The sequence below is a fragment of the Lactuca serriola genome, chromosome 1 (assembly GCF_051521515.1).
Source record: "Lactuca serriola cultivar US96UC23 chromosome 1, Lser_US96UC23_V15, whole genome shotgun sequence".
In the NCBI taxonomy this organism is placed as follows: domain Eukaryota; kingdom Viridiplantae; phylum Streptophyta; class Magnoliopsida; order Asterales; family Asteraceae; genus Lactuca; species Lactuca serriola.
Genome location: NC_136408.1, coordinates 76095954 through 76168042, shown reverse-complemented (window position 1 = coordinate 76168042; position 72089 = coordinate 76095954). Strand labels below are relative to the sequence as shown.

Below are 72089 nucleotides of genomic sequence, written 5' to 3'. Positions count from 1 at the left end.
AACAGGAGTATCTGAATGTTTACTGTTCAGAACATCTCCCATAAAAGTCAGGTTTTGTAACTCCTTCAAGGGACTAACTATTGGTTTTGGAAACTCACTTCCGAGACTAGGAGCTTTGGACCAAGGATGATGAAAGTTATGTGTCGTCCTTTGATTTGCTTCGAGCAAGTCAATAGAATTATGCAAAGCACCAATTTTGGCATTAAGACGTTTGTTATCTGAAATCAAGCATTTCTTTCTAAATAAGTGATTTCACATTTGTCTTTAAGAATGATACATTCATCTTGTGACATTACAAGCTCTCGCTCTAAAGACTCTATTTTTAATTTCTTATCCTCGAAACGTAACCTAAGACGACTCAATTCACAGTCCTTTTTCTCACTGGCTACTATGGCCGACTCATAGGCTTTAAAGATGATGTTCATATCTGTTTGGATCTGGGTCAGATAAGATTCACAAAGAGTCATATCAAAATTATTATCAGTAATCATAGATGTTGCCTGTTGAACGATGCTTCAACCTGGAGGATTGTTGGTGACCATGTAGCAGTAGTTTGCTTCAGCAATATTTTCTTCATCTTCATCTTCTGACCCTGAAGACCAATAGCCTTCATCACACTCAATGGTTTGTCTCGCCATCAAACACATGTTTCTTCCAGTAATCATATCATCATCATCTCCGGATGACCAATATCCTTCCATGTCTCTAGACACAGTTGTGATAAATGCCTTATCACTTTTAGCCAATTCTTTTGCTTTTTGGGCATAGTAAGCAAAATCCTTGATTTTTGTTTTTTGCGGAATATCAGCTAGAAAATCTTTTGCAAAATGATTTGCATGTCAACAATTATGACACACAATTTTGGATTTGTCTGTTTTCAAAACCTGCTGAGGTTCCGGAGTGGAATTAGGTTTAGAGATGTTTGGTTTGTAGGCTGGTGGGCTTTCATAAGTGGTTTGTTGTTACGGAGCAGAGTATGCTTGAGGATTGTCTTGATATGGAGCATGAAAGCGATTGTGATAAGGTTTCTGAGAGGGATTAAATGGATGTTTGTATTTCATGGAGAATAGTGTGAACTCATGTTGAAAAGGTAGTTCGGAGTCCATGGCTTCGGAATCGATAGCACCGTCAATAGAATAGATTTGAGTGGATAGAATAGGTAAGGAAGGTTGAACAGGTGGAATAAAAGGTTTAAGAGGGTCTGAGATAGATGGGTTAGGAATAGATGGTTCAACAGAACTGACAAGAGCAAGGGGACCTATGGAGAGTTCTCTTAATGTCTGAGCAACGTTCGATTCATGACCTTGCAGTTCATCAAATAGTTGATAAAGCTTCAACTTCTTTAGAGATCCATTACTTTGAAGATAGGACTTCACGTTTCCCCATCCTTTACCAAGGCTATTTATGAACTTGAGATTGTACTCCAAAGGAGTTCGGACAATCCAATGAGCAGTCATATTGTTGACTACAATTCGGTATCGGTTGGAGGCTGAGGCAACTGATTCACCAGGAGTTGTTGTAAAGGTGTCAAACTCGTTTACAACAGATGTCAGAAGCTTGTCTTTCATATTTTTAGAACCTTCGATCAAGTCTTGAAGATTGTCCCAAATCTCTTTGGCAGACTTACACAGCTTGATGTGTTCAAAGAGAGATGGTGGAACACCAAACACCATTTCAGAAAATGCCACTTGATCAGCATGTAGCTTCTCAATATCCTCAGCAGTAAGAGGAGTTGGGCGTTGTTCATCTTGAACTATAAGTTGACCAGTAACATCTCTAACTGTTGTTCTAACCGGAACATGACCTTCTTTGACAGATATCCAGATAGCTTCACCTTTCTCTTTAGACAGTAAAAATCTTTCCATTATGACTTTCCAATGATCATATTCTTCAACAACTAGCAGTGGGGCACGAACAGGGCAACCCACACTATTTGCTATTTACATTGAATACATTTGTTGAGGATTAGAAGCAGCCATTGAAGTTAAGATATCGTTAAGAAAAAGTGGTATATAGAAGAATGTTTATCCTGAATATAGAAATGGTTGAAATACCAAGGTAATTTCAAACCAAATATAATATGATCTTATGAATTCAAAGGACAACCACTCAAGCTCTGATACCAATTGTGAGAACAAAGACAATCTGACGCGCAGAGACAAAATTTGAAAACTCAAACCTTGATTTAATACTTAAGATCAATGTCTTCTTACTAAGGAATGTTTCAGTCAAGACTGGAAAAACAAGTCAAGTCTGAGTTAATGCAATCAACAAAGTATTCAAGATATTAACGAAGAGTGAAGATAATGATCAAGGAAAAGACAAATAAATGAAGAAAAAGAAGAATATTTGAGAGACTAAGTGAAGTATATTGGAATATTGCTAGATATGTTTGAATGATCCGTCGTTGATTTAACATTGAAAGCTCCTATAAATAGGAGAACAAGATACATAGTACTAACTGATTACATACATAGGACTGGATAAAAAGAGTTACATCTGAAACTTTGAATATCCGTGTTTGACAAAAGAGACTAAGTCCTATGACAAGTTAAATCAAGCTAAAAGACAAATACAATAAATGCACATGGACAAAACACTGATTCATACAAGTTAACATTGTAACATCCCGAAATTCAGGTAAAGCAATTTAACCCTTCTCATTTCTCAAGTTGTCAAGTTAAGTCCTTTTAGTATGTGTTAGGCTTGTGAGTATGTTGGGCGTACTGAGGAGTACGTTGCGCGTACTCGCGCACTTATTTTGGATGCGGACTCGCCTGGGTACGCTGGGCGTACCCAGGTTACGTTGGGCGTAATGTGTCCAGATGTAAACCCTAATTTGGGGCTTGAGCACTATAAAAGGAATTCTATGGCTGCAACCTTAGCCTCCATTCCAGAGAGCAAAACCCTATTAGAGAGAGACCCTTCGTTTTTAGCAAGTGTGTTGGTGTTCTAAGCTTCTAGTGTCATTTCAAGGTGGTGGAAGGAAAGAAAAGGTCATTTTGGAGGCTAGAAGCTTGTGGGAAAGAGTAGATATGAGCTTTTCAGATGTTGGAGGTTCTTCTTGAGGTAAAAAGCTCAAACCTTGCCTTGTTATTAGAGTTATGTGCTTCTTGGACCAATTTCTAGGGTTTTTGGTCCCAAGATGGAGACTTTATGAGCAAATGGTCTCCATAGTCCTAGATCTATCATATTTCTGGTCTATAGGTGTTGTATGTTCATAAAAATGCAAACTTGGACATAAAGATGGAGCCATGCATGAGATCTAGACCTTTGGAGGGAAAAGGAAAGAGGAGTGAGGGTGTAGGGACCTTTACAACCATGCAAAGGCTTAAAGGTTCCGACTTTATTGATTAAGAGGTTGTAAGAAAGTCAGATTTGGAAGTTGAAGGAGTGTCTTAATCATTTAAGACCAAAATCTAAGAAATGGCTAAACTAGGACTTACGCTGGGCGTAACTCCCAGTACGCGCAGCGTAAGGGGTAGAAGCCTCGATTGTGGTTCGCTAGCATACGCCCCGCGTACAGAGAGGGTACGCGCCGCGTATTGCCTTCTGTTGACTTTCGTTGACTTTTAGGGTTTTGGTCAACCCTTGGACTTTTGGTTCAGGGAGGGGTAAAATGGTCTTTTACCCTTTTGTGGAAGTTATAGAGTGGATTTGATCTAGCCTTGAGAGCCATTATTTATTTGTGAGTATTGTTATGTGTTTAGGCAAGGGCTAGACCAGTGTGACTGAGTACGAGGCTATTCGAGATACTGAGGTGAGTCTTCTTACTATACTGTACCTGGAAAGGTACTTATCTACGACCGAAAGGTCATATATGCTATGAGATGTATGTGTTACATGTTATGCGATATGTATGTGCTATGTATGTTATGTATGGGATGGAACGGAAGGTCAAGATGATATGGACCGGAAGGTCAAGAGGGTACGGACCGAAAGGTCGATAAGGGTAGAACCGGAAGGTCTACCGGAGTTCGGGATGGAAGTCCCCTGAGACACTTGGATCGGAAGATCCCATAGAGTTATGGCCTGGAAAGGCGTATATGTGGTATTTTGGGGAACTCACTAAGCATTTATGCTTAAAGTGTTGTGTGATGTGTTTCAGGTACTAGTGACGACCGCGGGAAGGCGCCGGCATGATCAGTACACACACGAGGAGTTTTACATGTTATGATCTTGGGATGTAATGTTAAGGGTTTTTATGTGACATAATGATACTTTTATAACTATCATGAATGAAATTATGTTTTTAAAATGTGAAAAATTGTTTCGAAATTTATGTCATTACAAGTTGGTATCAGAGCGTTGGATTGAGGGATTCGGGTGCATCTCTGGATGAATCTGAAGTTAAACTGAAGATTTGAGAAAGTTTCATAAAATAAACAATTTTTCTAAAAGAGTAAAAGGTTTTGAGGAAGACAGAATGGAGCAATGTGTGTACGATCAGCCAGCACCCGAACGATGATTTCCCAAAATACCCTTACACTATGTGTTATGAGATATGTTATGATATGATATGCATGCTAGAGTTGGTTAGGTATTCATATTAGGACTAGAGTGGCCTGATTTTGTGATGCCTTAGCCTAGGAAGGATTTTGCTGCTCTGTGATGCTTGAAGAGCGAGTAGGTAGCAGTGAGGGGCTGATAAGAGGTCTACCGAACGGTAGCCTATGCCAGTGAGATATAGAGTACTTATGATCTGGGATCCAAGGAGGAGAACTTAGGGTGAATACTGATGCGGTGTAGATGGTAGTATAAGGGCCCGTACTACCGAAGACACCAGAGCAATGCGCACTCTAAGTAAGAATCCTTTGGGTACTAAGGAACAAGTAGGGTCGAGTTATCGAGTGCGAGCATGCTCGAGCGAGTCTCTGATATTATTATGTTATATTTCAGAGACATCATGGTTGGGACACGCCACAAACCTGAGCCGGGCGGTGTGAGTGATGAGGAGCTTCGTCAGACGATCCACAATGAGGTGGCGGTGGCGATTAGGGCCGAGATTCCGGAGATGTTTGGGTCTATCAAGACCACACTGATTGAGACTTTCAATGAGCGGTACGCCGCGGTGACTGAGGCTGCTACTGTTGTAGCTACCGCAGTTGTGGCTGCTGCCAGGCCTCAGGGAGGTGACTCTTTGTTGTTTCGGGAGTTCAACAACACGAAGCCACCCAAGTTTGATGGGACGCAGGATCCGATCGCTGCGATGAGATGGATTGCTGATATTGAGGGATGCTTCTATACATGTTCATCTCCGGAGCATCTGAGGGTTCGGTTCGCGTTGAACCAGCTTCGATTGGGAGCGAAGGACTGGTGGAAGTTCGTGACAGCAAGCTTTAAAGTTGCAGAGATTTCAGAGGTGACCTGGGAGAGGTTCACCACCATGTTCAGAGATGAGTATGTTCCCCCAGTGGAGAGGGAACGGTTGGTTCAGGGGTTCTTGACCCTCAAGCAAGGTACTGATTTGGTCAATGTGATTACCAGGAAGTTTCATGAGAGGGCGATGTTCTTCCCTGAGCAGGCACGTATGAGCCGGTATTTAGGTGTTCTGAGGAGAGACATTCGGGAGTTCGTGTCGAACTCGACGTACCGAACATTTGCTGAGCTCCAGGCAAATGCTCGGAAGAGGGAGATTGAGTTGGAGATTCAAGCCAGGGAGGAGGCCGAGTCTCAGAGGATGGATCGGCGGTCAGCTTAGTTTTAGTCGGCAGCCAAGCGGACCAAGTCCGCTGATTCGAGGACTGGGGGCCAGAAGGACCGCACTTGTGGGAAGTGCGGCAAGGGACATGAGGGGATCTGTCGATCGGGTGCTTGCTACAAATGTGGCAAGGAGGGGCATATCGCCAAGGATTGCCCCAAGGGATTTATGATTTGCTTTCATTGCATTCAAACTGGCCATCGGAAGGCTGAGTGTACGCAGTTGCATCAGGGGTCAGCACAGGGATCTAAGCCTTCTGCTAGGGTTACCGAGATTTGGCCAGTGAAGGCCGAGGCACCGAAGGCTCGTGGGAGAGCTTTCCAGTTGACAGCGGAGGAGGTCCGAGCAGCGCCCGATGTTGTGGCTGGTATGTATTCTTTATTTATTTTTGTTGAGTTGAGATATTGTGCTTATAAGATGATACGTGTAGGTACTTTTCTTGTGAATTTTGTACCTGCTTGGGTGTTATTTGACTCGGGTGTGAGTCGGTCATTTGTTTCCTTAGCATTTAGTCAGCACATTAGTATCCAACGAGAGGCGTTGAGTCGACCTCTGCGAGTTTCTATAGCTGACGAGCGAGCGGTGTATGCTACGGATGTGATTCGAGGATGTATACTTGAGATCTTCGGTGTGGAGTTCTCGGTGTGGAGTTCCCGATAGATCTGGTCCCGATTGCGATGGGGGACGTATGTGTTATAGTGGGCATGGATTGGTTGAGACGATTTGGAGCTGTTATAGACTGCAAGAGTCAGTTGGTGACGATATGAGACCCTAGTGGGGGAGTACTTACGGTCTACGGCGAGGGTACCCAATATGGGTCAGCGTTTCGTTCGGTTGCCAGGGCGTGACAGAGTTTGCACCAGGGCTGTAGTGGGTTCGTAGCCTATGTGATGGACACGCGAGTGGCCGCTGGGAGGCCACGTTGGATTGATGAGGTTCCAATAGTGTGCGAGTTCCCGGATGTTTTTCCCGAGGAATGGTTGGGTGTGCCTCCCGAGAGGCAAGTGGAGTTCCGTATCGATTTGGTTCCGGGAGCAGCGCCTATCGCCAAGGCGCCTTATCGCCTTGTGCCGCCAGAGATGTAGGAGTTATCCTCGCAGCCTCAGGAGCTTCTAGGGAAGGGGTTTATTCGACCGAGTAGCTCGCTTTGGGGAGCGCCGATCCTTTTTGTCAAGAAAAAGGATGGTTCACACCGGATGTACATTGATTACCAGGAGTTGAACAAGTTGACGGTCAAGAACCGTTATCCGTTACCGAGAATCGATGATCTGTTCGATTAATTGCAGGGGGCGTCTTGGATCTCCAAGATAGATTTGAGGTCAGGTTATCATAAGATGAGGGTTCGGGATGAATATATCCAGAAGACGGCGTTTAGAACTTGTTATGGGCATTACGAGTTCGTGGTAATGCCTTTTGGGCTCACCAATGCACCAGCAGCATTCATGGATCTCATGAAAAGGGTGTGCAGGATGATGCTGGATCGGTCGGTGATCGTGTTCATTGATGATATTTTGGTGTATTCGAGATCTAGAGAACAATATGAGGAGCATTTGAGGGAGATCCTTGGAGTTCTGAGATCGGAGAGACTTTATGCGAAATTCTCCAAGTGTGAGTTCTGGTTACGAGAGGTCTAGTTCTTGGGGCGTCTCGTCAGCCAGAATGGGATTTTGGTCGATCCGGCCAAGATTGAGGCGGTCATGAGGTGGGAGGTGCCAAGATCGCCCACCGAGATCAAGAGCTTTCTAGGATTGGCCGGATATTATCGGAGATTTATCAGGGATTTCTCCAAGATCGTCGTGCCACTCACCAGGTTGACCCGGAAGGGTGTTGCTTTTTCATGGTGTCCGGAGCAGCAGACCTCATTTGAGACTCTTCGCCAGAGATTGTGCGAAGCCCCGGTGCTAGCCTTCCCGGAAGGGATGGAGGATTTTCTGGTGTATTGTGACACATCGATATTGGGGTTGGGTGCAATACTTATGCAGAGGAGGCATGTGATAGTGTATGCGTCGAGGCAGCTGAAGCCTCATGAGACGAGGTATCCTACCCACGATTTGGAGTTGGGGGCTGTGGTGTTCGCCCTCAACATCTGGCGTCACTATTTGTATAGGGTTCGGTGTACCATCTACACGGACCACAAGAGTTTGAAGTATTTGATGGATCAGCCTAATCTAAATATGCACCAGAGGAGGTGGCTGGATGTGGTAAAGGATTATGATTATGAGATCCTATACCACCCGGGTAAGGCTAATGTGGTAGCTGATTCCCTGAGTCGTAGGGCGGAGAGCGCCCCGATTCGTGATATTTGTATGTGGTTGATAGTGATGACTCCAGTGTTGGACACCATTCGGGAGGCCCATGCGGAGGCTGTGTGACTGGAGAACCACAAGAGGGAATGGGTGATTGGGCAGGTGTCGGAGTTCGTTACCGATGATCGCAGGCTGATGAGCCTTCAGGGTCGGATTTGGGTTTCGTATGCAGGCGGAGCGCGCACCATTTTTATGGAGGAGGCACATAGATCGAGATTTACTATCTATCCCGGGGCCACTAAGATGTATTTGGATTTGAAAAAGGAGTATTGGTGGCCATATATGAAGAGGGATGTAGCATGGATTGTTGAGAGGTGTTTAACCTGTCGCAGGGTTAAAGCCGAGCACCAGCGACCGCATGGCATGTTGCAGCCACCGGAGGTTCCCCAATGGAAGTGGGAACATATTTATATGGATTTCATCACCAAGTTGCCGAGAACTGCGAGGGGTGTCGACACAATTTGGCTGATCGTCGACCGGCTGACGAAGAGCGCTCACTTTCTTGCTATCAGTGAGAGCTTTTCTGCTGAGAGGCTAGCAGAGTTGTATGTGAGAGAGGTGGTATTGCGGCATGGGGTGCCGATCTCTATTGTATCGGATCGGGATGTACGTTTTACTTCCAGGTTCTGGAAGAAGTTCCACGAGGAGTTGGGCACGAGGCTGCATTTCAGTACCGCTTACCAACCACAGACGGACGGACAGAGTGAGCGGACGATTCAGATGCTCGAAGACATGCTTTGGGCATGTGTGTTGGACTTCGGAGGGAGTTGGGACACGTATCTGCCTTTGGCTGAGTTTTCCTAAACAACAACCACCATTCGAGCATTGGTATGCCTCCCTTTGAGTTGTTGTATGGGAAGAGGTGTCGGACTCCCATTTGTTAGGGAGAGGTAGGGCATAGAGTAATGGGAAGTACTGAGATAGTGCTTCAGACGACAAACAACAGAGCAGATACAGCAGGTTAGACAGAGATTGCTGACGGCCCAGAGTCGTCAAAAGAGTTACGCAGATAGGCGTCGATCAGAGCTCGAGTTTCAGGCTGGGGATTTTGTTCTTCTGAAAGTATTCCCTTGGAAAGGAGTGATTCGTTTTAGGAAGAGGGGCAAGTTGGGGCCCCGGTATATTGGGCCATTTAGAGTGATCACGAGGGTGGGCAGGGTAGCATATCATTTGGAGCTACCTGCGGATTTGAGCCAGATTCATGATACCTTCTACGTGTCTCAGTTGAGGAAATGTATAGCCAATGAGTCAGCAGTGGTACCGTTGGAGGATATCTAGGTGGACACAAGTCTGAATTATATTGAGAGGCTGATTGCAATCTTGGATCGGAAGATCAAGGCTCTGAGGAACAAGGAAGTGCCCCTAGTTCAGGTCCAGTGGCAACATTAGAAGGGGTCCGAGCTGACTTGGGAGTCGGAGTCGGAGATGCGGGAGCAGCATCCAGAGTTATTTTCGGGGGCGAAGTCTGGTTCGAGTGGGGGAGAATTGTAACATCCCGAAATTCAGGTAAGTCTGGTTCTAGTGGGGGAGAATTGTAACATCCCGAAATTCAGGTAAATCATTTTAACCCTTCTCCTTTCCCAAGTTGTCAAGTTAAGTACTTTTAGTATGTGTTAGGCTTGTGAGTACGTTGGGCGTACTAAGGAGTACGCTGCGCGTACTCGCGCGCTTATTTTGAACGCGGACTCACCTGGGTACGCTGGGCGTACCCAGGTTACACCGGGCGTAATGTGTCCAGATGTAAACCCTAATTTGGGGCTTGAGCACTATAAAAGGAATGCTATGGCTGCAACCTTAGCCTCCATTCCAAAGAGAAAAACCCTATTAGAGAGAGTCCCTTCGTTTTTAGCAAGTGTGTTGGTGTTCTAAGCTTCTAGTGTCATTTCAAGGTGGTAGAAGGAAAGAAGAGGTTATTTTGGAGGCTAGAAGCTTGTGGGAAAGAGTAGATATGAGCTTTTCAGAGGTTGGAGGTTCTTCATGAGGTAAAAAGCTCGAACCTTGCCTTGTTATTTGATTTATGTGCTTCTTGGACCAATTTCTAGGGTTTTTGGTCCCAAGATGGAGACTATATGAGCAAATGGTCTCCATTGGCCTAGATCTATCATATTTCTGGTCTATAGGTGTTGTATGTTCATAAAAATGCAAACTTGGACATAAAGATGGAGCCATGCATGAGATTTAGACCTTTGGAGGGAAAAGGAAAGAGGTTTGAGGGTGTAGGGACCTTTACAGCCATGCAAAGCCTTAAACGTTCTGACTTTATGGATTAAGAGGTTGTAAGAGAGTCAGATCTGGAAGTTGAAAGAGTGTCTTAATCGTTTAAGACCAAAATCTAAGAAATGGTTGAACTGGGACTTACGATGGGGGTAACTCCCAGTATGCACAGCGTAAGGGCTTGAAGCCCGGATTGTGGTTCGCTGGCGTACGCCCCGCGTACTGCCTTCAGTTGACTTTCGTTGACTTTTAGGGTTTTGGTCAACGATTGGACTTTTGGGTCAGGGAGGGGTAAAATTGTATTTTTACCCTTCCGTGGAAGTTATAGAGTGGATTTGATCTAGCCTTGAGAGCCATTATTTATTTATGAGTATTGTTATGTGTTTAGGCGAGGGCTAGACCAGTGTGACCGAATACGAGGCTATCCGAGATACCGAGGTGAGTCTTCTCACTATACTGTACCTGGAAGGGTACCTATGTGCGACCGGAAGGTCTTGTATGCTATGAGATGTATGTGTTACATGTTATGCGATATGTGTGTGTTATGTATGTTATGTATGGTATGGACCGGAAGGTCAAGATGATATGGACCGGAAGGTCAAGAGGGTACGGACCGGAAGGTCGATACGGGTAGGACTGCAAGGTCTACCGGAGTTCGGGACGGAAGTCCCCTGAGACACTCGGATCGGAAGATCCCATAGAGTTATGGCCTGGAAAGGCGTATGTGTGGTATGTGGTATTTTGGGGAAGTCACTAAGCATTTATGCTTAAAGTGTTGTGTGATGTGTTTCAGGTACTAGTGACGATCGCGGGAAGACGCCGACATGATCAGTACACACACGAGGAGTTTTACATGTTATGATCTTGGGATGTGATGTTAAGGGTTGTTATGTGACACAATGATACTTTTATAGCTATCATGAATGAAATTTTGTTTTTAAAATGTGAAAAAAGATTTCAAAATTTATGTCGTTACAAACATTCCGGACATAACATCCATTATGGAATGCCTTCATATGGTTCGGAACATAAACATCAATCTTCTCTTCCGGATATCTTCACTTTCGGAGCAAGGTTTCAAGTATGGACACCAACTTATTCATTTTGGAACTCTGACTGACTTCGGATCATCATAGGTGATTGAAATTGCTAGAGGTTCACTTTCAGGTTCCAACAAGATCCAAGCTCATAAGAGTGTCTTAATCCATTAAGTTGAAAACTTTATGTTCTTGCATGCCTTAATGGGACTCAAACCATGAATTAAGCCTTTTATCTCTCTTAAAATTTCACCAACTCATGCATGGTTGAATCGTAGCCTTCAAGTGTAACGCCCTGTCCCGAATCGATTCTCATTTCGGTGTGGGTGACGTAATTTAGATGATCCCGATGTTCGATTTGTGTTTTGGAGCCAAGGCGTATTTTGGTAAATTTTCAGCTCGGGCTTTTATGGAATTGGATTTTTTTGGGAAATCTTAAGGCGTGTATGATTTGATAAAGTTGTAGAGCTTCTTGTTACTTTTCCATGAATATATAAAGATCGTCACAATCGGTTTTATAATGAAGAAGTTATGGCCTTCGGAGTATTTTAGGGTTTAAGGGTAACCCTAGTACGCGGGGCGTACATAGGGAGTATGTGGGGCGTACTAATGCTAATTGAAGTACACGGTGCGTACATTGGTGTACGTTTAGCATACCAAGAGGGAATATTCACGAGGTCAAGGCCTCGTACGCTGGGCGTACGAGGAGTACGATGGGCGTACGAGGAGTGAAGGAAACCCTATTCTAAGTGTGTTGTACCCTATTTAAGGACCTTAAGTCTTTAGGACTAGCCTCTTTATCAGCCCCCAAACCTCCTAAAACCCTAAATCGACCTTTAAGCCTTCTTTGTGGTGTTTTGAGCTCTTAAGAAGATTGTGGTGTCATTTTTTCCCATTATGAAGGAAGTGAAGAAGTTTGTATGTGCTTTGCTTAGTGAGGAGCCTTTAGATCCATAATCATCACCCTTTTTGCAAGACTTTGGAGCTCGGGGATTTGTCGGACCAACAGCCAGGAAGTTATCAGTGTGATTCAGCAGTGCGAGGCGAGTCTTCTTCCGATGCTCATGAGTGGAAGGCACAAATTCCAACTCACTAAATTATATATGTAGGATGTTAGTTGTCTTTGTGACTCTTACATGTTTGAATGAGCCAGTGTGGTATAATAGTTGGATATGTGGTGACCAACTAGGTCTAGCTATTATTATTATTATGTTATGTTATTTATATGTGAATTAGATTGTTGATAGTCTCCAACGTTGCTGATAGCCCACCGGGCATGCTATTAGCCCATTAGGACTGCTGGTAGTCCCTAGGGTTGCTGATAACCCATAGTTGTTTATTTGTGTTGTGTTGTGTGTGGTATTTTGGGGATCTCACTAAGCTTTATGTTTACGGTTTTCAGTTTATGTTTCAGGTACTTCTGTTTTTAGAGGGAAGAGCTCGGGACGATTGTAGAGCATACACCACCTCGATCCTTATTTTCTCAACCTACTCTGATATGATGTGATGATTGACGCATTCATTTTATTTGGATTCTTACGATGATGTTTCTAGAATAATGGTTTTATTAATTTAAAAATGAAAATTTTGGGTCTTATTTTTGGGATGTTACAAGTTTGTGTCAGAGCCTTGGTTTGAGGGATTCGGGAACACTCTCGAGTGTGACTGAACTCAAACTGAGGAGTTGGTGATTTTTCTTAAAAAGAAATTGGGTTTTTAAAGACTTTTGTAAAAGGAAGGAAATTACCAAAAAGGATTTTTGTAAAGATAAAGGGGGTGTGATGCATGCAATCAGCCAAGCTCAAGTAAGTTTACCCAAAATACCCATACATGTTATCTGATCTGATTTGATCTGTAAATCTATGAAGCGCATGCCAGTTAGGGCTAAGGATCTGCTCAGTTTTTGCATGATAGAATGCTAGGAGATATGCCTTTGTATGCCTATTGTATGAGCTGGTAGACTTGCATGCTAGTGCTGATTAGTAAGTGATAGATTAGCTTGATATGTGATGCCTTGTAGCCTTGGGAGCATTGGATGCTATGCTGAAATGGGAATAGTTATTGGTACCAGTAATTGCTAAGTGTATACTTAAAAAAAATTTACACGGTTAGGATCTTATAACCCTAGAATAATTGATTTGGCCTTATTTCCTATTCCTCGTTTGGTTGTGGTCCTAGGGTAGAGTCTTTTATTTAACACTCTAGTTGATCCTGTTCTGTGTATAATTTGCATGCATAAGGTAACCGACAGTGAGGGTGGAAGTTCCTAGCATGAGTTGTGGTGGGTGAGTTTGAATGTTCTTTGATCATTTAATGGATTGGAGTGCTACTGCTCGAATGCTGCTTGGTTTGTGCTTTGTAGGACTCTTAAGTGATGTGAGTTAGCTGTTAAGCGAACATGTTAAGTCACATGTAATAAAGATTGAATAATCATATAGTGATGGATTTGACCCTATTACGCAGCTCTCGGTTGAGTCTAACCATTGTGGGGATGAGTCTCTTACACTAAGGATTATCTGAGCTTTGTTGCATGTGATGGTGTTCACAAAGTAGCTAACTGAAATTATGACGAGTTCTTCAGCAGCTGATGGCAAGGTGAGGTTGGGAACCTAGGAAAGCCTAGGGAATGCTTCAGTGAGTTTTGTTACGCTAGTTAGAGAGTGTTGGGAGTATGGATCTGAGAAGGTGAATTAGAGGATTTGGGATGATTCTTGAGGAAAGTATGGATATGTGAGGAAGGTAGTATTCGGCTCGTACTACTGAAAGCACATGATCCATACTCGAATCAGCGAGAGTCTTGGAGAATCTCAGAAGCTTGGGGGATGAGGATTATTGGGCATGTTCTGATCTTTTGCTTGCTATTTTCTAGTATGGCGTTTAGCGCTCAGGAAGGGGTTCAGGGTCTGTTTCCGGCTCAGGTGCAGCTACTGAGCTGAATGATGAGCGTATGCGAGAGTTCATATCGTCATAGATTACCCACGGTATTCTATAATGGACTCTTGTGATATTTGTTTCAGTCAGGGAAAGGATTTTGGAGCTATTGGATGGTCATCTCAGGGCCTTTTGGGTCGAGATTGTATCAAGACTGTTAGGGGCTCATCTAGACCCCAAAGCTTGTGGATCCCTAGAATCCTTCAGGAAGGAGGATCCCATTGTTAGCTCTCATCATTTGGGATTGGATCCGGCTTATGCACCATATTTTTAGTAGGTTCGATTCCATGATTGGATTGCCATAGAGGTTTCGCTAGCCTTACGCGAGGAGTTGCCCAACATCTTTGGGTGTGTCGCTGATAGGTTGGTTGCCAGATTCGAGGGTCAGAACTTGGATGTTCAGGCGGTTGATGGGATGGTCAGAGTAACCCAAGAGCAGGTGATTGATTCGGATAGGCAGCTGGGGAAGAGGAGGTGGACTCATAGCCCAACTCGATGATCGGAGCAGTTGGACGTTGCCATGGCTAGGGTTAGAGACTCGAGAGGTCATGGTGGTTGCATGAAGGATAAAGGGGCACATGAGGATGTGCACGGTAGATCTAAGTACGGTAGGTACAGACGGAAGGGCCACTTCTGCCATGAATGTGCACTGGAAGTAGAATTGTGCCATCGTTGCCATCAGTCGGGTCATATCAGGGAGAATTGCCCCACTTAATGGTTGGGGCAGTTCAGGTTCCATCGCAGGTACTTCGGCAGGAAGAGGGGTCAGAGTTTCTTCAAACAATATTGCGGATATGTTATCTTTTGCTTTCTTCTGGGTTATCATCGGAATTTATATTGCCTTGGAATTCTGTTTTGGTTTGGGTAAGCGTTATCTATGGTACGGTTCGCTGCTATTGTTTGGGTTATATCATCAAGGATTGTTATATGCTACTCTACATGTCATGGATCACTAGTGGGTCACATCTTGCTGAGAGGGTTTCAGTGTGTTCAATTGTTGTTCCGAGTCTTTTTCGGGATCAATTCACGGTTATTGATTGATGGTTCTATGATTGGATTACCTGGATAGTTCTCCAATGAAGTCATATTTTAGTCGTGTTAGCAAGTGTTCTAGTATAATCGACAGTTTTCCATGGAAGAACCTTTAGGATTCAATCACTATACTTGCTAGGGAAGGAGTGGTAGCAAGAAGATGGTGGTGATAGTTGCATGAGTCGTTTGGTTAATTGGATGTGTCAGGGAAATTTTATATTCGCATGGGATGTAGATGGTTAGAATCCAGTGATTCTTTGAGGATGGAAGTTAGGGTGAAAATTCGCCAATTCAGAGCAAGGGTTATGGTTTTTAGTCTCCTGCATAAGAACTTAAGGGTATGAGGTGGTATCATGGGACTCGTTCAGGGTTATCAGGATGTTGGGATCTCGAGGAGTATCTATTTGAATATGAGGAGTTGAGCAATCATCGGGTTGACTAGTAGTGGAATGCTAGTATTCGTAAACGCCGATTATGGTAGGTTTGTGTAAATTAAGATAGATCGGTTGGGAACCCATCAAGTCTTATGGGTTAGGAGAGCTTCAACGAGTCTAAGTGGGAGATTATCAATCATATATTTTCAGGTGTTGGTTCAGGTGCGAAACTAGGGTAAGTTTTGCATCCCAGCCCGAAGGAGAGACGATCCTAGTGGCCGTCGGGATGGAAGTTGTGTTAGTTGGGAGTTCAGGAAGCTCCCAACAGCTGGTCCGCGCCTTCTGTATAGCCAACTTGAGGATGGATCCAGGTTGAGGATTGTGTTAGAGTTTTGTTGCATGTTCTTGTATGATGAAGACTTTGGAGTTCGAAGCATGACCCGAACTCCTAATTGGAATTTTGTTGGATGCGGGTTGACTCGGTATATTGGGGTTAAGGTGATTCGAATGTGGTAAGGCTAAGGTTGGTTAGTAGTGTTGCAAAGCTACGAGAGTAACATAGCATTCATCAGTTCGAGGTAACATGCCGTTGAGGTGGTCATGAGCGTATAGGGGGGGGGTCAGTTCCTGCCTTGGGCATGATGGACATGATTGTCTAGGGGCATTCTCTATTTTAGGATGAGGATATTTGGGGTCCGAGGTGGAGTCGGGCCTGTCTACCTCTTGATGGGTGGGGCCCGTGGGCAAGGCCCGTGTGTATATGGCAATGCAAGTGGGACCTGATAAAGACCGGGTCAAGGTTTGGATCTTAGTTGCAGGATGGTGTGTGGTCAGTGAGTGGCACAAAGGGATGCCTAGGCTATCATATCCTTGTCTTTTGGACTCTTAGGCACCTAGTAGCTAGACCAGGTGCAAGATCGGTAGTCTCAAGGATGGCTTGGGAACCTTTATATGCCAGTTAGTGATGGGTTGCCGTGAATCAGGAGGTTCCATGTGAAATGCAAGTGTAGATCCTTGTATCTCAGGTTATGAATTAGGTACCGAGTTGGTTCTTGGTAGGAACTCGTGTTAGGGATCACAGGTGTTTATGTGCAAGCTCTTTATTTCAGGGGATGGGAAATTAAGGAATATGTATGCCAAGGTTATCAGTTGAAGGGTGCATCGTTAAAGGATGGATTTAGATTTGATGGGAGATCAGCCTCTTGTGACTTTGATTTGGATTGGTACTTTTGTGTGGGGAATCAGGCAAGTATGGAGTTTCAGAATTTTCATAGCATCAGATACATCATATAATCATCACAACAATATGTTAATATTGTTCTTCACTTGTTCCTTCTTTAATAATTACTCATCACTAAATCATCTTTGAAATTATTCACCATTTTCATCACTACATATTGATCTTCATTATTATGTGTTTCTGTATTCACCACTAACCACTACTAGAAAAACAACCTTTTATGACGCTCATTGCGCGTCGTAAAAGGCTCAGACGACGCGCCAATGCACGTCAAGGAAGGCCATGTCATAAAGAGAGACGACGCGCATTTACGACGCTCATTGACGACGTGCAATTACGACACGCGTTTACGACACGCAATGCGTGTCAGGGAAGGCCCTGTCATAAAGAGAGACGACGCTCATTTACGACGCGCAATTACAACACGCGTTTACGACACGCAACGCGTATCAAGGAAGGTTTTATCATAAAGGAAGACGACATGCATTCGCGTGTCATAACCTTATGACGCACGTGTTAATGACACGCAATGCGTATCAAGAAAGCCCCTATCAAGAAAGGCCCTATCATAAATGAAGATGACACACATTTTTGCGTATCATAATTTTAAATGTTTAAAAAAAATATTATTCATAGATTTACTTATTTTCAAATTAAATTTGTATTTAATGTTTCATAATAGAAAATAAAATATCATATACAAAAAATAGAATCCATTGCATTCATTGCAAGAATTTAATGTCATACAAATAATCGTTCCATGGAAAGATAAAATAAATCAATAGAAGTTGTAACAAAAATTTACAAACAAATTAGATACAAAAAATACAATCCATTGCCCCGTTGCTTATTCAAGATCAACATGCAAGTAGCTAACTAATATGTACAAATTCACCCTTGTTTCTTATCATTTTCTTAAATACTTTACAAACATAATTCATCCATAGTACCTGAACTATAGTTGCAGCCTTGTTTCTTCTTCTTCTAAACTCATCTCTTGCAACCATTGCTCTAAGCCTAGTCTGAATAGATACAGCAACTCCTAGTCTGAATAGATACAACAGCTCTTTGTAACAAATATTTCAAGAAGAATATGACTAACCAGATATATAAACATGTATGTATAATTAATAAAACACAATTAAATGATGAAGATATAAGATTTTGTTATTCAAGATGATGCACTTAGATATTATTATAGAGATATAAAGATTCATTGTGTACCCGAGTAAGCTCACCGTCTTTTCTAGTTTACTGATCAAGGAAAGTAAAACAAAAAATACTAGAATGCATAGATAACAAAAGGCAACTTTTGTAATTACCTGTTGGTCAAATATTTCAGCTCTGGCAAGTCAACAAGTAGCAGGTGTGCATCTGAGGATAATGAAAATCATCATGAGAAATGGCAAACATGACAACAATAAAGGATGGTGATATATAAAGCCCAACTCCAAAGAAGAAACATAAATCTAATATTAATATCAAAAGGTATCAAACTCTAACATTAGGTTGTTGTGTTGGGGTGGTGTATGCCACTTGACCACCTTGAGGGAGATTATAGAAAGAGCCCGACATATCTCGACCGGGTCCGGGTCCCGCTATCCATACACCCGGACCTTCACTCTACAATCAAAACAAAACATACAATTTTTACACCAACTTTTAAAAAAAAAAATAGAAAATGTGCATAATAGTTGATACTAACCTGCTGGCCAGTGGTGTAAACATTAGTTTCCTTAAACTGGGAATGGGAGTGGGACCCACCAAGGTCTTCATTAGAGGTGGAATTAGCAGCAGCCGAAGTAGAGTTATAACCAACAGGGGCTGCTGAAGCACATGGTCCATAGCTTCCCCCCGACCTGTGGTTTCAATTAATTAATAAATAGAGACATATATATGGTTAAATTTGTTGGCATTTAAGAAACAAACCTCTTGAGAAGAGTGAGAAGGTTGTTGAGCATTTCCATTGTACTTTGTGGTTGAGTGGAAAGGTGACATGCGTCCATCACTCTCATGATAAAAGTGAGCATAATAGCTTGCTGGATCAAACGGTTGCTGAACCTGTAAGTAATTTTCTAAAATACATCTTTTTTTAATTAATTAATGGATTATAAAGAAATAAATAAAAAAAAGGGTGGTAGGGTCTTACTATAAAGCTTGGGACATGAGAAGCATCACGTGCCTGAGACTCGGTGTTTTCAAAAGATGTAACTTGGCTTCCAATCATTGGTGTCATGAACCCAAAACTGAAGTTTGGATTTGGTGATGTATGAACAACTGGGTATTGATGACTTGGAGTATGGAGTGAAGAAGAAGAAGAAGAAGAAGAAGAAGAAGAAGAAGAAGAAGAAGAAGAAGTCTCTTACTTCGGCTCTCTGTACTCGGGTCCCGCATTCGATGACATGTCACCTTCCGTTGGTAAATTCTCGGGTACATTAGATGAAGATGTAGTAGGGCGTTCAAGATGATCCTCCTCTCCATCAACATTTTCATTTCTGAACCAATAAAGTACATACATTTATCAGAAAATGTTGTCTACTCCAATATGAAATACAACCTAAGTAACAACCTAAGTAACATAAACCATTTGAGTTTGAGGAGGTTTTATTAAAACCAAAAGTGGCATCAAAACTCCCAAAACAGAAGCCGAGTTTTTCGGCTTCAGGAACATGAAGGTGATTTGGGATAATGACATGTTTATCATCTGAAATGTGGGACTCCTTCAGCTTCTTCTCAAGTTCATCCTCCTTTGAATCAAGATTAGTGGAGGATGCAGAAGAAACTGTTGTTGGAGTATGAGCTTCAACTGGAACCACAGCCACAGGCACCTTAATTGACCTTTGACTTTGAGCAATTGTTTTCAGTTTCCATTCAATGCTAGGACCAACTGTAGGAAATCACAAACAAGTTTATCATTAAGTTCTACTTTTTCACTTCTAATAAAAGCATTCAGTTAAAAGTTAAGGTATCAGTGTCTTGATACCTTTTTGAAGTCCAATTGCTTGTTGAATCCTATTATTATAATTTGATGAAGGCCTGGAAATGGAAAAGGAGACATGAGAAGATGATCCTGGTCGTGAAGAAGACACTGAAACTACATTCTTCCCCACTCCCTGAAGCTCACAGGGTCCCACCTTCCCTTGATCAGAACCAGCTGTCGGGTTTAACCATTCATAAATACAATTAATTTACATCAAATACAAAATAATTTCAAATACAAAACAAGATGATAACAAAATGGTGATCAAATAAATTTAAAAAAAAATGTTCTCACAAGAAGTCGATTTGAGACACCAAAGCCACCACTTTCATAAATACAATTAATTTACATCAAAAGGTTCTCATTCCAACATCATTCTAATCAGCTCTGATCACTTTGGAGACACCAAAGCCACCACTTTCATCAGAAGATGGAGGAGGCAACTCAAATGTAGATGTCAACTCAGATGATGCTGGAAGGGTAGTTTGGGAACTATTCCCAGCTATAAATCCAGCTCCAACATCATCAGATAAACCAACAACACCTATTTCCATCTGTGCTTTGCTAGGGATGCTGTTGATTGCTCCAGGATGCAACTCTAGTATACCTTCAACAAAAACAAAATTTTAAGGATAAATGATAATGAAAGTGATTTTGAAAAAAAAAAAGATTACCAACAGTTCCAACAGTGTCTATGGATCCAGATTCAAGAACATGTTTTTCCATAGCTAGTGCCAGCTCAGCAATAGCCAAACCTGCATCATTTCTATTCCAAAATTTTATATACGACTCAAATATGTTATACAAAAAAGATAATAATAATAAACAAAAGTTATAAAGAATTGTTTATTTTATTACCTTTGTGGCATTAAAGCAGCTCGAGCATGGCCTCCATTTCCTCCAAAATCAACTTTAATGCTTGCAATAGCAGCAATAGCATGGCCTCCATTTCATCTAATCACCAAACACCTTTAAAGTGTTGATTTTGGTTTTGTACTTTTGTTTAAAAAGTGTTGTGAGATTGTTGACCACTTTTAAAGTTTTTTTTTTTTAATTGACTATTTTACTCTCACGCTACTTTCATTGTTATGATATAAATAGCATGCTACTTTCATTTCTAAAACAAAAATAACAAGCTTCTTTTGTTGTTATATTAAAGAACCAGGAATCTTAAAATTAAAAAAAGTTCCAAATACCAATTTCAAGCATTCGAGTTGGTGGTCATAAATAGCGATTTGGCTTTCATGTACAACAAGGAGATGGCGTTGATCATTATGGAATTGAACTTTGGTTTCTCCAACAAGTGAGGATGGATGGCCAGGTGGCGACTGTATGTTTCTTGATTTCCTCTTCTCCCATCCATTAATATTCCAGATACATAGCTACAATCCACTCAAAACATTAAAAAAAAAAATAACAAATAAATTAATCCATTATTATTTTAGACTGCAACATTCAAAAAAAAGGGTAAAATAAGAAAATTTTGATATGGGAAGGGAAAAATAGGAAATTGTACTTTTTCCATGAGATTGAGGGCGTTAGGATTGCGGGGAGGCCAATAGATCTCTTCCACTTCATCAACTACTGGTTTTAAGATGTCCATGAGAACATCAGGAGCTGACTCTATTTTTTTCCTACAAGAAGAAGAAAACTGCTATATGTGTAAAAAATGTAGCAAGAAAGATAAAATAAAAATAACATTATTATAATTAACGATAACTAGAAAAATGTTTAAAGAAAGTATACATTGGTTTTGTGTACAACACGATCAACTATGCTCATGACAGATGAATCCAGTTCTTCATAATCTTTCTGAAAATAAAAATATTTTTACATTAATAGGCAAAAAACAAAAGGGGTGTTTCAAAATTTCAATTTTAAAATGTTTACTTTTATCATCTTCTGATTTGCAGGTGTCTGTTCTAGCTGCAAGCCGTATATAAAAACCTTCATTGAAAGCAAGAATATTTTCTACAAGCTTTTGCAGCTTTTTTTTAGGAAAATAAATAAGTAAGAATGTTTAGAATTGATAGGAAATAGTTAGTGTGTAGAAAAGGGTAGATATATATATATATATATATATATATATATATATATATATATATATATATATATATATATATATATATATATACACTTCTTGATATGTTGCATCTTTTAACATGTCTATAAGTCTATCAACTCCCACTGTCTTTTTAAAAGCTTCCTCGGTATCTTGATTGACTGCAAATACCAAATTTCTCCTGTTTATTATATCAATAATAAGTGATTTAAGAATAAACAGATCCAAATCAATGAAAAGAATAGCATTGTTACGATTCAAACTTCAATTATGGGGAGTGGGTGTTCATTTTGCCCACAAAAGAAACAATATTTGTTCATCTACAGTTCTACAGACATCATTAATCCAATATTAAATAACCATATGTTTCTCAAAGTGTTTGTTATGATAAGATCATAAGCAGAATAGCTATAGGGAAAATTCTAGTCGTGCAAGATTACCATAATTACTCTAAATCCTTTCATTGACATGTTAATATTGATTTTATTCATGTATGATGATGTCTAAAGTATATCATGGAATTGATAAATCATCTTATCTGTCTAGAGAAATGCAGAAACATATGAACACCTAATCAAATACAATTTTTGAATGCAGATATCATATAACTTAACAACGTAATTACACAACCATGGTGGCAGAATATAGAAACCCTAAAAATAAGGAAAAAGCGAAAATCTCAAATGAATCAAAATTACCTTCGGTTGGTTTCCGTTAGGCTGGTTTTATGAAATGTGTTAATGTTCCTAGTTCGAATATGCCATCTTCTATGATACAGAAACCATAACATATTGCTTACATATTGTCGTGATTGAAACATCACCAGCAAGAATCTTTGACACCTCGGTCTTCTCACCATTTGTATTTGTTTGTTGTTCATCTGAAATGCTAATAACAGGCTTAACAACTTTTCCTTGAAACTTGATTCTTCTGGTTGCTTTTAGATGAATCAGACTTAGCGAATCAAATGTATACGAGGAAACCAAGTTGAAAAATTCAAAGCCCCTCATATGTAAATCCAACTCCACTCCTTCAATAATTACAACAAGCATGGCATCAAACTCTCTTACATTTTGCCAGTTTTAGTGAGGGTAAGAGGAGAGGTCGTCATTCAACAGATGGAGAAGAAGAGAACAATCTTCGTACCTGATTTAGGGAATAAAAGAATCTTTAGAGATTGAATGTAAGAGAAAGAAATCTAGGGCACATGCATGAAGAAGAAGAGAACAATCTTCGAGCCTGATGCCTCCTCTGCTTTTGTTTTCCGCATCTTGATGTTTCCGATCGTACCTTGAACCTTTGACTTTTGATCCCAAATATGACTTGCAACCTTCATTTTTTGATCTTCAACCTCTAATTCGAGTCATATAGTTTCGAATCTCAGAAAATTGACCTTGCTACCTCCTATTTCTGATGAAAGAGGAGTCTCAAATCTGAGAGAAAAATGAGGAGTCGCCAGCTCAAAATGGATTAGAGGTGAAGTGGGGGGGGTCTATACTGATTTTGATTAAGAGTGTAAAAACTTTTGGAACTGAGGATTAGGTTTTTGGTGGAGGTGATGGATCGGGGAATTGAGGAAGTTGCGGATGAAGACGAATGCCCTAGGGCTTTCTCTTGCTAATGAAGAGGCGGGGGGGGGGGGGGGGGGTGTTTAATTTTTGCGATTGAACAAGCGGGGGCTAGTTTTTTATGATTTCATTTTCCCCCTGAAAACACGTGTTTCATTAAAAAAAAATATAAAGCGACACACTCACATGACGCTCATTTTATGCTAGGCGCCCTCCGTATTTCTTTTTTTATTTATTTTTTGACACTAATTTTAGGGCACGCACAAATGCGTGTCCAAAATCTTTTAAATTTTAGGAGAGATGACATTATTTTTACTTCACACAGTTTTGCGTATCGTAAATCCGTGCGTGACATAAATTGCGTGTCATTAAAGGCTTGTTTTCTAGTAGTGAACCCAAAAGGAAAAAAAATACCCCATTCACTACTAATGTAACCAACTCGACCCAATGCACTAAGTGAGGCCCACTCTTACTCGTAACATTGCCCCCGATGTGTTGTGTTCGTTACTCTGGCGTTGCATGTACAAGTACATGCGTTATCGTTTGAGATTGGTCTTTTTTGTTATCATTCCGACCTTAGATACTTCCTAATCAAACATGATTTTGATGATGGCTCCACCACATAGCCAACATCACTCTAGTCCTCCATCACAAGGACCATGTACTAAATATTTGCCTAGAAAAACCACTCAACTTTAGTGTTGACTTAAGCTCTTATCCTAAAGGTACTTTTTCAACTTATTAGGCCATCTACAATCTGGATATGATACATAACTAAATCTAGGTTTCTACCCTTCCTCCTCTAAGTATGTTTCCCTATTTACACATTACTATATCATCATGCATTACCCATCATCATATTGTCAAGGCATATTATATCACTAGCATGCATTGCCCTAACATCATAGACTATAAAAATTCTAGAAAATCATAGCATGCATACATCACAACACACAATCAACACATATCCCTCTTTCTAGCATGAACCTAATCACACAGTTCACACCTAATCATCATAACAAGAGTCTAAAAAGCAATACATACTATACTATTACTCGACAAAAAGAGAATGGAATTTCCAGCACATAAAGCATACACACTTAGTGCACATACTTCCTATAATATCCTAGGTTCGATTCATATATTCTAGGTTATGAAATTTCTCCAACAAGGTACTAAGCATAAGATGACTCACCCTAACACGAACAGATGCCTCGGTTCGCTTCAAGTATTTAAACCATTTGAAGTTGTCAAGAAAGCCCTTAAAACACATAATAACAACCAATTATCAAGTGAATACTAATTACACAACCTTGACTACAACTCATACTACGTTGTTAAGTTTTAGGATTTTTCTAGCCCAATCCCTATTAAGTGTTATGAGCATAAACCAGAATCCACAACTTCAAATTAGCTGATATCAGAGTTTCTGGAAACTAGACTCAATTTCCCACAACTTTTTCTTGTGATAATTTTGACTAATTTAGACCAGAATGGCCTCTACAACCCTTGCAAGACAGGTCAATGAATATGTTCAGATTTCTAATTTGTTGACAAACATCACTATAACCTCCTAAATTGTGCATGAAGTCAACAACAACAACAACCATTTATAAGGAATCGATACAAAAAGAGAGGTTTAAAGATATATTACTAACCTCTAGAAATCTTAAGGAATTATAAGAGAGATTCGATGAGAAGAACCATACGCCAATTCCACCATGTATGCTTCAAGAATACACTTCTTCACATGAATCAACTTCAAACCACAAAGGAAGAAACCATATCACAAACACTCTCTAACTTGAGTTGTTGGCTACAAATAAGGTTACGAACCCTCTTTAAATAGTCCATAATGTTCATATTTGGCCCTCAAAGTATCACAAGATGACTCCTTTAACCATATACGTGATCAAGAATCATTTTATTACACTTTGGCACACATAAGTTAGCTTAATAATAAACTTAACAGAATACTATTCTCGTTAATAGTACATAAATTTGGGTCGTTACATTAGTCTTATTTACCAACTAAACTCTAGATTTAAGTTTTAAGCCGTTTAACAAAACATATTCACATGCATATGTTTTGAACAACACTCGGTTCAAATTCAGCCACGGGTTTTGGTGACGGATTTTATTTCCATCGCTAACCCGTCACATCCGGTTGCTTATTTTTAAATTCAAATATATGTCAATGATAGTTTGAATTTCAATGGACGGATTCCACCTTGTCGCTAAATTATCATTGTTCGGATAATGAGGCATCGAGAATGACTTAAAGTTTTTTGGTTCATGTATACGGGACAAAAGAAACAACGCGTATATAATATAAATAATCAAATTCAAATATACACGGTAGACTCCTAAGCCGAGACCACATTAACCGCAATCGGACTCTTAACCCTATAAATGTTATTCATCCATGTCAACGATCCAAACTCAAAGCTACCATTGCTGCTCTTATAAGTTCCAAAATCAATCCTGTAAGTCATCTTCTCCCCCGACTTCCCAAACCTCATAACATTAGGGTAAACCGAAGCTTTTACTCCTGTGATTTCTAGTTTCGAATAAAAAACTGCCGGGCCTTCACCAATGTAAGTAACTGTCCTGTACACCGACAAATTTCCAGTCAAATTAGCAACACCAATCGACGGATAGTTGAAGTTGTAGGAAGCTGTGGGAGGATTCTTGCAGTAAACCGGTGTTGTGGTCAAGTTCTTGAGTTGTGAGACAGTTGCACCGCTGCTGCAAAGTAGGTTGATGAGATCATTGGTGTCAAAATCGTAAATAAGTCCAGGGTTGACCGCTGCAACCGGATTTATGTGTCCTGATCCGTAATCAAAAGGTGTTGCATAAGTTGAATCGTCGTTTTTTATGAGGTTTCGGGTATTATCGGTTGTAACAGCTGTAAGAAAAGTGAGAATGATACGATAAGCAAGATGATTTTCTTGTAACAAAATGAATTAGAAACACAAGTGTGCATCACATAGGATGACCCTTAAATAGGTGGTCATAGTGCATTATCTTTTGGGACATAAACTTTGGTCCTTCTTCAAAAACCATCTCATGGATCACAAGAGAATTTTGTACTTAACGCAAGTCATTCTTGTTACATTTATAAGTTAAAAACATAATATATAATATTATATATAGTTTAGTGATGGCTTCTATTCTGTTAAGTGCATTAAGTCAAAGGAATCAAACACTAAGCAAAGGGTTGACCTGTGGTCATTATCGCAGATTTTATCATGGCAGGAGTCCAGTTTGGATGAACTGATTTTAACAATGCTGCGACTCCAGCAACATGTGGACATGACATAGATGTGCCAGAGATTATGTTATAGTTAAGGTTGTTGCCAGCAGTGTCTTCCGTCGCTAAAGGTGACCATGCAGCCAAAATGTTCACTCCTGGTGCAGTGATATCCGGCTGCATTCAGTAGTTGCAACCATCATGCATTAGCATCGATATTCATTTGAAAAAAAAAAAAAAAAAAAAAAAAAAAAAAAAAAAAAAAATCTAATACAATGGTAAAAATACAAACTTTAATGATGTCAGGAGTTATTATATTCGGCCCCTTGGAGGAAAAAATCGCCATGACTGGTGCTGGTTTAATCCCGACATGTGTTACTGTTTGGTAGATTCTAGCAGTCGAGTTCCTTGGATCATGATGAAACGTTAACTGTTAGATCATAGTAATTGTGATCTTATATATAGAGAACACATGATTATAGACTTACTTGAAGGTGTTCATGTACGATTGAAGCTCTTGAGCTTCTTCTTGACCAATTAAAACGCTTCGAATTGCAGGTTGAAAGAGAACGTATTTCGCTAGAGGATCAACTAGGATCATCCCCGCACCTCCGCCTTCTTTTATTGCAATCGCTTTCTCTTTTCTATCCTCGGTCAACCTCTCAAGCTTACACACCACAATCTTCCCCTTTATCAAGTTTGAATCCAAGGTGTTTTTCTTGCAAAAGCTAGATAATATATAGGAGTTGAGTTAGCAACTAATTGTTTTGTTGCGATAAATTAATAATGCATCGCTAATGTTTTAATTTTATTGTGGTTATAAGTTCTTTAGAATACCTTGCATTTCTTGATGGGATACCGGAAGTTGCAGCAACACCTCCAGATATAAGACTATATTGTTTCCCTAGATCAGGTGTGGTGTTTACACCGAAGCCCTTCAACTGTTTCATATTTCCAAGTAGCACGTATGACGGAAATTCGCGATCAATCGTGCTAGCACCGACAGTAAGGATCCAGGGGGCCACATTGGCCGCCGTGTTTGGCAAAAAACTGTTCCCAGCAGACGCACATACGACAATTCCTTTCTCAAAAGCATGAAATGATCCAATCGAAATCACATCCTCAAAGTAAACAGGTTGAGGTGGAATTGGACCAAGAGACATAGAAATAACATCAACACCATCATGAATCGCATCATCGAGTGCTGCAAGAAGGTCGGCATCTTCACAGTCGTTGAACCAACAAGCTTTGTAGATGGAAAGTCTAGCACTTGGTACACCTCCGGTGGCTATACCGGATGCTAACCCATGTAAACTCACGTTGGAGACCTTTGATCCGGCAATGGTAGAGGATGTGTGGGTCCCATGGCCATCAGTATCTCGTGCTGATCGAAAGAAAGTTCGGTTGAGGTTATCTAGAGGTCCGTTTATTGCTTCAAATCCTTTCGAGTAGTATCTAGCTCCTATAATCTTTCTGCAAAGAGTTTGCAAAGTGGGGACTATTGTGACGAAACATTTTTTAATGGATGTTCGAAATTTGACATTTGAAAATATTCCTTTTTCAATTACAAGGTTATTGCAAATGATATAAGACAATGACCTTTAGTGACTCATAGAGAACAATTAGTGACAAACATGACTATTTTTTGCAACGCTTACCTGTTGCAGTTGGATTGTGTGAAATTCTGTCCAGGAACACATTCTCCCTTGAATTTTATTGGCACAGGCCCCAGTCCATAGTCATCGAAGCTTTGAGATTCCGGCCAAAAGCCTTATAAATTGAGTATTGTTTTTATTAGAAATGAACTTAATTTATGTGGTCATTATAGTTTTTTAATTAATAACTACGTACCAGTATCAATGACACCAACAATTACATCTGACTTTATATCCATAGGAAGCTTGTTATATTGTGGAATAGAATCTACTCCTAGAAATCTCCATGACTTAGTCGTATGCAGTTGATTCATTCTGCTCTCGAAGACTGAAATAACAGCTTCGTTTTCTGTGATACAAATGGAATTGTACACTGTTTAGAATACTTTTAAAAATACAAAAGATAAACAGTTAGAGATACTCTAGTTTCTTTAGACATAGTCTTTTTCTAATTTCCGAGATCTATTACGACTTTAATGTATACAAATAATTTATCCAACGCCAGAAATTTTTATTCAGTTGGTATATAAATGAGGAAACCTGAAAGTCTTGTTGCTTGATCGGATGTAAGCATGGCGGAAAAACCTCTGAAGCTTTTAGTATAATGATGGATTGCTGCTTCTTTTGCTCCATTATAACTGAAAAAGAATAGCTTTGTCACAAAAACCATGTTTTTGTCTTATGGATCCTCATCCGATATCCATGGGATAAATGCTCCAATAATAAAATAAACGAATGTATATGTGCTTGCCTTTCAAGAACCAACGTGAGCATTTCATGGTTAGCTGAGATGACAGACTGTGAGCTCGGGTGTGAGTGTTGTCCCATGTAGACTATGTAATGCTATTGATCCAGAAATACATTTGTTAACCACAAGACAAATTTTTTGTGAGAGATTATTGCTAAAAAAAAGGTTTATTTTGTTAAAGAAACTGTAATTCTCTTGCAAGTATGAAACTGTAATGTCCCTTCGTAACGTAACACCGTAGAATAAATATTTCAAGAGAGAACATGTTACCTTTCTATCATCGGCTCCATGGCCTAATGCAAGTGTAACTAGTAAAAGTAGACCCAAAAGTCTTGCTGCTTTCATATTTACCGAGGACTACCCTTGGCAACTTAGCAAGCTTAGCATTTTGCAAGTGAAATTGTACACTTTTTATAGGTGAAGTCATTCGGAATGTAATAGCAATTAATATAAAGTTGTAATTAATTAATTAATTGATTTGATGTAATTTGATGAAATGATCAGTCGAAAGAAAGCATCAACGGGTCGGCTGGTTTGCATTGCCGGCTTTTGTTTTTGCTCTAAGCAAATGGCATATTATGATTTAATTAAAGAAATAATTGGATTATTGAAAATATGATTAAAAAAAGGTTAATAAGACTAAATCATAAATGGTCCCTTTGTTTGCTAATCGGAAAAGTCGAGTCCAAGTTTTTTTTTTCTTGCATCTGTATTCCTTAATGTGATTTTTTCTTGTAAAAGTGGTCTATTAAACTGACAACATCTAAGGGCGTTCGTTAACCCTCAAGACATGGCCTACACGTAAGGGCATTATCGTCCAATATCTTGTACCTCTGCTACATCCTTGTATTGCCACCATGATACAATTATACTTTATTATATCAAATCACATCCATGTGTTAGTTACATCTTTAAACTTTCAACAAAAGGAAAATGAGTTATAAACCCAACGAAGTTTTCAAACCGTTCAAAAAACATTGATTATGTTTTGTTTGTTTAAGAAAACCCAACGAACTTAACATTTTGTCTAGAAAAGCCCAACTAACTTACACTTCTCATTTAGGGTCAACCAAATAATGAAAGTCAACGAATGAAATGGCTTATGACGTGTAATTAAATATCGAAAAATGACTTGTAAGACCAACAAATTTTCAAAACCGTTCAAAAACCCCCAATCATGTTTTGTTTTCTGAAAAAAAAAAAAAAAAAAAAAAAAAAAAAAAAAAAAAAAAAAACCAACGAACTTACGTTTTTGTTCAATTCTCATTAGAGACAACCAAATTCATTAGGTATACAACTAGTTGGCAAATGGCATGGCATTATATTTCATGACATGGAATAAACAGATTAGAATTGCCTTTTATATATCAATTTAGGGCTTGGAGAAGAGAAAAACGAACGACATCTGTGTTCGATCTCTTGTAATAGCTACTTCTTCTTCCTCCTCTCAATCGTTGATGTCTAACTCAAGATCTACAAAGAAGATATTCGATGATGCAAACTCTTGTGGATGTAGACGCCCTTCATGGATTTGGACATCTAGAATGGAGGATCATCCAGAGAAAATGTTTAGGGTTTGTTCGAACAGATGGGTAAGTGTAACTAAAAGCTTTATCATGTCCATTTTAATAAGTTTTTGTTTTTGAAAGAAAACCAAACAAATAGATAGAACATAAACATGATAAAGCTTTCAATTAAAGTTACCAATATGTTAGAACAAGCCCTAAACTTTTTTCTTTGGATGATCCTTGATTCTAGATGTCCAAATCCAAGAAGGGCGTCCACATCCATAAGGGTTTTCATCATCAAATATCTTCTTTGTAGATCTTGAGTTGGGCATCAACGATTGAGAGAAAGAATAAGAAGTAGCTATTACAAGAGATCGAACACAGATGTCATTCGTTTTTCTCTTCTCCAAGCCTTAAATCAATATATAAGGGGCAATTCTAATCTGTTTATTCCATGTCATTAAATATAATGTCATGTCATTAGCCAACTAGTTGTATACCTAATGAATCTGGTTGCCTCTAATGAGAATTAAACAAAAGCGTAAGTTCATGGGTTTTTTTTTTCAACAAACAAAATGTGATTAGGGTTTTTTGAACGGTTTTGAAACTTTGTTAGTCTTACAAACCATTTTTCGATATTTAATTACATGTCATAAGCCATGTCATGCGTTGACTTTTATTAGCTGGTTGACCCTAAATGAGAAGTGAACGAAAGTGTAAGTTAACTGGGCTTTTTTAGACAAAATGTTAAGTTCGTTGTGTTTTCTTGAACAAACAAAACTTGATTGGTTTTTTTGAACGGTTTGGAAACTTTGTTGGGCTTATAAGTCATTTTCCCTTCAAGAAACCCATTTCATATTTTTCATCTTCTTCATCGATCTTTTTCACCTTATTAAGCTTCCCACGACTGTCCATTTCTTCTGTCCTTATTTTCTCAACTTTTCACACATATTTGCACCTAACTACGACATAGTGTGGACCATTCAACGACGAAGTTCACATTCAACCCTAAATCGCCACTGGTCACGAATCGCGGGGCAGCCCGACTCGACTCGTCGATTCCCCTTATGGACTCGGCGAGTTTCTTCCATGGCAACACTCAAACGACCTTCTGAGGTCAGATCTGCTTCTCTAACCTCTAGATCTGACTTCCCTATGCCCAATAATCATGTAAAGGTCAAATCTTGACACTCATACAATGCACACAAGGCTTCTTTTGGTGAAATAGCTTCTAAAATGGCAACCTAGGTTCATATCTCCAATGAAACAACATAAAGCAGAATGGTTAGGACTCTCTAGACCTCTTAAGGTCCAGATCTAAGACCTATTCCACCTTGGGACCTCATAAGCTTCGAATCCAAGCTAAAGAAGGAATAAGAAAACCCTAGATTCAAGAAAACCACCAAATACACGAGAATGAGTATAGATTCATACCTCCTACAGCAGTCCCATGCGAAGAGATGATAGATCCACTGCCCCCATCTCGTTCCTTGCTTGAGTCATGCTCTTTTCCTTCCACAAAACCCATAAATTACTTGATTTCATCATAAGAACTCTCCCAAGGCTCCAATGGCAATTTAGGGTTTCTCACAGGAGATATGAGGCGCATCCAAGGTCATAAGTTCCTTTAAATAGGCTCCAACCCCGGAACTTATGGTTTTCTCTGCCCAGCACCTACCCGGCGAGTCCATACTTAGACTCGTCGAGTCCTTTCATTAAATGCCCGCAATCAACTCGACGTGACTCGGCGAGTCAGACTCTCGACTCGTCGAGTCCCTCCTAAATCCTCAAAATTGAAACACAAACTAACATACTCGAAATCCCGGATGTTACAATTCTCCCCCACTTAATTTGATTTCGCCCTCGAAATCGCTCCTCCAACCACATAGAAAGAAACCAAACATATGAAAATCACCCCAGAAATAATCTCACACCAAAATGACGTCTTCCTCTATGGATACCTGGACCCGACCAGGAACTCCTAAATTCAGAATAAACCAGCCCCTCTGCCGTTAAGATATCCCTCCTGACTTTCCAACTATAAACCCAACAATCGACACCGATCACCCATCCCATACATACCAAACAATCTCAAATATACTTCTATAGTCGAAAGGGGCACATTACACCAAAGAATCGTCTCCTGCACTGAAATCGAACCCCACCGGTTCAAAGAAATTTCAACACTCCGCCTTCAGATATAAGAAATAATCATGCTCACACAAAATGTCCTATGACATCCATAATCATAAACCCCCAACTTACTCTCAATGACCCCTTCTCCACCTTGGGTATTAGGTCAACTCTCAACCAACCATTAACTTCCAAAGGTTACTCATAACATGCTCCCAGTGTCTCGCTGACTTCCTTCTCGCGTCAACTATCTCGGCCCAGTGACACACAAGTCACAAGTTCTCTTTACCCCAAATGAATACCATACTCCCATCGAAAATCACCTCACCCTCGACCTTAGCCGAATTAATACTCATTTGTCTCATTCACCTACTCGTATTTCCCGTACTAACGAACCGACCCCACCAGGTCTAAGATATCAGGTGACAACAATACCCCTCAACCAATAATCTATCTCAGAATCCAAAATCTCCTCTTGCCTACCCAACGCACTACCAAAGCCAAGCTCAAACTCGAGAGTTTGGTCCGACCCAAAGTTGGAACCACTTGTCCCAATGAAACAATCATCTCAAGACTCAACCTGCAATCCACACTAATAGCACTTTTCCAATGCCCTCCTGTTGCAACAACCACCACTCAAGTCAGAATACAACGATTCCCAACAAATATGGGGACCCCAGTCTCTTCCCTGGTTCGAGCGTCAGGCACCCCAAAACTCAACTATTAGGGCTACTCTAGCCCAAAACTCTTTGGCGTCATGCTCAGATCAAAGAGTACTTCTTCATAACCACCTTTCACTGACTAGAGAGTACTACGGCTTCCCGTAGCATCACAACAACCTCCCTTTGACTAGTGAGTATTACGGCTTCCCTTAGCATCACAACGACCTCTTACTAGTGAGTACTACCGCTCCCCGTAGCATCACAACAACCTCTGACTAGTGAGTACTACGGCTTCCCGTAGCATCATAATAACCTCTGACTAGTGAGTACTACGGCTTCTCGTAGCATCACAACAACCTCTGACTAGTGAGTACTACGGCTCCCCGTAGCATCACAACAACCTCTGACTAGTGAGTACTATGGCTTCCCGTAGCATCACAACAACCTCTGACTAGTGAGTACTACGGCTTCCCGTAGCATCACAACAACCTCTGACTAGTGAGTACTACGGCTTCCCATAGCATCACAACAACCTCTGACTTATCTCCACCATCTCATTCTCACGTTACCGCCACCCTGCGTCCACTAGCACATGCTCCATGGACTAACATAGATGGGTGCCCACACTTATCCAAATTACACATCATTATTCCTGACAACAACCGCCATCGCCAAGACACCTCTCCCCGCTGCAATTATCATTCTTAAACAATTCCACATGATGCCAATACCCAAGGGCTCCTACTGGTACCGTAGATACTCAATACGCCACTTGCAGTCTCAACCCAAGACTCAACATTAATTCGAACTTCAGGCCATCATACTCAGATACCTCGGCAATGACCACAGAACCTCACGACATACTGCCTCAACCCCTGATCTCCTTCTTTCAGCATCATACATAGATACACTCACCTATTGTTGGATTAGTGTCTAAGTCCATAACTATTTTGGTATGTACTTGACCCGATTATGAGCATGGTCCTTTTGGGTTGCCTTCACCATAGCAATATGTAGGATGAATTAAGGAGAGAAAGGTTTAAATATGATTTATTAATATGTTATGAGAATAATATATTAAAAGAGAAATCATATTGTTTAATTAATATTAGTCAAGAATTAATTAAGAATTAATTTTTGTGGCTAAAAGAGATTAATTAAATTTATGGGACTGAAGTTGTAATTATAAGATAATTATAATTGGGCTATGGATCACCTTATAATAGATAGGTTGGATGAATTCTATGGGAAGCCCATTAGAAATCGTCCAAGGGATATGTTAAAGGAGTCCATGGGCTGCTTAGGGCTTAAGCAGTCAGATTAGGGTTTCCTAGTTGAAAACCCTAATAGCCTACATGTATATAAAGGGCCCCTATGCCCCAAAAACGTGGACAACTGATCCTCTAGGGTTTCTAGTCATTTTGGGCAGCCTCCTTTCTTCTCCTCTTCATCCAAGTTGCATATGGTGTTTGTGACTCCATTAGAGGTGCAGCACTTGAGGCACTAAGCTTTCCAAGGCCAATCAAAGCAAGGAATTGATTGTTATTGCAATATAACAATCAAAGGTAATTCTCTAAACCCTAATTCAGTTTATTAAATGTTAGATCTAGGGTTTATATCCTTGGATTCAAAGCATGTACAATAGAGTAACCTAGATCCAAGCATTAGGGTTTGTATGAGCACATAGGATTGTTTCTTATGCCTAAAACCCATCTGTGGTATCAGAGCCTTGATTGATTTCAGTTGTATGTGATGCTTTACTGTTTTGTTTGCTAAAAATCGATTTTTTGGCCTCTGCCCAACTCAACTCGGCAAGTCAGTATCCGGAGTCGGCGAGTTCAGAGGTGACTCGGCGAGTTCGAGCGTCAGACAGAGGGTATTTCGGGATTTAACTGCTGTTTTGACTTGGATTTAATGCCTAATTCGGTTTTTGAAGTTAAAATTTGATTTTTATCTTAAATTAGTGATTATCCTTGCCAAAACAATAGATAATTTCAAATCTTTTAAATATTGGTTGTTTATATGATAAATATGGATTATTTCAAATTATTTGGTAATTATCTAGTGACTAAAATAAGATTAGGTCAAATATAGATAATGACTAAATTAATTGTTTAACTTATATTATCTGTTATTTGATCCTTTGTGATGTGAAAAAGTTTCAATTGCACCCTTTAGGTTTTATAGTTTAAATTTGAACTTAAGAGTTTTGTTTATGAAATTTAAATAAGTTAAACCCTAATGTTTTGAAATGTTTAAAAACTTGCCCTCAAGTTTTGGAATTTAAAAGTTGATTAAAAGTTTAATTTTGAAATGTTAAATTCTAAAACTCTAATAATTTGAAAAAGTTCAAATCACACACCTATGGTTTTATTAATTAATTAAAGTGTATAATTAAAAGTGATTTAATAAATCCATAAGGTTTTGGTTTAAATTTAACTAAATTAAAAGTATAATTTACTAAGTTAAACCACCTAGTATTTTAAAAGTGTAAAATACACCCTATACTATATATAACATTAAAAGTCTAATATTATATATGTATGAGTAAGCAGTCGATCTTACCGTTAGTAGGCCTCATTCACGAAGCTGGTCTATAAGGGGTGTTTAAGGAAACTGCCTATAAAATGGCGATTGAATGGGTATCCACTTTTACCCACCGCACTCTTGACTAGTGGAGGGTCGTTAGCCGAACGGGTAGGATAGGACAGAAACCTTCCATTATAAGTATAATGAAGTACAAAGTAACTAAATGCTTTTTCAAATTCCCAAATCATAGTTAATTTAGGAAAAATGTGAAATTGTATGCTAATCCATAGAATTACACTTCGTACCCTTGTCAAACGTTAGTGGAGCGTGTGTGGTTAACCGGCACACTAATTTAGGGATGACATTGGTAGCGAAGGGTGACTCGATGTTTGTCATAGATCAATGGAGCGTGTGTGGCTAACCGGCACATTGATTAGGTGATAGTAGCATTTGGTGCACCACGTGATTCGTATGGTTATTCACACCTTATTTGTGATCCTCGGCATCCCGGTCACAAATAGAAGGGCATAATCGAGATTAAACATGCCATTGAAAAGTTCAATGAATCTCAAAAGATCTAGGAGTTTCAATTCATTTAAAACTTAAACTTCCTTTTCGTTTTTCATGGTGGAAATTGGTAAATCGTCATTTACCTACCTTCAAATATTCTGCAACTAGATTACGACATCCCTCTTCTAGGTTGTAGAATATTGTGTTGGATCCTAGCCTTAATAACTCATTTGGGTGTTTTATTAAGGACTCGATCAAATTAACTTGAACTTTCTCCCGTTTTGTAGATGTCTAGTTCTGACAATCATGGTCTTCCCAAATCCCATGGAACAAGTTTTCCAAATGAAGATGACGTTCCGAGATACGATCAAGGAAATGAGAGTCATGCTTCACTTCCTCCACCTCCTCTAATTGTTCTCCCTAACCCACAAGTTCAAAGGCTTGAAAAGTTCAAGCTCACTCAAGCCCTTTTGGCAAGTAAACACGAAGATGGGAAACCTGTGTGTGCACATGTCTTAGAGATGAAGTCACACATTGATAGGTTAAACATGTTGGGTGTCGAGATTTCAAGTGAGTTGGCTGTTGACTGGGTTCTTCAGTCACTTCCTAAATCATATAATGAGTTCGTAAGAGAGTACTATATGATGGACCACGACGTGACCCTTATTGATCTCACCTATTTGCTTATAGCTGCTGAATCAGCAATGATTTGACATGCTAATCAAGCAAATTTGTCTGGTGAATCAAACTCCCAAACTTCAATGGACACTGGCAACATTGGAAGTCCAGAAAGAGAAAAGTATGTGGTTATGCCAAAGAAGTCCATTTGTTTTTATTGCCAAGAGAAGGGGCATTGGAAACGAAGCTGCCTTATTTACCTGAGAGATCTAAGAGATGGGAGAGTCAAGACGTATGGCTCTACTTCAGGTAAAATCCATTATCTAAATCTTTTAAGTTCTTATTCTAGATTCTTAATACATGATGTGATAAGATTACATTTTGATGTTTTGTAGGATCGAAGAAAAGAGAGGAAGCTTAAGGGAAGAAGTGAGCTGAATCTAATCGTGAAGAAATGGATTTCGATCGCATTACTTGAAGATTGGATTCTTGAGCTACTACTTGGAGTTAGAATAGATTGTTAAGAAATATGTAATAACATAGTTTTTCAATTGAATTGCATTGTGAGGACAAATTTTTTCCGCAATAAAATGAATTTTGATTTTATCTTATTTATTTATCCTTGCAATGGCATGTATGAAAAATTGATGTTTGAATGTTTCTATTATTAGCAATAATGGATTTGATTCTTAATTATGTTATTTGTGGAATGTCAAAAGTTTACCAAATAGGGAGAGTTTCTTTTCGCCCAAAGTTTTAATTGGACATAAACTTGGAATCATACAATGTGTATTGTATGATGAATGAAAAATTTTCACATTTGGGAAACTTAGACTAATTCTTTGACAAAGTGTCGATTGAAGGACTAGGAGATCAAGTACACTAGGTCGTACGTTGATCAAGTCTACCACAAGAGTGACAAAGATATTCGTCATGATTTACTAAAGTTTAGTAAATATGGTTATACTTATAAGATTTAGTATAATTCTGAGTTAACTGAAAGAGTTTCAATCAATAGCAGAACGAATAAGAAAAATCAAGAAGGCAGAAAGATAAAAGTTTCTCCATTCTAAGAAGAAGGGAGAGTTCCTTTTATTGTGTTTTATGATGAAGTCTAAATGATTAAGAACCATATATCAATTGATCCTCTAAGTGAGTCTTAGTGCATTTTTATGTCTAAGAAGAGGAATCGAGAATTGTAGAAATGGTTAAATCAAAGAGTCAATCATACTTCGTTCCAATATCAAGTCTTAGAGTAATACTCCAAGATTGTGACATTGAGTGAAAAGTATTAAGTAGGTTTATAACACTCATCAAATGTGGAATTTGGAAAAAATTTCTCATTCTTGCACATTTGAAATTGGTAAGTTGTGCTGTCTTGGATAAGACAAAGACCAACTAGGACCAATTATGTGAAATGTTTTGTCTTGATAAGAACTACACTAACTCTTGAATATTTGCTTTGTCAAGAAATGTTGCTTGACAAGAGAATCTTATATTTCAAGGAGTCAGTGGGAGTCTTAATGGTCTTGAAAGGTTTCAAGAACAAATCAAGAATAAATCTTATCGATCATCACTAGCACACGACTTGAGGTTTACAACCTATCGTGTTGACATTATTTTGTTTCTGTGCCATTCCAGTTGAGTTAATTGTGTATGTGAGTTCTCATTTGAATGCATGCTAGCGCCTTATTCGATGGAAAGTACATTGATATGTAAGGACAAGTTACTAAACTACTTGGAAGACATGGTGGGCACTCGTGTTACCATAAGGCAAGAAATCAAGATTAAGAAAGTTCAGTCCATATGAGTTTGGATTTGTCGCAAACCTTGGTTTTAGCAAATTCACATGGATAGGAACTCATACACCATAAAATCTAAGTGTCATAAGATTCCCTCCTTCATGAAAATGACTGTGAGGAAATGCTTTCACTAAGAGAGATCTTAATAAGATAGCAATTGTGAAAATTGTATTTTCAAATTCGATTATGGTTACGGCATCCCTTTCCATAGTTCGAATTGTGAGATTTGGCAATTAGTTTGAACATTTGGAACTTAGTAACATAAGTTCTAAATTGTTTAAGCACACATATGAGCTATCTAAGGCAAAAGTGTATAAGTTTAAGAAGCTTAGATAAAGGCTTATCGAAGCATCTGGTATTAGAAATATGAATTTCAGAAATTCAATAGGCATTGTTTTCTGGAAGTTCATTTGTTTTCTAAATACATGTTAAAGCTAGTGGGGGCATAAGTGTTATGCTTATACGATAATCATGATAGTGGGAGCATAAATGTTATGCTTGTATGATTATTATGGCGGGTATTGCAAGTTAGCAATAGTAATTATAGAAAAACAAAGATTCGATTTGCAAAGTTGCAAGGGTTGAAAAGTTGTTTTGCTATAATTAAGGGAGAGAATATTATACTTCGTTTCAAAATCTAAAGCATAGATTGAGAAATTTTAATAAATTTAGTCAAAGGACACATAGTGTGTTCTCAAATTTCGATTATGATTACGGCATCCCTCTTCATAGTTCGAATTGTGAGAACGTGACACATAAAATATTATGACAGAAGATTGATAAAGTATCATAACTTTATGTAAGACATTATGCATTGTGTCTCATACGCTTCAGGTATAGGATCGATTGCAAATGCTATAATATTTGACCATTCTAAAATTTTCCAAATGTCTAGCGCATTAAGAGGGAAAAAGGACTAGAATCGGTTTTGACTGAAATAATTAAACAACTATCAAAGGATGATCAAAAGTTCGCTGAGGATTGGTCGCTTATGAGTAGTTGGAAGTATGGTATTGGATGGACCATATTAACATTATTATGAATAGATAAGATTCTATTAAAAATGAGTTGTCATATGGAAAATGTGGAAATGTTTCCATATTGGGAGTTGGATATTGAGAATCTATGTCTAGATTAGAAACTTTTATGCAAGAAGGATGTTCAAAGGAATGTATTTTGAATGTGAGACTTCACGTCTATAGAATTGTCTTGTAACAATTTACGATAGAGTACTTTGTAATTTCATTGGCCAAGTCTTGGTGACTTTTGTGCTATGATTTTGCAAAAGGATCGTTGCATAAAAAGTTAGAATCTAGCATATTCTAGTAGTGGCAAGAACGTTGTGTTCTTACACTAACAATTAGGATTACGGAATTGTGAAATGAGCATCATTGGAAAAGTTTTCAGTTGATCTATTTCACAAAACATGGACCATAGGAAACAAGGTGTGCATGCTTAGAGCATGGGACAATTGTTGTTGTAATTCAAGTAATGAGCTAATTATCCGAAACATTAAATGATAAATAATGAGTAATCAATATGGTGGATAAATAAAAGTGTTTTATTTACTCTCACAAGTTTGGGGTCATATAGGATTAAGTATTATTGTTATGTTTCAGTTTGCATGTTTTGACTTCCAGAATAACTAGGTTATTCAAACATCCACAGTCGGTCATACGTTGGAAGTAAGTATGAAGGAAGACTGTCATGAAGAGTCTGTAGATTGTCTGAAAGGTTTAGACATAGCACAAGTTTGCTGCAGAGTTCATGAATGCTTTGATAAGATTAGAGTATTGGATTAAACCCACGCTCACGTGAATCACTTCATGGATTATATCGTGAGTGATTGTGAGTCGATAATATTGTATATTCTTGAAACCGAGACGTGTGAGTTGTTATTTGTTGGTCGGTTGCGCATTGATAATAAGTAAACGCATCAGTAACTTGGTGTTATAAAACTTATTGTTGTGTGTGATTCGATCAGTGAATGCAAACGAGCATTTGAGTCAAAGTTTATCCATTCCTTTTACCCAAAGTGGGATAAAAGCGATATATATGGGCCTCTTGATGATTTAGTGATGACACCTAAGTGCTTGGCCAAGCCGGGACTAAGTTGATGTGTTCAATTGTAGTTTGTTGTCAGTCGTCATAAATCAGAATTCAGGAAACAGTATAGAGAGAATGATTAAAATTAATGCCTTGTGTCTATACGATATCCTGAGAATGGAGGAATATATGATCCCTTATCTAAAGGACACGTGTATCTGATAAGATCAGAGTTGACAGCGGCTTTTGAAAGCTACGATTGCTGATCAGGTTCTGAAGTCATACGGAAAATAGTTATTAGACTTATCCAAGTGGGAGACTGTTGGATTAGTGTCTAAGTCCATAACTATTTTGGTATGTACTTGACCCGATTATGAGCATGGTCCTTTTGGGTTGCCTTCACCATAGCAATATGTAGGATGAATTAAGGAGAGAAAGGTTTAAATATGATTTATTAATATATTATGAGAATAGTATATTAAAAGAGAAATCATATTGTTTAATTAATATTAGTCAAGAATTAATTAAGAATTAATTAAGAATTAATTTTTGTGGCTAAAAGAGATTAATTAAATTTACGGGACTGAAGTTGTAATTATAAGATAATTATAATTGGGCTATGGATCACCTAATAATATATAGGTTGGACGAATTCTATGGGAAGCCCATTAGAAATCGTCCAAGGGATATGTTAAAGGAGTCCATGGGCTGCTTAGGGCTTAAGCAGTCAGATTAGGGTTTCCTAGTTGAAAACCCTAATAGCCTACATGTATATAAAGGGCCCCTATGCCCCAAAAACGTGGACAACTGATCCTCTAGGGTTTCTAGTCGTTTTGGGCAGCCTCCTTTCTTCTCCTCTTCATCCAAGTTGCATATGGTGTTTGTGACTCCAATCAAAGCAAGGAATTGATTGTTATTGCAATATAACAATCAAAGGTAATTCTCTAAACCCTAATTCAGTTTATTAAATGTTAGATCTAGGGTTTATAGCCTTGGATTCAAAGCATGTATAATAGAGAAACCTAGATCCAAGCATTAGGGTTTGTATGAGCACATAGGATTGTTTCTTATCCTAAAACCCATCACCCATTTCCTTAGAATCTCACAACAAATCTTCATTCCACAACACGCCACTACAGAGTATCCCAACTCTCAATTGAAACATGAAGGAATCGTCAGTGACTCAGAACATATTGGCGACAATCTGAAACTTCCTTCTATATTGCTCAAAACTCATGCAATAATACTCATAACGACCTTGAAGTTGTTGCTTAATCAATTCTTGCTCTTTCCGAACCGTACACCCATACAATGAACCAGAGTTCTCTCCGTTGCCAGACTAATCTTACGAGCCAACCATCTCGAGTTCATTATAATCATTTCGAAGAATTCCTAACCACCTCGAGGTCTCTGACTAACGGCTACTTGCCGTGGGGACACTCATCCGTTCACAAACATGCACTACATGCATTATTTCGATCTACGTCTCGCCTCGACCACCAATACCCATGATCTTATGAACCTGCACAGCAGATCTCTATATCTAGTTCTCTAACCGCTTTTGAACAAATCTCAGATCTCCTCAATAAAGTACCCGGTTCTCCCCCACTTAGGGTTCGAGCCAACACCAATTGGCGCACTACCAATCTATCTCGCAGAATGTTTCCACCAGTAACATCGCACCTACTCCTGGAAGGTGCTACGCAACGCTCGATGATCTCCCCGATAGGGATAAAGCAACTCCAACACCCCAAACCTTAGATGAAATTTTCAGAAACTTTTCATCGTGACTGCCTCTTAGTCCTTCAGAATCTCATACTATTCCACTACCAGGGATCTCGATCGTCCAGTAAGAACCATGACTCTCAGTCCGGAATAATGAATCATCATACTCCTCATCCTCGTCTTCTCAACCAACGTTCCATCACGTGAATCATCATAAGAACAGGAACTCCATTCCCACACTCGATACCCATCATAAACAAAGGGTCACCGTCCCGATACACTCTTCTTGTTTATCCGATGTTACAACTAACACACGCCCTACTATACTCAAATAGGGTGCATCCTGGTCCTTGACCATCTCAGTCTCCACTGACAACCTACTCATGTTATATCATTATCTCACGGCAGATATACCGCCCGATACTCTGGTGGAAGATCACCATCAAGGTCAACCCTCAGGGTGTACTCCCAAACTCTAAAACCGAAATCTCAACGCTTCTTACATCTCCACAGGAAATGGAAATAGCACTACTCGGGTCATAGAAAACGACATCTCTATTATCGGTTGATTGCTCAACTCAGGTCGCAATCCTCCATAAGCACCATCTCTACTCATCCTTGAGTCTTGCAACTGCATCTGTCATCTCACCAAAAATCCTTGAATTTATCTCAACCTCCCTCTCAAGGGATGCTTCTTTTGAAACTCATTCAACATGGCTCTCAGGCCTAATACCCTGTCGCATCCGATCTCCACCTAATCCATCATGACAGAATAATCTGGAAAAAGGTACAAGCATTATCTGCTACGAATCATTATACCCGAACCATGACACCACCTCTCAATCTGCAACCCACCATGGTACTCGAACCATGACATCACCTCTTGGTCTGCTACCAATCATGGTAATCGAACCATGACATCACCTCTCGGTCTGCTACCAATCATGGTAATCGAACCATGACATCACCGCTCCTAAGGCTCAACCACCTCCATGGACTAAGTCCCCAGCTCAATCTCCCTCTTCCGAGCATTTGCCTGGAGCTTGGTAAATGTTCGGTACATCGAGTTCGCCACGAACTCCCAGATATCTCTCCTCAGAATGCTCAGATATCAACTCATGTGTGCCTGCTCAGAAGACACATGCTCAGGGCAAAACTGTGCCTTCTCGTGAAACATCTATGTAATCACAGTCACGAACTATGTCCCCTGCCTAAAGGACAAGTTCTCCTATGCCAACCGTTCCCTCTCCACTAGGGAACCTAATCGTCTCAAAACATGGTGGTGAACTTCTTCCAGGTCATCGCTACAATCTCTGCAGGAGTGAAGTCTTCTGACACAAACTTCCACTAGTCTTTCGTTCCCAATCGGAGCTGGTTCAGCGCGAACCGTACCCTCAAATGTTCCGAACAGGAACAGGTGTAGAATCCATCATCGTCAGAGGCCCACCTCATCGTGAATCATCCTATGAATCTCGTCATCGCTAACTCCACTGCTCTCTGGTGTGAAGTGTACTCACCATGATGTCTCTAAAACACAACACAAAGATACCAGAGACTCGATCGAGTATGCTTGCACTCGATCACCCAATCTTACTTGTTCCTTGGTACCCTAAGGATTCTTACTTGGATTGCACATTGATCCGTGTTTTCAGTAGTACGGGCCCTATACTACCATCCACACCACATCAGTATTCACCCCAAGTCCTCCTCCTAGGATCCCAGATCACAAGTACTCTACTTTTCGCTAAACACAGGCTACCCTTCGGTAGGCCCCTCATAAGCTCCTCACTGCTACCTACTCACTCTCAAGCATCTCATAGCAGCAGTAATCTCCTAGGCTAAGGCATCACAAATCAAGCCACTCTAGTCCTAATATGAATACCTAGCCTACTCTAGCATACATAACATATCATATCATATCTCATAACACATAATGTAAGGGAATTTTGGGAAATCACCGTTCGGGTGCTGACTGATCGTACACATTGCTTCTTCCCGCTTTTCTCAAATTCTTTTATTTTTTTAGAAAAATTGTTTCTTTTATGAAAAACTTTCTCGAATCCTCAGTTTGAGTTCAGATACTCCCGAAGGTGCATCCAAATCCCTCAAACCAAGGATCTGATACCAACTTGTAACAACGTGAATTTTCAAAACAATTTTTCATTTTTCAAATGACATAAAATTCATTCAATATTCTCAAATCTCAAATTTAACAAATGTCATCATGATAAAACATGTCCCAAGATCATAAAATAAATCTTCTGCCTGTGTGTATGGATCATGTCGGCGCCTTCCCGCGATCATCACTAGTACCTGAAACACATAACACATAACACTATAAGCATAAATGCTTAGTGATTTCCCCAAAATACCACATACAACACATACACCACTCAAGGCCATAACTCTATGGGATCTTCCGATCCATGTGTCTCAGGGGACTTTCGTCCCAACTCTGGTAGACCTTCCGGCCCTACCCGTATGACCTTCCGTTCCTCATCATCTTGACCTTCCGGTCCATATCATGGTACTCATAACATAGCATAACACATACATATCACATAGCAACACATATCACATACTCCGCATAGCATATAAGACCTTCCGATCACACATAGTTACCACTCTAGGTAAATTATACGGAGAAGAATCACCTCTCATGATGTCTAGTAAACCTTCTGGCTTGATAACCTCGATCGAGCCTCCGCCTAACACATAAGGCAAACATCTCTAATTAATACTTTCTCTTGTCCTCATCTCTTTAGAATGGGTAGAAGACCATTCTACCCCTCCCTGACTTCTCTTGAATCTGTTTGACAAAACCCAAAGGTCAACTGAAGTCAACTCTAGTCAACGGTCAAACTTTGACATGACTCGTCGAGTGCACTCAGGTGACTCGGCGAGTCCATGCTTGTCCTCTGAATCCTCCTAAGGTCTCACTCAACTCGTCGAGTTAACCTTTCACTCTACGGGTTACCACTGGTCACGAATCGCGGGGCAGCCCGACTCAACTCGTCGATTCCCCTTATGGACTCGGCGAGTTTCTTCCATGGCAACACTCAAACGACCTTCTGAGGTCATATCTGCTTCTCTAACCTATAGATCTGACTTCCACATGCCCAATAATCACGTAAAGGTCCAATCTTGACACTCATGCAATGCACACAAGGCTTCTTTTGGTGAAATAGCTTCTAAAATGGCAACCTAGGTTCATATCTCTAATGAAACAGCATAAAGCAGAATGGTTGGGACTCTCTGGACCAATTAAGGTCCAGATCTAAGACTTATTCCACCTTGGGACCTCATAAGCTTCGAATCCAAGCTAAAAAGGAATAAGAAAACCCTAGATTCAAGAAAACCACCAAATACACGAGAATAAGTATAGATTCATACCTCATACAGCAGTCCCATGCGAAGAGATGATAGATCCAGTGCCCCCATCTCGTTCCTTGCTTGAGTCATGCTCTTTTCCTTCCACAAAACCCATAAAATTACTTGATTTCATCATAAGAACTCTCCCAAGGCTCCAATGGCGATTTAGGGTTTCTCACAGGAGATATGAGGCGCATCCAAGGTCATAAGTTCCTTTAAATAGGCTCCAACCCCGGAACTTATGGTTTTCTCTGCCCAGCACCTACTCGGCGAGTCCATACTAGGACTCGTCGAGTCCTTTCATTAAATACCTGCAATCAACTTGACGTGACTCGACGAGTCAGACTCTAGACTCGTCGAGTGCCTCCTAAATCCTCAAAATTGAAACACAAACTAACATACCCAAAATCCCAGATGTTACATATGCACTAATAAAATTATATTTTCATAAATGCGTTTGGTCGATATAAAGCTAAAACAGCTTATTTTGTGGAAAAAAAATATTGTGGCATCCAACTTGTTGCATACATGCGTACTAGGATATGAGACTTATGTGGTTATGTCTTTGGGATCCTTTTTGAGTTATGAGTAGATTTCTAAATAATCTTCACGTACACATATAGAGGTTTGTTACCCCTTATATGGACTTGGAGTGGTGGCTTCCTTGACCTAGAATCGAATTACCATCATAGTTTCTAGCTTGACCCATCGGCTAGGGGTAGTGGCTCCCTAGTCTAGACTTTTCATCTGTGAGTTAGACTTTGATATTGACTTGGGTTGGGAATAGTTGCATGCATTTCATTATCCATTTAAATTGTTTCTTCCTAAAAAAATATTTGGAAAACTATGAAGTTTTGTATATTGATTTATTGATCAGATTATCGTTTTCGAATGTTTTGGAACTCGTATGAGTATTATTTAATCTATACGATCTTGTTCGAATTTTGATTATTGAGAAGTTTTTTCAGGTACATTTACCTTACATTATTTATTCACTTATGAAGTTTATATGAGATTTGTTATAAATGGCATTGTACTTTGATTTATGTTATATTTTACCCCAAGCTAACTTTTGATGTGTATTTTGTTATTTTAAGAAGGTATGGGCATGTACATTGGTAAGAATCAAAGTATTTATTCATACACTGTCCATAATGTCTAACGATGTGATCATACTCACTAAGCTCCTCATAAGCTTAAACCACTCATTAATAAATTTTGTAAGCTAGTAGATATTTTTAGAAGCTTAGAAGACTTACAAAACATTGGATATTTAGAAGATTTTTTTGTAATGACTTCATAAACCTTGCTTTTGATATATGTTGTGACACTCTCACATGAAATATTTTATTAAAACCTAAATTTGTTGGAAAACTTTTATTTAGGACTGTTACCTTCATTTGAACTCTGTAAAACATTTGATTTAAAGTGTGAGACCATTTCAAACTAAAACCCTGAAATTTGTTTAAAAGATTTCGTTAAAGTATATAACAAATGTGATCACGCGAGAGGTGTTACACATTAAGCGGTGGGTGGTAGCGGTGATGCCGGTAGTGGGTGATGGCAATGGTGGTGGTGGTGATGACGATGGTGATGGTGGTGGGTGGTAGCAGTGATGACGGTGTTAGATGTGGTGGTACTGAAGGTGGTTGTAGTGGGTGGCAACGGTGGCATTGGTGGCAGTAATGATGGTGGTAAAGGCTAATATAGTAACCTTACACTTTAACTAATGAATTTTATACATATATATATATATATAATTCATTAGTTAAAGTGTAAGGTTACTATATTAGCCTTATACTGTGGGTTTTCAAATTTTGGCCTTTTAGATTTTGGCCACAATAGTTTTCCATTTTAACAGTTTTGGTCCTTATACTGTGGGTTTTCAAATTTTGGCCATGAGGTTTCTAGTATTTGCAATTTGGTGCATGGTCAATTATTAATCCGAAGACGTGTTCTGATATGTTGCACCTGACAATCAGATGTAGGCGTAATCCACCGCTTCAGGAAGTGATACGTGTTCTGCCCCCCTTTCTTCTGATTCACACGAACCAAAAAAACATTTATCGCTACCTAAACATTGTTTCTCCATCTTCTTCTCTGAGGATGAGATGACCACTAGATATAATCTCCCGCAAATCGATTAGTATTTAGGATTTTTAAGGTCTGTTTCTTGGCTACTGCACCCAAATCGGTATCGAAAATTCAGGGTTTATAAGCTTAACTGGTTGTTTAATATATTTTTAGGGCAAAAACATTGTCGTCTTTGGGCATCCTGTAAGTTTTTCTTTATATCGTACTATGTGTTTCATTTTGTGCATTTACATGGGGAAGTTAATAAATAACATCGTCATTTTACTCATTTCTATAAAGGGTGTGTTTGGATAGGAAAAAAAGAGGGTGCTTATTGTTTATTACTTATTCTCACCACAATAAGCTAAGTTTAAGTATTTGGATAAAATCCTTAGAAATCAGCTTATTGTGTTACGAATAAGCTAAATGCCTAAATAAGCTAATTTTAATAAGCATCTCCCCCTTGCTTATTGCTTATTGCTTATTCCCACCACAAATAAGTTAATAAACAATAAGCTAATAAGCTAATCCAAACACCCCCTAAGTTTTATAAATTGACTTTCAAATCTTCATTAGATCTATTTACCTTTTTCAAAACTAATTACTTTTTGATAAGTATTACTCGAAATAATCAAGATTATCTATAAGAGTGGAAAACCTGTTCATTTCATTTTGGTAATACAATTTTTAGGTCTTACATGATGTTAATAGATGTATTCATTGTAGTTTGTTGTTTATAACTATAGGTGATCACTTTCACTTATAAGGACTCCATGTGTCTTGACTTGGTGAAACATAAAAATGAAAACATTGGTTGGATAAATTGACAGTGCTTTAAATATCTTAATGACAATACATCTCTTCAGAAATAACCTTTCCAGATATCATCAGTTTTAAAATTTTAGGCATCATCTTATTCTAAACAATCTGCTAAGATTTAGAGAAATCATATGTAACTTATATAAGTGCTTTATTATAGAAGTGATGTTAAAACTACGTAAACATTCTTTTGTTGTAATTTATATTATACTTTTTATTCCTTTTTGCAGCTGAATATATAATGAAACCAAAAGGATGTGAGGAAGAGATGTATTTGTTCTTTGTGGATGAAGCAGTTGTAGATTCATTGTTTGTTCATAAAGTTGGTGGAGGAGTTTGAGAGATGCACTTTGAGTCACTTTTCTTTTGATTGGGACAATGTTCATTTTCATGATCAGTATTATTATTATTTCTCTATAGATTTATTGGATTGTGTCTGTTTGTCATTATTAATTAGATCCAGTTAAAAAAAAAAAAAAAAAAAAAAGTAAAACGGCCTCTTGCGTTATGATTTATGGTATTGGTTGGTTATGGTAATCAAGAGCCAAAAAAGAAGTTCAATGTACTTTTATTATATTTACAAAGATTCATTAAAATGTCCATTAATGGGAGATTTTCTCTTTATACCAACATACTTTCAAATTAATTGTTGAATTGGTTATTAACTTGTCTTTTAGAGCAAATTACATCTTTTGTGTCTGCATTAGACACAACCAAATTTATTTAGCATAATAAACTATGAATAATCTATTAAGTGAAATAAATTTGGTTGTATCTAAATTTAGTTATATTCTTTTGTCCCGATTCCATGAATTTATGATACTAAGGTTATGTCAGTTTCTCATGTTTTTACATGATGCACCAAACTAATAAAATCATTTATGATTGTATGTTGTAACTATGGTTTGCATAAATGGGCGAATTAAACATAATAGCAATTTCTCATGTTTTTTTATGAGCTTTACTCACATTTATGGAAAGTTTTTTTTTTTCACTTAGAAATCAAATTCCTTAGAAAAAAAATTGAACCAAACATAGAAAATGGATGAAATTGAATTTCCATTCCCTTAATTCCTTCCTTTATTTAATAGTTTTGTATATGTTTATTAAAACTGTTTTTCATTATCTCCTTTCATTTCCGTTTTACACAAAACCATCAACCATTATAAAAATTATCGTTAATATAGTATTTTTCCAAGTGGTTTTTTCCGGTTTTAAGTTTTTCCACTATAATCCAAGGTTTGTTTAATTGTTGTTTTTGTTTTGTTCATAACAAAATCTATGCCACATTAACCGTAATCGGACTCCTAACTTTATGAAGGTTGTTCATCCACGTCAATGATCCAAACTGAAACCCATGCACCATCGCTACTCATATAAAGCTTCAAAATCAATCTTGTAACTCGTCTTCTCCCCCGACATGTCAATGATCAAAACTCAAAGCTACCATAGCTACTCTTAATATCCAACTAAATTCAAGTATATATACACACGAGAGACCTCTAAATCTGTACCACATTAACTGCAATCGGACTCCTAACCCTATGAAGGTTGTTCATCCATGTCAATGATCCAAACTCAAAGCTACCATTGCTACTCTTATAAGCTTCAAAATCAATCCTGTAAGTCATCTTCTCCCCCGATTTCTGAAACCTTATAACATTAGGGTAAACCGAAGCTTTTACTCCTGTAATTTCTAGTATCGAATGATAAACTGCCGGGCCTTCGCCAATGTAAGTAACTGTCCTGTACACCGACAAATTTCCAGTCAAATTAGCAACACCAATCGACGGATAGTTGAAGTTGTAGGAAGCTGTGGGAGGATTCTTGCAGTAAACCGGTGTTGTGGTCAAGTTCTTGAGTTGTGAGACAGTTGCACCGCTGCTGCAAAGGAGGTTGATGAGATCGCTGGTGTTGAAGTCATAAATGAGTCCTGGGTTGACCGCTGCAATCGGATCTATGTGTCCTGATCCATAATCAAAAGGTGTTGCTTCTGTAGAATCCTCGTTTTTAATGAGGTCTCCGGTGTTATCAGTGATGGTAGCTGCAAGAAAAGTGATTATATATAGATACAGAATTATACAACAAGAAAATGGTTTTCTTAGTTCTTAAGGATATGTACGTAAATGCAAAGATTTTTTTCTCTTACTTTCTATATTAAGTTATATTTTGTTCACACTTTTACATAGTTTCACTCGATCAATTAATACTCACATTAAGTCAAAAAGAACACTGAATAAAGGGTAACCTGTTGTCATTATTGAAGATTTAATCATGGCAGGGGTCCAATTCGGATGAACCGATTTTAAAAGTGCTGAAACCGCAGCAACATGCGGACATGACATAGATGTGCCCGAGATCATGTTATAGTCGAGGCTGTTGCCAGCAGTGCCATCTGTCGCGAAAGGTGACCATGCCGCCAAAATATTCACTCCTGGGGCAGTTATATCTGGCTGCAATTCAAATTTACGACAATCATGTATTAGAATTCAATTTGATTTGTTAAAAAATCTTATAGAATATAGAATAATACAAACTTTGATAATGTCGGGAGTTATTATGTTCGGTCCCTTGGAGGAGAAAATCGCCATGACTGGTGATGGTTTAATCCCAACATGCGTTACTGTTTGGTATATTCTAGCTGTTGAGTTCCTTGGATCATGATGCGACATTAACCATTAGATCATAATTGAGATCTTATATTGTTCTTTATATACAGAATACATGATTATTGACTTACTTGAAGGTGTTCATGTATGATTGAAGCTCTTGAGCTTCTTCTTGACCAATTGAAACGCTTGGAAGTGCAGATTGAAAGAGAACGTCTTTCCCAAGAGGGTCATCAACGAGGATCATCCCGGCACCACCACCTTCTTTTATTGTAATCGCCTTTTCGTTTTTATCATCAAATAATGTCTCAAGCGTACACGCTACGATCTTCCCCTTGATCAGGTTTGAATCCAAGGTATTTCTCTTGCAAAAGCTAGATAAGAGGAGCGAAAACACCAAATTATTGTTTGTTGCCACAGAAATGCATAGTAATCATTTAGTGTAGTTGCTAAGTTCATTAGACTACCTTGCATTTCTAGAAGGGATGCCGAAAGCTGCAGCATGAGTCCCGAATATCAAACGATATTGTTTCCCTTGATCCGGTGTGGTGTTTACACTAAAACCCTTCAATTGTTTATGATTTCCAAGAACCACATACGATGATAACTCACGATCAATCGTGCTAGCGGCTACAGTGAGGATCCACGGAGCGACATTACCCACCGTGCTTGGAAAAATACTATTCCCACCGGACGCACATACCACAATCCCCTTCTCAAATGCATGAAATGATCCAATCGAAAACACATCCTCAAAGTAAATCGGTTGGGGAGGGATTGGACCAAGAGAAAGAGAAATAACATCGACACCATCGTGTATGGCATCATCAATTGCTGCGAGAATGTCGGCCTCTTCGCAATCTTTGAACCAACAAGCTTTGTAGATGGAAAGCCTCGCACTTGGTACGCCTCCGGTGGCAGTGCCCGAAGCTAGCCCGTAGAAACTGACGTTTGAGACTTTTGATCCGGCAATAGTAGAGGCGGTGTGGGTCCCATGGCCGTCGGTATCTCGGACTGATCGGAAGAAAGTCCGATTGAAGTTCTCTAGAGGTCCTCTTATCGCTTCGAATGCTTTTGAGTAGTATCTAGCTCCTATTATCTTCCTACAAAAAGCGTCGCAAAAGGATGACTATTGTGACAAATATACTTCTGTCGCTATATCTAGCGTTACTAGTTTTAACAGGAACTTGTTGTTTACTTGTTGCAGTTGGATTGTGTGAAATTTTGTCCCACAACACATTCTCCCTTGAACTTCATTGGTACAGGCCCTAATCCATAGTCATTGAAGCTTTCTGATTCCGGCCAAACGCCTAAATTAATTTGGGTAAAGATTTTTATCAAAGACGAACTTTTTATGGTCATTATAATTTATAAGCAATGAGTGTTTGTAACACGTTACCTGTGTCAACGACACCAACAATTACATCTGATTTTATATCCATGGGAAGCTTGTTATATTGTGGAATAGAATCTACTCCTAGAAATTTCCATGACTTAGTCGTATGTAATTGATTCATTTTGCTCTCGAAGACTGAAACAACATCTTCGTTTTCTGTGATACAACAAAATTATAATCCGTTTAGGGAGATTACTTAACCAAAAGATAATAGTAGGGTATGTTTATTCTAGACCCGATAAACAAAATCTTTTTCATTTTCTATGATCTGAATCTAATCACATTATATATCTTATTCTAGAAAAGATTTATCTAACAGCCCCTAAATGACAAAAAATTGTTTTGCGACAAAGTATGGGGGAATAGATTAACACAAAACTTTGCTATTTCTATGAAACCTGAAAGTCTCGTTGCTTGATCAGGTGTAAGCATAGCTGAAAAACCTCTGAAACTTTTAGTATAATGATGGATTGATGCTTCTTTTGCTCCATTATAACTGCAAAAGAAGAGCCGCATCATAAACTCAAGTTTTTATTTATGGGATGATGGGGCCCATAAAACATAAGAAAGAATAAAATTGGACAGATAAATAAACGTATTTATACATGCTTGCCTTTCAAGAAGTGATGCGAGCAATTCATGGTTGGCTGTGACGACTGACTCTGAGCTCGGATGCGAGTGTTGTCCCATGTAGACTATGTAATGCTATAGATCAAGAAATACAAGTTCAATGCTTATACTATCATTAAAAACTATAATTCTATGTATAATATAAATTTGAAGAGAGAACATGTTACCTTTCTGTCAGTTCCATGGCCAAACACAAGTGTAACCAGGAAAAAGAGACCGAAAAGTCTTGTTGATTTCATGTTTTGTCGAAAAGTCTTGTTGCAACCAGGGTGCATGATTGCGGTTTTTAAATGGCAAGAACAAATTGGAATTGTAGACTTTTGACAAAGTGGAGTCATCTAGAATTTAATAGCCACAAGAAAAAAAGAAATTTCCAAAAGAGACTTGTAATTATTTAAATGAAACTTTAAGAAGATAAGTCGAAGGTAGGCATCAATGAACCGGCTTTTGTTTGTGTCCAAAGAAAACTGTATTATGATTGTTTATTTAGTAAAATAATCATATTATCGAAAATATGATCACAATATTTTATAATGGCAACTAAAATTTTAATGGAGATATGAGACAATACAATGATAAAATTAGATATTTTGTTTTGATTTTAAATAAAAATCTTTTATGCATCTTGGGTCATATAAACAAAATTTAATGATCGTGTATTTAAGATCACTATATGATGGAAAATTGGAAATGTTAAAAGTTAACATCATTTCGGTCAAAGTTGTAATGCTACTCGATGCATCTTGTCAAAATTGACTCTTACGTACCAATTAATTTGATTTAGCTTTTGAAGAAACTAGTATAACTTGTATGATTACAACAATAAGCATATAATCGATAAAAAAAAATTCTTAAATATTCACAGTATATAACTCATTTTAAATTATATAACTCATTTTAAATTATATAATCAGTATAGTTGGAAGATTTTCAATTTTATGATCACATAGCTTTTTTTTAATATGCAGTTGGTGCAAGTTTTCAGATGAGTGTAAAAAACTGGGATGCAAATTATGATTTCTCACTTATTTTATGTAAATGATGCTATTATGTTGTGCCTGTGGGAGGTGGGAGGTGGAGAATGCCATAAGGATTGTTTGTATTCTTAGATGTTTTTTTCTTGTGTCTGGGTTGAAGATCAATTTGAAGAAAAGTAAATTGATTGGTTTTGGTGTAGCTTCTTTTATGGTTGAGGCTACGATTACGCTTGTTGGGTGTGGGGCAGCTACTTTGCATTTTGTTCAATTGGGGATTACGGTCGGTCATCACGAGAACTAAGTAGGTGTTTGATCTACAATGTTAGATTGATTTAGGAAGAGGCTTTTGAGGTGGAAAACGAGGTCGTTATCTATTGGATGGCGTCTTACTCTACTGAAGTCAGTGGTGTGGTCAGTTGGGACATACTTCATGTCGATGTTTATGGCTCTTGTTACGGTTCTTTGTTCCTTAGAGTCTTTTAGGGCTTGGTTTTTCTGGGGAGCTAACCTAGGAGAGAGACACATATGCATTGGTTCATGTGGAATAAAGTGTTAGCTAGTGTAATATCCCAAAAACCATGATAAAATTTTTTATTTTTACAAAACATTTCCACAAAACCATAAGATAGTAAACCATTGTTTTCAAATCAAATCCATAGAATCATAGTATCAAAAATCTCCTAAAACATGAATCAGCAAGAGTATGTGTACGATCACGTCTTCGCATTTCAAATGAGTAAGCACGAAGCTTAGTGGGTTCTCTCAAAATACTCATATAACAATACATAAACAATACATGCACATCGGGCCCACGGTATAAAACTAGATTGCCCCTGGGCCTACAGTCTCCTAACTGGATTGCCCTCGGCCCACAGTCTCCCGACTAGATTACCTGATAGCTTATTTTATTTTCTTATTCTTATTAGTTTATTTTAGATTTTTAGCTCTTTTTATTAGTATTGCATTGTATATTCTTTATTTTCTTTATCATGGAACGTATCGGGGACTTTTTATTTTGCATGAGGAATCTTGCAGGGTTTTGGAGCTTATCGCAATTGTAGATTAGAGTGAAGACGGACTTAGTGGGCTTTCTGATGCATTGTTGGGCTTGGCGGATCCATAAAAGAAGATTTGGGCTTAAAAAGCTAAAGGCTTGGATGAAGTGGGCTTGTGAAGATGGATCTTGGACTTTTATTTTGGACTTGGAGCATCCATATTTGAAGCTAAAATATGATTGGTTAATTTAAATCACATGGATATGGAGGGGACCAAGACAATCTTTGGTAGTGGAAGGGTGGAGTGGAGGAATGAAGAGCCAATAGCATTACAGCAACACTTGCGCGGGTGGAATTTCCGCCGCGCGGGTACTCGCGCAACTGCCTAGTTTGGGCATTATGGTCATTTGGCACACCATAACCTTGGGGGATCAGATCTATCAACTACACTCTCGATTTTTCACCATTGAAGACCTATAGGAGGCGATTTTGGAGCTTGAAGACTCATTTCTTTTCATGTTTCCAAGATATTGGTAGTTTCTTTATGCAATTAGACTTTTGTGATTGTTTTTCTATTGCCATGAGTGGCTAAACTCTTTATATTGGTTAACTTTGGTTAAAACCTTTGAATGTTTGTGGGTTTTTGAAGGATTCATGCTAGATTATCAATTATCTTATGTTTATGGTTCTAGATCATATTTCTTATTCTTGTTTAATGCTTTGATCATGAGCTTGGCACTTGAATGAGCTATTGTTAGTTTATTTCTTTGATTTTGCATTGAATTATTGAATTAACTTAGAACAAGGGCTTTATGATGGTAAAAATCATCTCTAGTTTATGAATCGTAGCTCCTTTATGGATGTGTAAGCATTGACATCCTCTAGGAATTGGGGATTTCTTCTTTCGTAAGGCTAATTAACTTATTGGGTTCAATTGCTTCAATTAAACCCTTGATCTTGATTAAGAAGGTGTGTTGTGGGCTTCCCCAACCTCCATACTACCTAAGAGGAATCTTGGCATATCATGCTTCATGATTGCTATAACCAATTTGGGATGAATGATAAGCTTCATGTTGAATCCTAATGATAAACACACAAATGTTCATTGTGTTGAATTGCCGTAGTTAACCAACTCTCTCCAATATTTGAGCATCTCACTATCTTGCTAAATTGCAAGTTTTTAGTTATTCAAGTCTTTTAGTTTTCAAGTAATCAAACACCCCCCCCCCCCTTTTTAGTTTAATTGTAGTTAATTAGTTTATTTACAATAGTTCTTTTAGATTGCATTGGTGATTGAATACAACCATTTCCCCGAGGATCGATACCCCTTTTTACCATTATATTACGTTTTATTTGCAAACAAATGATGTAATTTGCTTGGTGGGCTTGGCATCCCATTATTACCTCCGACCCACAGTCTCCCGACTGGATTGCCCTCGGCCCATAGTCTTCCAATTGGATTGCCCCCGGCCCATAGTCTCCCGACTGGATTACCCTGGATCCACAATCTCTGACTGGATTACCACCAGGTTTGTTGGCGTACAACATAATGCCATACCGATTCGACCCAACCTCACTATGTTAACATATACAAACAATAACCAATAACCAGCTAGTACAAGTAATCATACAGATCTACCAAGTTAGCAGATCACTATAGCATAGCAACATCCTATACACAAAGTTGTTAAGGGTATTATTATGAAGTCGATTATATGCTCGGTTTGTTAAACTCCATTGGAGTATGTTGACCATATTTTCGTTGGTTAAAGTTGGTGGATATTTGGGCCGTATTGATATTCAGTGGGACGTTTAGATTTCTAGTCTGGTCACGTTACATTCGGCAGACTTAGAGGCTCTTTCATTTCCCTGTTTTGTTATAGGTGTTGGTCGTTAAGACCTGACATGTGTTGGATAATTCTAGTGCCTCTAAGGTCCCCTAGAATAGCATTATGCACTCGATTGGGCAGTTGAGAGATTAGGGTTTGATTTTCAAAGCTATTGTCATGTTTGTGTTGGTGATGGGTCTTATAGTTTTTTTGGCATGATTGGTAGATTCTGGCAATCTTTGGCTAGGTATTTCCATAGATATTTTGCTTTGGGTCTCCACAAGAAGAGTATGGTCCAACATCGTTTATCTATGGGATGGTCGGTTAATACACCTTAGGCGGTGTCATGGGGTAGAGCAAGTGCAATGGGATAAGTTTCTTAGTCTGATGCAAGGGGTGCATTTTAAGGATCATGTTGATAGGTTGGTGTGGTTGCTTGACGTGTCAGATTCTTTCTTTGTTTCTTCTACTCGTTTATTTTTGGATAATGGTATGTTGCCTAGTGCAGGGATGGAAACTTGATGGAAAATTTGGGTTTCTATAATGTTAAATATCATGCTATGGTGGATTTGGTTACTGAGTATCCCAACTAGGGAGAGACTTTTTGTTAGGGGTATTATTATGGAGTCAATTATATGCCCAGTTTGCTAAACTCCATTGGAGTATGTTGACCATATTTTCGTTGGTTGTACAAAGTTGGTGGATATTTGGGGTCGTATTGATATTTAGTGGGACGTTCAGATTCCTAGTCCAGTCATGTTACATTCTACAGATTTGACTAGGATGGTTCGTGGTCAGCATAAGTCATTTGATGCAGTGGTGATTATGGCTATATGGACCATATGGAATTTTCGAAATTCCACTATCATTGGGTCGTCATCTCCTAGGAAATCTGCTACTTCTATGTTATTGTTCATAGGGCGTTTTTTTTTTTTTTGGATTTCCATCAGGTATATAAAAAGCTACCTTTTCTTGGGTTTCTTGGTCGTATAACCCTAGTTTAGCTTGTATTATGTTGTAATGGTTATATTCTAGCTTCTTACTAGGTTTTTAACAAATCCCCCGCCTTTCCAAAAAAATCAAGACCGGTCTTAACATTTCGAATGCCTGTAAAAATCAAATTCATACTCAAAAAATTGTTGTTAATTGCGATTAAACATTTGCAGTATATGCCAATCTTCACTCATTATTAATAAACTGAAACTATTACAAGTAATTTTGGAAAAAAAGATAAATAGGCAACGCATTACTATTTTTTAAACATTGATCTTCTCTCAATTTTAAATCCAAATTAATTTATTATATTTTCATAATAAATATTTTTAAGAAATTTTTCACAATCAAAATCAAAACCAAAACGTTTAATCTTTCTAAAGACGTAGTAGATCAAAAATAAGATTTAAAAGTTTTAATTTTGAAAAACTTATTTCTGTTTTAACAACTGTAGTGAGAACAATCAACAATATTATGTATGCTGCTAAAGAAACTGAATAAGATTTTCTCTTTTAAGAAGTTTAATATTGCATTAGTTGTATCATGTTCAGTTGGTAAACAATATTTGTAACAATTCAAGCTCGTTGAATAAACCGGCACAACTACGACACTAATGTATGAAATATAACCATTTTGTAGCTTCTTTTCAAAATTTATTTAGTTTTCTTTAGTTCATCAGTATTCAATGATTTAGCTTTTCTATTGTGAATAAGAATCCAAAAAGATCTGCATACCACTTATATTGCTTAAATGTTCACTCAAACGAACTAATAGTGTAAGTAACAATATATGTACACAAGTTGTTAAATCATGAATGATAGTCTATGTGAAAGTTCATTTACTATTTCAACTACTAACCATCACTCTCGTCAAAATGTAATTTCTTAAAAATTATTCTTTAATTATTTTTCTCAACAACACCGAATCAATTTCTAAGTTAGAAGCTATAACCAGATAGTTTTGTGGATATATAATTGTATTTATTCTGATATCTAAATTTTATATTAATTATAAATTTAACAAAACTACTCCAATATTTATTGTTAACAAAACATGAATTGAATTAGTAGACTGAAACTATACTTTAATTAATATAACATTATTTTATCTTTTAAATTTTAGCAACACAATATTTAAAAAAAAAAAAATCAATCAGATATCTATGCAACCGCATCACCAGCACAACCCAGAGCCACCACTATACATAGGAAAGATATAAAAACAGCAACAGCAGGCATAAAAACAACCACGTATTCAGTCAACACCTAGATGCCAATTTTTCTACCGATTTGTTATCATGATGGCCCCTTTTGCTAAATCCATATCCAAATGTTTGTGATTATAAACCATTTTATTTTAAACAAATATATATTACATTTTTGCATCAATAATATAGTTATTAACAGTAACACATTAATAACCTACATATAAAAAATGACTGAACAATATAAATAGTTAATCACACTTCGATTTTCAAATTGGTTCAGAAGAAAAAACATAGTATATCCTTGTTGGTTCAGAAGAAAAGCTTGAACATGCTCAAACTTGTATAAAATCCAACACCAAGTATTTTAAAATACATTTGACATAAATGAGTTCAACCCAACTCAACTCAACTCACTGAGTCACTGTTCATTAACCTTCTTCCCCAAATTCTTTTGTGAATCTCTCATGAAGCTCAAGATCACTTTTACTCACAGTTGGCCTCTGCCTCACCAAAACCTTATCAAAATCCGCCCGTATGATTGGCGGCGGACTAATCTGCAATAACTCCTCACATCAGATAGAACAAAACAGTACAGAACAGAACAGAACAAAACAGTACAGTCTTATCTTATATCTTATATTGTGTGTGGTATGTATTGGACTGTTATCAATAGGACAAAAATTACTATATATCTCTTGTGTGTCTGGAAAAGACGAAAATGCCCTTTTCATTACCTTTGAAGCGAGTCCTTTTGCTGCAAGCTCTTGCATGGTGATCTGGACAGCCCCGGGTTGTTTAGGTCCACACGGGACCCACAAGCCGTCGTTTGTGTTAACAAAAAACATGGCGTCTTGAGTTTTACGGACCGGTTCAAATAAAACATCCTTAACCTACACAAAATAAATAAAAATAAATGATAGATATTCTACAAATGGTATTTCAGGGTCTTTATAGGAATTTCACTTACACAAACAGCAATATCAGAACCAGAAAACCCTTCAGTCTTACGACCCAAAGCTTCAAAGTCACTATCAGTTAAGTTATTAGGCGTATCCCCTAAATGAACCTATAAACAAAAACAATTAAGATTTTAGAATATAAAAAAAAAATTGAAAAATTACATATATTGCCCTCGTATTACTTTGAACATGTGCTGTCTTGCTTTCATATCTGGGAGTGGAATGTATATACGCTTATCAAATCGCCTCCTTATAGCCTGCATTACAACAATTAGTCAAGTAGTCAACAGTTGTTTATTTACTAAAATACCCTTATGGGAATTGTTTATTTATTTACTAAAAGACCTGATCAAGAGAGTAGGGTGTGTTTGTGGCTGCAAGAACTAAGACTTTGTCATCATTGTGTCCTACACCCTGAAAGAATAAAAACAAGTGTGTTTAAGCTTTAAGGGGTAGTTTAGTAAAAGATTAATGGATTTTTTTTTAAAAAAAAATGACCTGCATTTGAACAAGAATTTCGGTTTTGATACGTCTTGAAGCTTCACTTTCATTGCCCTCGCCACGTTGACCACTTAAGGAGTCAATTTCATCAATGAAAATGATGGAAGGTGCACTTTCACGTGCCATTTGGAAAAGATTTGAGACTAGTTTTTCACTTTCACCCATCCACTTTGAAACAAGATCTGAAGAAGATACACTGCACCAAAAAAGACATTTGAAATTATTAAAATAAAAAAGATCTATTTATGTAATGGTTAGAATTAAGACCTGAAAAATGTAGAGTCTGCTTCAGTTGCAACAGCTTTTGCTAAGTATGACTTTCCTGTGCCAGGTGGACCATATAAAAGAAAAGCTCTCCAAGGTCTCCTTTTACCTACAATTAAACAAATTCTTAAGTTGTTGGTGAAGATATAAAATATATCTATGAAATGGTTTTGGTTATCAAAAAACATATAGGGTATGCAAGTATGTGTGTTATAATCATTATTGTGAGAATAATAATTATTTAAGATTAGCATTAAAGAACATTGTAGTAAGCACTTTTGGTGTGTGGATTGTAAGCAAAATTGAAAGATAAAACATTAGCACTTAGCACAATAACGCAAGCTACCTCCAGTTAAAAGTTCTGTCAATTGAAACTAGTGTTTCTCCAATAAATTGCCCCCATCATTATATATAAAATATATCTTCATGACACATAATATCTGCATTTTGCTTGGGGATGAAAGTTATTGTAACTCACTAACATTCTATAAGATCTTGATACACAAGTCAAGTTATTTGGGAGGCAACTAGAAGTTATGCAGCTCAATAATTTGGGAATTAGAAGGAAAGGAAATAGTAATGAACAAAAGATAACGATGTTAGACCAGTTATGATCTTGAAGAAGTAGCAGAGATGATGAATCAATCACTGAAGTTCAAATAATCTAAGAACCCTAATGAGTTGCTCATGTTCCATCAAATCAAGTAAAAAGAAACCAAGATGCAATGATGATATCAAGTATACTAACCAGTAAAAAACTGAGGAAACTTCACCGGTAGAATAACCGCTTCTTGTAAAGCCTGCTTAGCACTCTCAAGACCAGCAACATCATTCCACTTAACATTAGGTTTCTCCCGAACAATCGCAGAGTTCAATCCAGCCCTAAGCTTTGACTGCTCAGGATCTTCCCCATCTCCACCTCCCCCTTCCCCATCCTTGGGTTTCGTCTTTGGCCGTGCCGCCACCGCCGCATCACCTCCGCTAGCCGCCGGGCCCGTACCACCTTCATCCAGAACAGCCCTAATCTCCTCCGCACGACGCAAATACTCGGTGAATTTCTGCGTAATCGCTTCACGAATCTTAGGGTTTTTTTCGTACTTTAAGTGAGTTTTGAAGTACTCCAAAGCGTTCATGTACAAGGGAAAAGCTTTTGCGTAATTTCCAGCATTGTCCTCTTGTACAGCTTGCTTCACGTACTCTATTGCTTGTTCTTTGAAATTGCTATACATGGCATATGTGTAATCAAGGGTTTTTGAGATCGAATGATTGTGGTAGTATAAATAGGAAAAAGGGAATGAAACCCTAGAAATTAAGGTGGATCGGGAACTGAAATCGACTAATTTGGGGGTTCGATTGGAGGAAAAGGGAGAAGACGATGGTGATCAGGTGACGAAGGAATGGAGTCAAATGCTCCTCAATTCGAATTTACACGCGAGTCGGAGGCTTGCTTTTTATTTTTACTTCCTTTTTATAAAATATATTTCTGATTTGTGATCGACTCACGATCTAATACTAACACTGATAAAAAAAAATTATGTTTATCAAGTACAAAATTATATTACGTTACCAATTAAAATTGTTTATAAGCTAACTTATAAGCTCCAAAGTCTAAACATCGCCCAAGACTATTCGGTGTACCTCTCACGCGAGTTGGTGATGTTGATGTTGAATTCTTTCACGGACGTGAACATCACGACCTCTCTCGTGGACCTGATGTGGTGTCGAAGCTGAGGAGGTCGAACCCAAGCGGTAGTGGCATCAGTGGAAGCCTCAGATGAAACCAAGAAGGTTGTTGGGTCCGGAGCAGTACCGGTAGGTCGGCGGCGAGAATACACGCGTAAGGGGGTAGTAGGTGATGTCACCAACGGAACCGTAGGGGGCTCGGTAGGTGGTGAGATGGGGGTTTGTTGAGGTGACGGTGTAGTGGCTGGTGGTGGTGAATTGTTTGGTGGTGATGTGCTGGGTATCGTAGGAGCAGGATACATCGAGATGTAAGGGTCGGATGTGGGGGGTATATGTGGTATAGGTTTAGGTTTTAAGAAGGGAAAATAGGTTTCATGAAAGCGAACATGGCGGGAGATGTAAACGTTGTCAGAGGTGGAGTCAAGACACCGGTATCCATGGTGAGAGGAGTTGCACCCAAGAAAGACACACTGGATGGATCTAAAATCCATCTTATGTTGGTTATAGGGTCTTAGATGGGGAAAACATTGACACCCAAAAACCTTTAAAAAGGAAAAATCAGGAGAGCGATTAAAGAGAAACTCAAATGGTGAAATGTGAGAGGTTGTTCGAGATGGCATTCGGTTAATAAGATAGACTGCAGTGTCGAATGCGAAATGCCAAAAAGTGTTAGGAACACCTAATTGAGCCAGTAAAGTCAGACCAGTCTCAACGACATATCGATGACGTCTCTCAACCAAGTCGTTTTGTTCACTTGTATGAGGACAAGAAAGACGATGAAGAATGCCAAGGGATGTAAAAAATGGATTAAATTTGCGAAACTCCCCCCCCCCCCCCCCCAATCAGTTTGGACCGATTTAAGTTTAGTAGAAAATTGTCGTTCAACAACAGAGACAAATTGTTTAAAAAACTCAAAAACATCATAATTGCATTTAAGAGGAAAGATCCACATAAAACGAGAGAAATCATCAACACACAGTAAAAAGTAATTGTGACCATCAAAGGAGGTCACAGGTGTCGGACCCCAAACATCACAAACAAGAAGATCCAAAATATGTTTGCTATTAAAATTGGATGAAGTTAAGTGAAGTTTAGAAGACTTCCCAATATGACAAGGTTTACAAAAAGTATCAGAAAATTTACTAGAAATAGGGAGACAATACTTAGAACACATAAAATTAAAAAGTTGTGAATGAGGGTGCCGCCCCAGCCTTTGGTGCCAAATGTCAGATGAAGCCTTGAAGGTAGTGAAGGCAACTTTAGGAAGACTCTGAAGAGACGGAAGGATGATGGAGTAGAGCCTGTTGTTACTTGGACCCGTGAGGAGGGTAGTTTTGGTAATATTGTCTTTCACAGCAAAAAAGAAGAATGAAATTCAAAGAAAACGTCGTTGTCAAGATAGAATTTTTGAACGGAAAGAAGATTCTTTTTTATTTCAGGAACATGAAGAATATTGGATAAAGTAAAAGATTTTGAAGGAGAATAGAAATGAGTAGAACCAATATGTAAAATAGGTAGACCCATACCATTGCCAACATGAAGCGAGTCCTCACCAAAGTAGGTTGTGTGGCTGTCAAGAGAGGAAACATCATGAGAAACATGATTGCTGGAACCAGTGTCGGGAAGCCACGTGGTAGACTGAGAGCGATTGACAGCATAGTTGGTTGTTCGTTGTTGGCGAGAGCGGATAGTGGTCGGGTCTCGGTTAGGGCATTGGGAAGGAATATGCCCGATGCCACACCGGTTGCAGGTACCATACACCGTGTTTTGTGAAGATGCCCAAGGAAATTGGTTGTTGCGGGTGCCTCCTGATGGTTGAGTGTAGTTGCCTCGGCCATGGCGGTTATTTGAAGTGCGACCTCGAGAAGACGAATGATGGTTGGTATAAAAGGCTTGAGGCGATGAAGCGGGGGCTGGGTTAAGTTGAAAACCCAGCTGAGAGGCAAGTTGTTAAAGAGTTTGTAGTGCATCCGAAGGTGTAGTCATAGGAGTGGAGCGTATGGAAGAGGTGGTAGCGAAGGCTTGTACGGGTGCAACTGTCACAACTAGAAATTTTGTGTCATGTAATCTATACCCTCAAGTTAATGTGAATCAAAAACTTAAGAACAGGTGTGACACCTATGATTATGACATCAAAAACTTCAATCAAATACATTATACAAGTACTACAAATAGTCATCAAACAATTGGAAACTATAGAAGTTCTTACTTAGGTCCACCTTGGACCAGAACTTCCTTATTGGATCCAAATAGACCAATAAGCTTCCAATTTGACTATCATGGGCTTAGAACCCTAATTGGGCTCTAATTGGACCCACACTAATTTATTTCAACATTTTGGGCCATGTTGGGCCTAGAATGAAATGAATTAAAAGCTTTGATCCATGAATAACCTAAACTAGTCCAACAAAAATGTAAAAATCATACTACATTCTTTTAGGCTTAAAACATACCCAAACAAACTCTAATATTGGGCTTAGGGGCAAAAAGCCCAAATTTTCCTTTTCCTTCAAGATTCTCGGCCCAAGGCCCAAACCCAAGAGGAGATGAAGAGAGTTGAATTTCAAGTGACACCTCACTATTACCTCATGGTTATCCATGCATTATATCTCATTCTTCCATGCAAACATCACCTCAAGGTCTCTTCTTCTCCCTCTCTCTCTTGCTCTCGGCCATACTCAAACACACACACATTCACAAAAAAATCTCTCAAAATCTCTCAAACTCACTCAAGAACACTCCTCCCTCTCCACTCAAAAATCTCGAAATTTAGGAAGCTTTCAAGTGGATCTTTCAAGTTAATCATCATCTTAGCATACCAAACTCGAGTATCTTCAAGAAAAGGGTGTTAAGGCCAAAAATCACCAAGTTTTCTTCCATCTTTTCTTCAAAAACCGAAACCACACCCAAGGTGAGCTTCATACCCCCTATTTTCTGTTTTTATGAGTTTTGTGGGGGGGGGGGGGGAATACAAGTGAAAGTGTAGATCTATATGTGTTTTGTATGCCTTGTATGATTTCCATGCTTATATGTGTGTTTTTGTGTGTTATAATGTTGGATCTAGCCATAAGACCCCTCAAAACCGAGATATACCTTATGTTAAATGATACTAGCATCAAGTATATTCCTACATACAAAGTATTCCAAGAAAAATAGCTAAATGGCTTAGTAACATTTTCTTTGGGCTAAAAACTCAATTTTTGGACATAAAATGCTAAAAATATAAAGTTAAAGGGCCCAAATTGAAATATTTCGAAATCTGATGGGGGAGATGAGTCAAAACAGTTTCCATAATGTATTTTCTGAAAATATACTTGTTGGAGGATTAAAAACATAAATTTCAAGCTTAATGGGCTAAAAATGACATTTTCGGCCCAATAAGGCCCATTATGCGAAATTTTCTGTTTTGGAGGGCCAAAACTGTGTTTTTTTGTAAAACAGTGGACTATTAGTGTTCCAAGTCCTTTTCAAAGGTTTAAAATGCTTTTTAAATTTAAAAAGGACCAAAGTTGCAAAGATTTTCCAATTTGGGCCAAAATTGTCAAAATTGCGAAAAGAGGGGTTATAACCGAGAAAACTGCATTTTCATGGACTTAAACTGTTTTCAATGAAAAATTATGCTGAAAAATATTAATTTCAATAATTTTTGGTGTTGAAATGTCAAGAAAAATAATTTAAGGACCAAACCGGAAAGTTATTTAATTTAAGGGTTGAAAAAGTAAATTTTACAAACAATGAGGGGCTGAAAACAGAAAACTTTCAAGGCTAATTCAATACACACAATTTGATCAAATAATGGCACCGCGACTATCGACGAAATACAATACACAACAATACCAAAAGTCGTTGCTAAACGAATTGGTTCGGTCTCGAACCAATAAAAACCCGAAACTACTAACGCGACGATATCTCGATTCATACAAGTAACATTTGGGAATTCAATATACATGCGAGTGTGCACAGACGTCTACGCACCATCTTTGGGCCCCAAAAGTGTAAAATCTTGTTTGTTGGGCCTAGCTAGCCCAATGACCTGATCTTAAGGCCTGAATGTGACAACCGTCAATTTTCGGTCAAGCCAAAGTCAACTAAAGTCAACAAGTCAAACCGGTCAACTCAATTTGCCGTGAATACTAGAGTTTACGTTACGTAACTTCTAAACAACTCTCTATTCTAATGAGAGATCATAAATCGAAAAGTGCGTTCACCTAGATCTCCTTAACCTAAAACGGTGGTACGTGGAGAGCCAAACCGATAAAACAATGTTACATACTCATCGGGAGTATGCAAGATCCCCAATCAAGGCTTAACGGGGTTTACGGACCTTGCAGTGCGTAGCCGGACACTCAAAAAGGTCACCAATGAAACCTCTCCCACATATCTCTAAGTATGAGAAATCTCTCCCAAATCTCTCTAAGTATGTGAAATCTCTCCCAAATATCTCTCTGTATGTGAAATCTCTCCAAGTACGTCAAATCTCTCCCAAATCTCCCTAAGTATGAGAAATCTCTCCCAAATATCTCTCTGTATGTGAAATCTCTCCAAGTATGTCAAATCTCTCCCAAATCTCTCTAAGTATGTCAAATCTCTCCCAAATCTCCCTAAGTATGTGAAATCTCTCCCAAATATCTCTCTGTATGTGAAATCTCTCTAAGTATGTCAAATCTCTCCCAAATCTCCCTAAGTATGTGAAATCTGTCCCAAATATCTCTCTGTATGTGAAATCTCTCCAAGTATGTCAAATCTCTCCCAAATCTCTCTAAGTATGTGAAATCTCTCCCAAATATCTCTCTGTATGTGAAATCTCTCCAAGTATGTCAAATCTCTCCCAAATCTCCCTAAGTATGAGAAATCTCTCCCAAATATCTCTCTGTATGTGAAATCTCTCCAAGTATGTCAAATCTCTCCCAAATCTCTCTAAGTATGTCAAATCTCTCCCAAATCTCCCTAAGTATGTGAAATCTCTCCCAAATATCTCTCTGCATGTGAAATCTCTCCAAGTATGTCAAATCTCTCCCAAATCTCCCTAAGTATGTGAAATCTCTCCCAAATCTCTCTCGAAATCTCTCCCCGACTTTCTATAATCACTCGGGACATTCCGACCCCCGAATTTGGCGAAAATAGCCCAAAAACGGAAGTCTACGCGAAAAACGGACTTAAGGAAACGAACCCTCCGAACCGAAAGTACTATTCATGAACCGAACCGAAAGTACTATTCATCAACGAACCGAGGGTACTGTTCATGAGCCGAACCGAGACACTGTTCATCCGAACCGAACCCAGCATTGAAGGAAGGTCCGAACCGAACCCAGCACTGAAGGAAGGTTCGAACCGAACCCAACATAGAAGGGAAAATCCGAACCGAAAGTACTGTTCATTACTGTTCACAACAGTCCCTTCGGTTCTAGCCTAACTTCGGACCGAACCGCCCGACTTCGGACTGAACCTCGGATCACTCTCGCTTCGCTTCTTCCTTCTGGCGTGCCTTCACCTCCGAGCCGTGCACATCTGACCGAACTTCGGCCTAGGGACCGAGCTTCGGCCTAGGTCCGAAGAATCTCGCTGGAAAATACATTTTTCACCCCGTTTTTGCGTATTTTTGCGTTTTAAACCCATTTTTAATTATTTTAACTTAGGATTTTCACCCAAAACTTTATTTTAAAATATAAGACCCCTAAATTAATAATTTAATCATATTTTAAGGGTAAAATCTTATCCAAATAAGATTAGGTAAAGTACAAAGGTAGAGTGTTGACTTTACCTTATTTTATGACACAAGCAACCCCATACCCACTCCATGATTAACCCACACTCCTCCCCACCATACCTTGTCACTTCCTTGTACTTTTTACCTCCCTCACAAGCCATCTCCATGTTTTGAGAGCTGGATATTCATCCTCTCTCCTCATTTTCTCTCATTTGTTCTCATTTCACAAGAAGATCAAACTCCTTTCTCTCTCACTTTCTCTCTCTAGAAATCCGAGATTTAAGGGCTGATCTTGAGAGTTTCCTCCACCTTTGGTAAGCATAATCCATTTCCTTTAATATTACCTCAATTATTTCCACTCAAATCATGAGTATCTTACACAAACTCCATTATATTTGTGTTAGAGCTTCGAATCTTCAAGCGATTCTTCAAGTGTTCTTGGGTTGAACACTTCTCTTCTTCAACACTTATCTACTGAAATCACACAAGGTGATTTCATACCCCTACATTTTCATGTTTTCTTAAGTTTTTAGGGGGGGAATACAAGTTAAAACACCAAGAACATAACTAAAATTTTCTAACAGCTTTTATCAGAAAAGTTGGACTCCATTCACGGACTGTTTTGGACACCTTAAACATTTTAGTTTTCAAAACTGTTTTAGGTGCATGTAGTTCCACTTCTTAGCTTTAAAATGACTACTTGCACATCTCCATACGATTTTTCTACAATTTATGGTGATTTTTACAAAACTGCCTATCATTTCAAACACCAATCCGGACCAGTCTGTGATTATGGACTTTTTCACCTAAGTTGCAGGTCATTAAAAATCATGATAAAAATTATGAGTAAACTAGACACATTTTGGGAACTCCCAAAATTTACGGATTTAGTTTTCGACTTCGTATGATTTTTCTATAAATTTTCAAAAACAGTGTAGAAAAGCTGAAAATTTGTTAACAGCTTGTAATTTTTACAACACTTTGTATTATGTTGAGCAAAGTGTATAATGTCAAGTTCTAAGTATTGAATGTGATACGTTGTAAATTTTATCATCATAAACTGAAAATAAGTCATTCATGATAAGATTATTCATTCATTTAGAACACGTATATATATATAAACTATAATAAGCATAGTTTAATGGATTTCATAATCCTAATGCTTTTTCATAAAAGAGTTCTTATATATTACAAACGTTTTGGATAAAACTATAATAGGTATAGTTTTCGATACATCACATAACACACACGTACGAAAAGGGTACATTCATACAGAAAGGTTTTACACTCCCGCATACAACTTGTAAACTTGTTAACCTAGATTGTGAGACATTCTCTTTCCGTACGTCCGAGTGCGGAATATAAAATCCTGTACGTTATAATCAGAGTCTCCTGGAGGGAGAACGTGATAGTTGTATATAGATCTATATTGGGTTTGACACCCCACACCTTGCTGCTAGCTACAGTTGGACCTGCAGGTCTACGGGTGATAATTGTCATTTCAGTTATTCGACGCCTGAGAAACGTCGTGGCAGGTTCATTTAGTCTTAAGTATGATTATAGCGGCTCACATAAGGATATAACAATACATAAAGTTTACGGGATTTTTATAAAACTTTAATGGGTTTTATGTCGATTTTAAAAATCACTTTTATCTCAATAAGTACCGATATTACTGTCTACATTCGGTTTTTGGTATTTATGACTACACATCATTTGAAACCACATTTATAACTTTAAGTATAGACGATACTTGTTATTTTCTCGGTCCTGAGACTTAGGACTACATATACATTAAGTATTAACAAACATAAGAATTTGCGGGAACATCATTTAATTCAAGTGCGTTTATGTCAATTTAAGCACATTTCATTTTCCTTTAATAAGAAAGGTTACTTATACATTTTGGTCATCGGTTATGAGACTACATTACATAAACTTTATAAAGAAAATATCGGATTTTCTGAATACATATCATATCATTTTTACAAGGAAAACGGTCTAATTCTCCAATAAAATCTCTTATGAACTCACCAACCTTTGTGTTGACACTTTTCAAAACTACTTGTATTCTCAGGAATTCAGTGAAAACAGGAAACTAACAACGTTTTGAGGATGGGACGATAAATCGTCAAACAGTTCATTTTGTTTCATAATGTAATTGATTCGAATCATGTAAACATATACTTTGGTGTAACTTTTTCAGTTATATTTATGATGGTTGTATTTACTTTGAGCACTATTATACTCGTTGTTGTGATACTCTACATGAAGTCCTCCACCCTCGAACGTTTCCGCCATCCTTGGTTTAGGGGTGTGACACTGAAGACCTCTACCTTACGAAGTGTTGGGTTTTACCGATCTAACACAACGTAAAAGGACTTTCAATGGCTTGTATACTATTGGTCCCCAAGGGTCCTTTGGTATTGCTAGTAAAGTCGGTATTTCATGCGAGGCGAGTCAGGGACCCCTCGTACCTTTTTTTATCCCCAACCGGTTAATGGAGTCATCGGGGCCTTCGTGTCCTCTTTCTCTTCGGATGTGGGACTACACGTAGTCAGGGCGGTTGGATAACGTGATTAGTACGAACGACGCCTACGGGATCGTTAGTATAGCTATAAACTGGTCGTTTGTGTAACGCGTGTTTGTAGTAATTAATCATGCTCAAAAATAATCCAACGTCGCCTGGGATTGATAACTACACGTGTTGCAATGGTTTTCAATGTAACTTCATGGAATTCAAAGAATTAGGAAAACATTGGGTTTTCCTAGGGTTTTTCAATACATACAGATTCGAAATGTATACAAGTTTAATGAACAATTTTTACAAGTATAGAAACAAACAAGCATACCTATGGATCTTCACAAACGTTTTCAAAAGCTTTCCTTTTCAGAAAATATCGGATTTTCTGGTGGTTTTCAAACGACACGAAACATTGTTTTTCAAATACCGCTTATGAACTCACCAACATTTCATATGTTGACGTTTTTCAAAATACTTGTATTCTCAGGTAACCAGTGAATCAAAGGAAATCGTACTCAGTGATGGCTTGCAGTTTACTTATTAACGAATCGAACAATTTATTTTTGTGAATGTAATGTTTAAACAATGTACTTCATGTAAACTTCATTGGTTGTACTATATTAATGCATGGTGACGAATGTTGTTACGTTTCATATATATTCAATGTTATGGTATTCAATTGAGTCACGACAGCTCCCGAACGTTTCCGCCGCCTGGTTCGGGGGTGTGACAGGTTGGTATCAGAGCTTTGTTTATAGTGAACTAGCATGTCGAGCCACACATTGATATGCAACTATAAACCAAAAAGAGGGACTAACATAACTCTGAACAAAACAAGTAAATAAAACACGCTTGCTTGCATTAGGAATAAGAACATAACGCCGAATCAAACACAATAATGCTGGTATCTCGGTTAA

At 38.4% G+C, this 72089-nt stretch overlaps 3 protein-coding genes across 3 annotated transcripts; all 3 read right to left on the bottom strand.

The window, feature by feature from the left end:
• Positions 1-25811: 25811 nt before the first annotated feature.
• LOC145057386 (subtilisin-like serine-protease S) lies at positions 25812-29446 on the bottom strand. The gene is made up of 10 exons (XM_079005214.1): positions 29372-29446; positions 29105-29196; positions 28894-28991; positions 28550-28702; positions 28357-28468; positions 27536-28171; positions 27187-27426; positions 26991-27105; positions 26671-26875; positions 25812-26353 (listed from the first exon to the last, which is right to left on the bottom strand). Exons 1-10 carry the CDS (start codon positions 29444-29446, stop codon positions 25812-25814), a joined length of 2268 nt encoding a protein of 755 aa, XP_078861340.1.
• Positions 29447-50325: 20879 nt separating this feature from the next.
• LOC145092794 (subtilisin-like serine-protease S) lies at positions 50326-53871 on the bottom strand. The gene is made up of 10 exons (XM_079030781.1): positions 53701-53871; positions 53517-53608; positions 53302-53399; positions 52907-53059; positions 52706-52817; positions 51975-52610; positions 51639-51881; positions 51436-51550; positions 51147-51351; positions 50326-50942 (listed from the first exon to the last, which is right to left on the bottom strand). Exons 1-10 carry the CDS (start codon positions 53869-53871, stop codon positions 50401-50403), a joined length of 2367 nt encoding a protein of 788 aa, XP_078886907.1. The 3' UTR covers positions 50326-50400.
• A 5908-nt stretch (positions 53872-59779) lies between these two features.
• On the bottom strand, positions 59780-62705 carry LOC145092788 (protein SUPPRESSOR OF K(+) TRANSPORT GROWTH DEFECT 1). The gene is made up of 8 exons (XM_079030768.1): positions 62007-62705; positions 61262-61367; positions 60992-61190; positions 60839-60907; positions 60676-60750; positions 60502-60600; positions 60269-60424; positions 59780-60088 (listed from the first exon to the last, which is right to left on the bottom strand). The coding sequence occupies exons 1-8, from the start codon at positions 62485-62487 to the stop codon at positions 59963-59965; spliced, it is 1311 nt and encodes a 436-aa protein (XP_078886894.1). The 5' UTR covers positions 62488-62705; the 3' UTR covers positions 59780-59962.
• Between the last annotated feature and the right edge of the window lie 9384 nt (positions 62706-72089).

Excerpts from the sequence above, each read along its gene's own strand:
- LOC145057386 (XM_079005214.1), bottom strand. The coding sequence starts at position 29,446 with ATGAAAGCAGCAAGACTTTTGGGTCTACTTTTACTAGTTACACTTGCA. Across the intron at positions 29,197-29,371 it reads ATGGAGCCGATGATAGAAAG|CATTACATAGTCTACATGGG; the intron begins GTAACATGTTCT and ends CTGGATCAATAG. Across the intron at positions 28,703-28,893 it reads TCAAGCAACAAGACTTTCAG|AAAACGAAGCTGTTATTTCA; the intron begins GTTTCCTCATTT and ends TTTGTATCACAG.
- LOC145092788 (XM_079030768.1), bottom strand. The coding sequence starts at position 62,487 with ATGTATAGCAATTTCAAAGAACAAGCAATAGAGTACGTGAAGCAAGCT. Across the intron at positions 61,368-62,006 it reads GTTTCCTCAGTTTTTTACTG|GTAAAAGGAGACCTTGGAGA; the intron begins GTTAGTATACTT and ends GTTTAATTGTAG. Across the intron at positions 60,425-60,501 it reads GTTCTGATATTGCTGTTTGT|GTTAAGGATGTTTTATTTGA; the intron begins GTAAGTGAAATT and ends TATTTTGTGTAG.
- LOC145092794 (XM_079030781.1), bottom strand. The coding sequence starts at position 53,871 with ATGACTCCACTTTGTCAAAAGTCTACAATTCCAATTTGTTCTTGCCAT. Across the intron at positions 53,400-53,516 it reads CTCGCATCACTTCTTGAAAG|TTATAATGGAGCAAAAGAAG; the intron begins GCAAGCATGTAT and ends CTTCTTTTGCAG. Across the intron at positions 50,943-51,146 it reads ATCTTCAATAATGACAACAG|CTACCATCACTGATAACACC; the intron begins GTTACCCTTTAT and ends CTTTTCTTGCAG.